The sequence below is a fragment of the Papaver somniferum genome, chromosome 6, assembly GCF_003573695.1.
Source record: "Papaver somniferum cultivar HN1 chromosome 6, ASM357369v1, whole genome shotgun sequence".
In the NCBI taxonomy this organism is placed as follows: Eukaryota; Viridiplantae; Streptophyta; class Magnoliopsida; order Ranunculales; family Papaveraceae; genus Papaver; species Papaver somniferum.
In genome coordinates, this window is record NC_039363.1 from 55,530,789 (window position 1) to 55,602,877 (window position 72,089).

Consider the following 72,089-nt stretch of genomic DNA (forward strand, 5'->3'; position numbering starts at 1 on the left):
TTTGGTTACGGATAACAATTCTTAGTAATGATGCCTGTCTATGATATGTTTCAATAGTACTGGGGAGGACTTGTCGAAGATTGAGAATGTCAATCTTAGGATCCAAACTGTTTTGGACAAGAAGATGAGTCACATCTTCCTTTTATATTCCTTTATCTTCACGACCAGATTTCTTGACGGAATCATCAAGATTAATAATTTCAGTAGAAGCCATTCCACTCAAGGCTTTCAGAATTTTCTCTTGAGATCTGGTTTTCGGATGCATCCTTTAGTATAAGTTCTCAACCAAGATGAGTACATATACTCGGGAATTCTTTAACACATACCAAACATAGGAGTCAGACTTAAATAGATATTTCTGACCAGATTTGAAAAGATTTTTGGCATCTAATGTGTTATTGAATCACAAAGATTCTATGGAAAGAATCGATCTTCTTCATCAAATAATCAGAAGATACTTTAGACAAGAAAACTTTTCTTGTTTACACAAGTTGTTGTAAGACAACTTCTCTATACATAAAGACAATTCAAATTTCTTTAGGTAGATTGTGTATACCCTTTATGTTGAATAAGAGATATTTACAGGATACACGATTCCCAGGTACTTGTGCTTCCTTACTTTCAAGAGATCGGGAAATGTAAGGATGCACTTTCCAACACAATTAAGCGTTGGGGTGATAAGCACCTTTCTCACCGAGTACCTTCTGAGGAACTTCTTCCTTCTTATTTCTAGGAACATGACCGTGTTTCCTAGTTTTGGTTACGGATTCAACCTCTTTATCAGCAATATTGCATGATGCAATATCCTTGATTACATCTTGTGCCCAGGATGATATGTTTTTTGAATTCGAACCCGTGTGATCTTGATCTGCCATTAAACAGATTGCAGGCGTCTTTTGTTCAAGACTTTCTATGTGTCCCTTTAAGGTATCTATTCCTTGTTGAAAATGTTTTTCAAAACACTTATCAAGGTGTACCTTTCGACATGTCTTTGTAAAAAGTTCTTCTATAAGGATCTTGTTCCTTATTTGTGAATGCTCCAGCGACTGAGTAAGAATTTCACACTCTGAAGTTTGCTGATATACTTCATTGCACAAGGCCAATTTTTGTTCTAAATAATCTGCTAGATTATTTTGAAGACTGAGTTTTTCTCGTTTTCCTTCACAAATTCTTACATTTAATTGAACAATAAGTTCTAGGATATCATCTAGGATGTCAATGGTTTTTCCTTCTTCTGAATAATTTCCATCATGTTTGAAAAACCTTTCTAACACTTTACGAAATTCAGAACTTGGGCAGACCAGTGAATCAAATTTACTTTCTCTTTTAGAAACAGAAGATTTTTCACTAGTGACTGGGGTCGGATCCAAATCACGTTCCTTTAGTTTTGGATTCATTCTTTTCTGATTAGAATCCTGATTCTCAATCAAGTTATCAATCTTAGACTTTCTTCTTGATTTTCGAAAAGACTTACGAAACCAATTTCCATTGACCTTTTCTGAGACCTTATTCTCAGCATTTTGTTGTACGTTGACTGAGTTCTTCATAAGTTTAGCTTTGCTTTTGTTATTTTGACTCATACCTTATAGGTTGGATCGCACCAAACACAGATTGTTAAATATTTTCATGTTTTCCTTCTCTGATACCAATGGAAAAGACGAGGGTACCTAAATGTACCACAATCTTAAACTTTTCCACCTATAAGTCCTCTTACAGAAAGTGATTGTCTATGGACTGAGTCGATACAATACAACGAATCGGTATTCACACTTCGTGTGATCGTCTATGAATACGAGATCGAGACAATACAATAATCAAAGTGTGATTACTTGATAATAGGTTCAGACTTAACCAAACTCTATATGATCACTATCAAGTAGTACGGAGTTAATGTTTGTGCAATTTACTTTAAATTATAATAACAACAATTATAATTGCGGAAAATAAAAGTAAATGACATAGAAAGATTTTGTTAATGAGGAAGCCGCAAATGTAGAAAAACCCCGGGACCTAGTCCAGGATTGAATACTCTCAGAATTAAGCCGCTATACAAAATCAAACAAACTTCGTATAGTTGAGACCAAGCAACTAAACCTATAGTTCACTTAGTTTCTTCAGTATCCCTGCGCTTCCGACATTCAATAAGTGCACGCACTGGTACAATTCCTTTGGTTCTTATTCCAAACAGTAAAGGAACAACAAATCTGTTCGGTAACAACTCTATTCAATCTCAGTGATATGAGTTAGACAAAGGATCTTCTGTTTAATCCAATAAACTCCTTTCTCGGGTTTAGATCTATCTATCCAACAACTACCAAAGTAGCAAAGTTTAGATTTTTCAATCAAATATAGAATCTACCAAGATACTATATAGTGATGCCCATCTACGTAACTAATCAATCAAATTTATCAAGGATAAACCGATTATAGTTGGATCCCAGACGATCAAGTTTTATGCACACCAAAGATATGAAACCAATAACAAATCTTCTTTGTCTTCTTCTTTAATCTTCAATAAACATCTGCACACCACAACTTGAATCACTTGTGATCCATCACGCACAAAACGGAGTCTGTTAACAATGGATTATCACAAGACGTCTTTAGATCTACAAACAGTTTTAAAGATCCCGTCGACACTTCGATCTAGTTTGAGTGAATCTTATATCAGAAGAGAAGATTCTCAAGAATAAACAAACTAAGTGCAATCAAAGTTCAACAACCGTTAGTCAATCAAATCAAATCGAAAACTAATAATAATGCAATTATCTAGTTTCCCACCAACGGTACTCGTAGAGCTTCTTGATCCCACATAAGTCTTTAAATGAGCGGTCGTAAGAGATTTCGCCTAATTAGTAAATGCTAAATCGGTTTTCATAATTCCCGGAAATGCTCTGTCCAATATTTCCGAAATCTCACTAGAAAATCTCCAATTAGTAAATGCACATTAACAATTTTTATTTTCTAGAGATATGCTTTTAATTGATGGTAATTAAAAGCATATAAAATTAACAACCTTAATTAAAAGATTCTTAATTTATTTCGGTCCGGGATCTCCTTGAGTTTTTAAGGAGTATCTTTGAACAATAAAAGATAAGAGTTACTGAACATGTTCAAAGTATGTCGACATCTTTTTCTTTATAAATCCTTTTTCATATTTACAATCTTGGAATCGATTATACCATACTTCCAAACAAGTTTAGAATTGGTTCATATCAAATATCAATACACTAATCATGGATTTACGGTTCTACCAAACACAAGGATCGGTTCTACCTTAATGTGGTTACAGGGACCGGTTACATCAGTTACCAGGATCGGTTACATCAATTACCAGGACCGGTTACCATATTCTCATGGTATTACTTGTGATCGGTTACACTAGTCACTAGAATCGTCTACACCAATTACCAGGACCGGTTGCGACAATTACAAGGATCGATTACACATCTCTTTTGTGATTGGTCATACCAATTACCAGGATCGGTTACACCAATTACAAATATCACTCATACCATCTTAGGTGATTACTTAGGATCGGTTATACTAATAAAAGTCATACCAATACATAAGTCAGGCATTGTGACTAGTTTTACCAAGATACATAACAATTTATGATCGGTTCTACTAACTGACACATATTGGTAATCCAAAGATATGCAATGAATAACAATACCAATAAGCCTAGCGATTTCCCTTTCGATTCATAAAACAAGTTCATGAATGTACTTCCTTTAAACAAATTTAAACATTGTTTTCTAGGATGAAATCTTCACCTTTACCAATACAGATAATCACAATAGCATTCATACGATTATGTCAATGTCTTATATACGAAGTTCAAAAGATAAGCGTTATACTTCGTATTCTAATTCCTTAACACTATATCTACTAGAGTATAATCATTCACAGCTTCGCAGTTATGTTGTCAATATTGCACTACTTTAAAGATACGTTAGTGATGAGTGCTAAAAAGTGCATTTTTTTATATATTTTTCTTGGCATTTAACTCATCTTTTGTGCATTAGTTCTACATTTTATCCCATATTCTGTATTTTCATTGTTTTCAAGAATAAATATTTTTATTAATTAATTTTGCATTTTTAGGTAATAAATAAAGACTAGATGAGTTGCGGAGCGAAAAGTGCAAAGACACGGAGAAAGCCGGCGGAAACTCTAGAGGAAAAGAAGTGCAGAATGCGGTATGAAAGACTCAAGGATGAAAATGGGCTCACAAAGGAAGAAATTGTTCTTAAAGAAGAAGTGGGCTCAAGATTGTTTAAGCCCAAACCCATTTTATAAGCCTAAAATCAATACCCAAACCCGTTTCTCTCCTTCACCATCAGATTGAATCCATTCCATCATCCAACGGTCGCTCTATCAGAGTGCATCGAGTTTTGATGTTCCTGTCTAACACTATAGCACCTAACTCCATCTCAGACCGTCAGTTTTAATGTATCCCAGATCCAAAGGTCGCTTCATATCCATTTCCATCGAGCCGTTGGATCATTCTTTCATCTTTTCATCCTACGCCTTTCACCATCCAAACATCAAGACTTGATGAGCCTTCTCAACACCCAAGAACCCAAATCTATTAACCCAACCAAACACCCCCTACTCCAAAAATATCGAACCCATCTTCTTCTCCTCCCTTCTCTGCACAGCGACGCTGTCGCCATCACCACCACCTGCTCCTTCTGCCACCACCACATCCACCACCAAAGCCATCATGGCTCCTACCAACTAAACCCATCCCCTATATCACGTCCTATATCCCTCTCAACGACTAATTTCACCCATTTTCACACCTCTAATCCCTAGCTGTGGAGTTGGTGAAATAAGTTGATGAGATGGATGTAATTGAAGCATGGGAAGGAGCAGAAGACGTTGAGGAAGCATGGGTCGAGACTATTGGGAAGAAATCAGAGCTGTTAGGTGAGTAATTTCGATTCCTATTTCTCAACAGGAAACCCTAATTTTACAAATTGGGGATTCTTAGGAATTGATGATTACAACTAGAAATAGAGGCATGGGTGAGTGTTATTGAGTAGATTCAGTGACATTAGGTAGGATTATTTTGATTTAATTTTGATTTTCACCCAACCCTAATTTCACTGTTTTGGGGAAAAGGGTGTTAACCCTAATTTTGGATTGTTGTATAAATAGGGATGATGGGTGTGTGTTAGAAGTCATGCCTGGGCTAGCCAGAGCTTCACCCAAGGGTCCTGGAATAGCCAGTGCTTCCAAGTTGTTTTCAGTTCATGTTTTGAAGTCAATATTATTTCAATTTCAGTTATTAATCATTTCCAGCATGTTTTAAGTATCATGTGCTAGGGTTTAGATGAAACTCTTGATTGTATGTTAAGATAGTTAGTAATCATGTCATTGTTCTTGTAGTGCTAAAAATGAGTTAGGACTGCTAGTAGCCATTTGAACAAGTAAGCCTGTGATCAGTTGTGCTGTAGAAAGACAGCTGATGCTAGGGGTAAGTGAGTGATAATGGTTAAAAATTCAGTACATTAGAAGGATTGTGCCCAAATGCCTTAGAGTTGATAGATTAATTGGTTGTGCAAGTAAACCTGTGATCAGCTGTGCTGTAGAAAGACAGCTGATGCTAGGGGTATGCTAGTAAAATTAGTTGATAAATCACCGATTATAGTATTTCCTGAGATGAAACAAGACATGATTCGATTAGATGCTTCCTTAGCTTAGGATCAAGAAGTAGATTCAAAGACCCTAGTACCTTCATTCTATACTTCACTGCCTTTGGCTCATTGCCATTGTAACTGTCATTTGCCACTGTCACTCTTTGCTTCATTAGTTCACTGCTCAGAGAATTAGCTTAGGAAACTTCAACTCACACCCTAGTCCCTGTGGAATGACCCTGTTCTTGCACATATATTGCTACAACTGACCCTGTGCACTTGCAGGTATCACTGTAGGCTGTCTTTGCTCTTATTTTATACATATCCCAAAGCCTACCAAGTTTTTGGCGCCGCTGCCGGGGACTTAGCATTGTGTGGTTGCTGTTTTTCCTTGCTTTCTTTCACTTGCATATCTTGCATTTAGTATAATCATTTAGCTCATCATAACTTGCATTTTCATCTTTGCATAATTTTTCATCTTTGCTTCATTTTCCCTTGCTGTTCTTGCTGTTCTTAACAGCTTCTGTTGTTTTTCTTTCCTTGCTCATTTGCTTGCTGTTGCTTTTAGATTGCAGCTGCACTTGCATCATTTGCTGTTTACATTGCATTCTTGCTGTTTGCATCTTCATCTAGTTGTTTGCTTGTTGTTCTTGCACAGCATCAGAGCATCTTCTTGCCTGTTGCTTTAGTGCACTGCTGTGAACTGCTTAGCCCATTTGCACCTTTGTTGCTGAATCTTCCCCTGGTGCTGCTGCTGCTTGCACTGCCTCTGAAGTTGCTGGTGAACTGGTGGAACTGAGGCTGTTACTTTCCCCTGTTGCTGCCTGTTGCTGCTAACTGCTGCTGCCTTCTGCACCTGTTGCTGTGCTGCTAAGGCTGAAACTTGCTGAACCAAAGCTGCAGCTAGAACCCAAGCCAAACTGGTCTGTAATACAAGCCAAAGAAATTAACCAAGCCCAACTGGGCCTTGAGTGTTGAAGCCAAAGCTTAGGATGATCCAAAGCCCAACTGGGCTTTTGCAACCAAACTGAACAGCTGGGCTGTGCTTTACAGGTAAGCCTAAACCCATTAAGAGAACCCAAACTGTGGGCTTCCATTTTTATTGTGGGCTTGTAATATTAAACCCAACATTTGGGCTTATATTTTCTGTTGGGTTTGTAATTAATTTCTTGTGGGCTTGTTTGTTTAATTTCTTGTGGGCTTGTGGTTTTAGATTGATTTGGGCCTGTTGTTTTAATTAAAGAAAACTGAACTTTTGAAAGCCCAGTTGGACCTCATATTTTAGTTAGTAGCTAGCCAAAGCCCAACTAAATTTCTGGGACTGTGGGCTTAACATCCATTTGAAAACTAAACATTTACACTGTGGGCTTGACCCAAAAACAAAAAACGTTTTCAAATCCCAGTTGGGCCTCGACCTTTGGCTATTTAAGAGCCCAAATTTCAAATTGTTACCTGGGCTTGTTTCTGAACTGTGGGCTTGAACCAAAGTTCAAGTGGGCCAAAATTTCAAAATTCCAAAAACCAACAGTGAGCTTTACTCACCAGTAGTGGGCCTGTTTTTCAAAAACGTAGTTGGGCTTCGCAAAACCCAACAGTGGGCTTGGTCTCCTTATCCCATTAAAAACCAAATTTTCTTGTATAAAATCTAGTAGATAGTTTGTTAGTTAAATCTTTTGTTTCTTTTGTATGTATAGTGCTAATCCAATATGATCTTGGCTAAAAAAAATGTTGGATTTTTGCCTTGAATAATGGAGTTCGGTTCTTTCTTTCGTCAAATCGGGTAATCTCTTTCCTTTCTCTCAAAACTCAACATTTTCTTCTGATTTTTCCAAGTTATGAATATTTTTATCATTAGAAACATTGAGGACAATGTTTAGTTTAGGTTTGGGGGTATAGAGTAGATACCACGATACATGCTATAATTGAAAACAGAACTCCCTCTTTTTGAAAAAATTTAAAAAATTCCAAAAAAAAAATTTAAAAAATGAAAAATCATAAAAATCGAGCTCATTTACCTTGAAATGTTGACTCTTGTGCAAATATGTATTTTTATTAGGATTCTTAGTCTAGATATTTAGGCACCCCTGATTCTAGCACAATTTACATGTGATAAGAAACTTGCACGCGCACGATCTAACAATACATGTATAGCCTCGATCTTCAAGGTGTTTGATAGGAAGTTAGATTGCCAATCACTTTAGAATACTGAATGAGACTTGACTAGCTTGTTCTTTGGTTGGCTGGGATAGAAGTTGGAGGATACGTTAAGAAAAGCAACCATAGAATTTGACCGGATGCATTCCATAAGGGCCACCTCTTGCTAAGAGTCATGTAATTATGTTTTTCTTTTTGTTCATGTATCAAAAGTGTCACTATGTTGTAAAGATCAAAGTTATTTCTTACAAAAAAAAAAATCAAAAAAAATTTATATCAAAGAAAAAATAAAAAATAAAAAATAAAAAAAAATCAAGTATTTATTCCATGTTTTGTCATGTAAAGACAATAGTTCTCTCTTGTTCCAAAAATAAAAGAGAGTAATCAATGTAAATAAGAGTCATGTAAAGAGTCATCTTTTTGTTGTAAATAGTCTTGTAATAAGCAAGGAGGGTGCAGCCATCGATGTATAACGCGGGTAAACTGAAATATCACCAACTCATTGGGTGAACATTCACAATTCTCGTAAAGCCGGACAGCTAGCTTGGCTTAGAATTCGGTTCTTAGCCTAAAAACTATCTCTTGGTGATTAGTAGTCATAACTTCATGTCATTCTAGAAACATGTGTAGATACACTTTACACTCTTATCACGTGTCTTTAGTTGTTATCAGTGCTAGGATTGTGCCTTAGATAGCTAGATTGACATCTCCATTTTGCTGTGAGCTTCTACTGTCTTGCACATGTCACATTCGATGGAATCTGAGCTTATATTTTGTCCTAGAACTTTGTAGGTACGTTCTAAGCAAACCTTCACGAGACTTCACTCGTCCACTAGGGACACTTAGTGGTTTAAAAGGCTTAGTGCATATGCTAAATGCATTCGAGAGACCAGCGACAGTGGTATAGGTAGGATTTCCTTAGTTTTGTTTTACTTGAGGACAAGTAAAATTCAGGTTTGGAGGTATTTGATGAGTGCTAAAAAGTGCATTTTTTTTATATATTTTTCTTGGCATTTAACTCATCTTTTGTGCATTAATTTCACATTTTATCCCATATTCTGTATTTTCATTGTTTTCAAGAATAAATATTTTTATTAATTAATTTTGCATTTTTAGGTAATAAATAAAGACTAGATGAGTTGCGGAGCGAAAAGTGCAAAGACACGGAGAAAGCCGGCGGAAACTCTAGAGGAAAAGAAGTGCAGAATGCGGTATGGAAGACTCAAGGATGAAAATGGGCTCACAAAGGAAGAAATTGTTCTTAAAGAAGAAGTGGGCTCAAGATTGTTTAAGCCCAAACCCATTTTCTAAGCCTAAAATCAATACCCAAACCCGTTTCTCTCCTTCACCGTCAGATTGAATCCATTCCATCATCCAACGGTCGCACTATCAGAGTGCATCGAGTTTTGATGTTCCTGTCTAACACTATAGCACCTAACTCCATCTCAGACCGTCAGTTTTGATGTATCCCAGATCCAAAGGTCGCTTCATATCCATTTCCATCGAGCCGTTGGATCATTCTTTCATCTTTTCATCCTACGCCTTTCACCATCCAAACATCAAGACCTGATGAGCCTTCTCAACACCCAAGAACCCAAATCTATTAACCCAACCAAACACCCCCTACTCCAAAAATATCGAACCCATCTTCTTCTCCTCCCTTCTCTGCACAGCGACGCTGTCGCCATCACCACCACCTGCTCCTTCTGCCACCACCACATCCACCACCAAAGCCATCATGGATCCTACCAACTAAACCCATCCCCTATATCACGTCCTATATCCCTCTCAACGACTAATTTCACCCATTTTCACACCTCTAATCCCTAGCTGTGGAGTTGGTGAAATAAGTTGATGAGATGGATGTAATTGAAGCATAGGAAGGAGCAGAAGACGTTGAGGAAGCATGGGTCGAGACTATTGGGAAGAAATCAGAGCTGTTAGGTGAGTAATTTCGATTCCTATTTCTCAACAGGAAACCCTAATTTTACAAATTGGGGATTCTTAGGAATTGATGATTACAACTAGAAATAGAGGCATGGGTGAGTGTTATTGAGTAGATTCAGTGACATTAGGTAGGATTATTTTGATTTAATTTTGATTTTCACCAAACCCTAATTTCACTGTTTTGGGGAAAAGGGTGTTAACCCTAATTTTGGATTGTTGTATAAATAGGGATGATGGGTGTGTGTTAGAAGTCATGCCTGGGCTAGCCAGAGCTTCACCCAAGGGGCCTGGAATAGCCAGTGCTTCCAAGTTGTTTTCAGTTCATGTTTTGAAGTCAATATTATTTCAATTTCAGCTATTAATCATTTCCAGCATGTTTTAAGTATCATGTGCTAGGGTTTAGATGAAACTCTTGATTGTATGTTAAGATAGTTAGTAATCATGTCATTGTTCTTGTAGTGCTAAAAATGAGTTAGGACTGCTAGTAGCCATTTGAACAAGTAAGCCTGTGATCAGTTGTGCTGTAGAAAGACAGCTGATGCTAGGGGTAAGTGAGTGATAATGTTTAAAAATTCAGTACATTAGAAGGATTGTGCCCAAATGCCTTAGAGTTGATAGATTAATTGGTTGTGCAAGTAAACCTGTGATCAGCTGTGCTGTAGAAAGACAGCTGATGCTAGGGGTATTCTAGTAAAATTAGTTGATAAATCACCCATTATAGTATTTCCTGAGGTGAAACAAGACATGATTCGATTAGATGCTGCCTTAGCTTAGGATCAAGAAGTAGATTCAAAGACCTTAGTACCTTCATTCTATACTTCACTGCCTTTGGCTCATTGCCATTGTAACTGTCATTTGCCACTGTCACTCTTTGCTTCATTAGTTCACTGCTCAGAGAATTAGCTTAGGAAACTTCAACTCACACCCTAGTCCCTGTGGAATGACCCTGTTCTTGCACATACATTGCTACAACTGACCCTGTGCACTTGCAGGTATCACTGTAGGCTGTCTTTGCTCTTATTTTATACATATCCCAAAGCCTACCAAGTTTTTGGCGTCGTTGCATAAGTTTTCTGTAAGTGAGATGAAATCTCACTTATGAAATCTCCTATCACAACTAAGGTATCTTCCCTAAGTATTAACTGTCTGTTTAAAGCACAATTAATCAAAAGAACAATCTATAAAATTAAGCATGAGTTGCAGTTCAGCAACACTAGATGATTCTAACTACAATGGATGCCTGACATCCAATGTGAAAGACTAGTGTTGAATCCCTAAGATGGAGTTTCACTATGAGCATTTACACACATCATTGCTACTGACAAGAGCATGAATAACAAGCAATAAGCTAGGGATTCATCTCAACCCTAGCAGAACAGGTTAGAACATAATTGACAGTGCAAAATAATTGAAAATAACACAAAACAGTTGAACTAAAAACAGGACAGTTGAGGAACTGGCTAGTCCAGTCCTCTTGGGTGAAGCTCTGGCTAGCCCAGGCATAAGTTGATGAGATGGATGTAATTGAAGCATGGGAAGGAGCAGAAGACGTTGAGGAAGCATGGGTCGAGACTATTGGGAAGAAATCAGAGCTGTTAGGTGAGTAATTTCGATTCCTATTTCTCAACAGGAAACCCTAATTTTACAAATTGGGGATTCTTAGGAATTGATGATTACAACTAGAAATAGAGGCATGGGTGAGTGTTATTGAGTAGATTCAGTGACATTAGGTAGGATTATTTTGATTTAATTTTGATTTTCACCAAACCCTAATTTCACTGTTTTGGGGAAAAGGGTGTTAACCCTAATTTTGGATTGTTGTATAAATAGGGATGATGGGTGTGTGTTAGAAGTCATGCCTGGGCTAGCCAGAGCTTCACCCAAGGGGCCTGGAATAGCCAGTGCTTCCAAGTTGTTTTCAGTTCATGTTTTGAAGTCAATATTATTTCAATTTCAGCTATTAATCATTTCCAGCATGTTTTAAGTATCATGTACTAGGGTTTAGATGAAACTCTTGATTGTATGTTAAGATAGTTAGTAATCATGTCATTGTTCTTGTAGTGCTAAAAATGAGTTAGGACTGCTAGTAGCCATTTGAACAAGTAAGCCTGTGATCAGTTGTGCTGTAGAAAGACAGCTGATGCTAGGGGTAAGTGAGTGATAATGTTTAAAAATTCAGTACATTAGAAGGATTGTGCCCAAATGCCTTAGAGTTGATAGATTAATTGGTTGTGCAAGTAAACCTGTGATCAGCTGTGCTGTAGAAAGACAGCTGATGCTAGGGGTATTCTAGTAAAATTAGTTGATAAATCACCCATTATAGTATTTCCTGAGATGAAACAAGACATGATTCGATTAGATGCTGCCTTAGCTTAGGATCAAGAAGTAGATTCAAAGACCCTAGTACCTTCATTCTATACTTCACTGCCTTTGGCTCATTGCCATTGTAACTGTCATTTGCCACTGTCACTCTTTGCTTCATTAGTTCACTGCTCAGAGAATTAGCTTAGGAAACTTCAACTCACACCCTAGTCCCTGTGGAATGACCCTGTTCTTGCACATACATTGCTACAACTGACCCTGTGCACTTGCAGGTATCACTGTAGGCTGTCTTTGCTCTTATTTTATACATATCCCAAAGCCTACCAGTTAGGAATGAAATAGTTAAAGTCACAGTATTACTAACCATACGAGGAAGGATGATGTCGTCGATGTAGCTTGTTACTTCTTCACATTCTTCAAGTCTTCGAGTAATACTTGTATGTCTCATAATCCTAATATTTGTAGCCTAACCTATACGAAGTTGTCTCTAGTATATAATCAAGCGACTCTTTAATTGAGTTTTGATACACTAAAATATGACAACAAAACTTGACATACCAACGCTTGGTGGGTTCAACCGAGCTATGCTCTAACAAGTTAACTATTGTTGATCAAACCTAGTGTATACGCTTAGGTACGGTTACTCAACCTGAATGAAGTTACATTTCATTTGTGTATAACAAGCTAAGTTCGATCTAACGGTTGAAGGATATTATCTTGAATCTAATCAGGTTTTCATCTAACGGTGAATATTGAATGCTTTGTTGCCAAGGTAACTTAGATTGCAAACCCTGTTTTGAAAAATATATAAGGGAGAACTCTAGCAACTGGCAAACCTAATACCCATACCTCTTGTGTGATAATAGTTGCGACTAGAGTCGATTCTCCTTTAACCTTAGGTTTTTCACGAAACAATGTAGGTTAACGACTTAAAGACTTCATTGGGATTGTGAAGCCAGACCCAACTATTTGCTTTGTAGTTGTATGTCCTGATCTTACTTCTACTGTCGTGATTGAGTATTATCTTTGCTAAGATTTGCTTGAGATTTATCTCCGATAGGTAAGATTAAAAGTAGTCACAAACATCTTCGTCTCATCGTTTGTGATTCCACAATATCTTGTTTCGCTTCCAAACGATTATGATTTTTGTGAGGTGATTGATAATACTAGGATGTTCTTCGGGAATATAAGTTTGGTTCATCAATTGGTTCATGTGCACCTTGATTTATCAAAGTACGAAACAAAACTCATAGGTATTTCTGTGTGAGACAGATTTATCTATTCCAAAAGACTTTTCTGTGTGAGACAGATTTTTTTTATGAGGTATTCGACTTTGGGTCGTAGCAACTCTTGGTTGTGGGTGAGATTAGCTAAGGGAATCAAGTGCGTCGAATCCTTCTGGGGTTCAGAGACGTAAGGAGCGCAACTGTACCTCGATCTATGTGAGATTGATTAGGGCTCAACTACAATCCAATATGAAGTTCATTGGTCGTAGGCTAGTGTCTATAGTGGCTTAATACAATGTGGTGTTCAAAGATGGACTAGGTCCTGAGGTTTTTTCTGTATTTGTGGTTTTCCTCGTTAACAAAATTCTGGTGTCTGTGTTAGTTCTTTTTCGCATTATATTTTTTTATATAATAGAAATATCACAGGTTGTGCGTTAAGTTCAATCAGTTCTTGAATCCGACCTTTGGGTTGTTGATCGAATTGATTGACACTTGGATATTGGTTTGTGATACCGTCCAAGTTGTTTTTCTTACTCAATCGGGATCGCAAATTCCTATTTGCTGACTGCAGATTGAATTGTAGAATTGAGATATAAACTCTTTGATATATTTTTTTATAGATTGAGTCTGGCTGTCTAGTTGATTCTCTTGAAAGTATATTGGAGTTTGTCTATTCAGATTTCCGAACGAAATATTGGGTGTGGTTTTTAGACCCCCACTTTTTCAGTTGGTATCAGAGCAGGCAAACGCATTTAAGACCTCATAAGTATGTGTTTGTAGCAATCTGACTATGGGCGATAATATCTCTGACAACGCATCACCAGTTTAGAAAACATTCTAAATTGGTCCAAAGTCTTGTTTTTCCTGAGAAATCTCTCATCTCTTGTCCATCATCTAAAACTATGTATAACTGGGAAGCACGCCTAGATGAACAGTTGGATGAAATTTCTGATGAAAGTGATTCAGAAGACGAACAAGATGTTGATGAGGAAGTCTCACAGTACATCAAGCTTTTCGATCATCTCCTATAGAAAGAAAAGTCAACATCTTGCTTGGCTGAATTTCTGACTCCTCTCTGTCTTGAAAACAGAAAAATGAGAAAACTCTTTAAGGGATATGACTGTGGTTATAGTTTTCTACAATCTATTCTTAAAGATCGATAGGAAGATCCGAATTCAAAGAATTCTGAATGTGATGAACTTCGTCAAAATATCTTTGTGTTGAAAGAAAGACTTATAGAAACCGAAGCAAGGTATGACTCTTAACAAAATTGTTTAAATGACAAAGAAAAAGCTTTTCTCACCCGAGAGAAACAATTGGAGACTGATTGTAATGCTGCTCTTGAGAAGGTTAAATCTTTGGAAGATAACTTGAAAAAAATTCAATTATAGCTCTACAAAATTGTCTTCTATTCTAGGAGCATGTAAAGAAAATCGTGATACACGTGGTCTGGGATATAAAGATATAGACGCTCCAAGTACTGGTAAGATCAATTTTTTTCTTCCTAATAACCTTCTTCAAGCTAAAAATTTCACCGAAAGTAAAAGTGAAAAACTCCCTCCAGCAGCAGATGTCTTTAGAAACCAAGAAGTTCATCCCTCTAGGACTGGTCAGTTGAGAACGGTTAAAAAAATTCCTGTCAACTGCTATTATTGCGGAAAGAAATGTCACATTGAAAGAAGATGTCATCTTCGTTTATGGAATGAAAAACTTCATAACATCCTTATCTGGATGTCTAAAGAAGTAATCAAACCTGCTTCTCAGTGTACTGTTAGAAATTCATCTCACAATCAAGAAAAGTGATGTGATGCACCAATTCCTTATTATGAATAATACACAACTTCTACTTACAACTGTAAACAGAACAATGTTATATGGATGACTGATAGAAAAAGGTTTCAAAGGAAGAAGAAAACTTCAAACTCCTCTCTTTTCTTCAAAGATAATCTTGCTCCTAAAATATGTGTTTCAATTATATTCACATCAATAATCGTGTTTCGGAACTCAAGACCAATATCAACAATCTCAAGCGCAAGATCAGGAACAGATGGTTCAGGTAACTCATGTCCTTCTCCTGTTAATTCTTGTAAAGTTTCACATAAGGTTTTTGTTTTGTGTCAAGGAAGTGAAAAGGAAAATATCAATACCCCTGATGAGCTTCATGTTCATCATATTACAACTTGACCATTTCCTTGTGTATATCCTCTGTAAGACCATGAGATGATACACATAACTCTCAAAAAGATGCTTTCTTCTTGACAAATGGTCTTTGTTGTACCTTTTTGTTTTGATATTGATCCTCCTTTTTGAGCCTTTCTCCGGACAGTTGTTGTGCCTTGTCTGTCTGATGCTTTGTTTAAAACTTTAGATTGTTCTTCCTCAATGACAGTTGATTTCCAACTTTGTGTTGCACTCTTTGTGAACCAAAGCTTTCTGTCATGTGTTCAGAAATTGTTTCAAAACATGTTCCTAAACATTAGCTCCTCTGGTTTCCTGGTTCTTGATTTTTGGGTCATAACCATGAATTGTGCACCAAAACCGTTACCAAAAGGTTACAAGTAACCCTAGGGTTTCCTTGTGAAAATCACTTAAATATATAACAAGGATTTCTTTTAATATATACTAAATCGGTAACGTCAAGACTTCTCTTGGATTTTTAGTGTGCACAGTGGAAGGATGTAATGAGGAAGACAAGTTTGATGATGCCTAAAAACTTCACGAAGAACCTATCTCCATAATTTGCTTTCAAGCAATTGATCATGAAAAAGATCTTCCAGTTCAAATGTCTCTTCAATTGGTCGGAAATATTCTTCAAGAACAATCACTAAAGGAATATTTCAACACAGTGTCCACTTGAAATAGCAAAATCAATTAGTCCAGACTGGTATAACAATGTGAAAATAGCAAAATCAATTGTTCAAGATCAATCAAGTCTTATCCAACAAACAAGGTCGGATTTAACAACTATGATTGATTAACGTACAACCTGTATTATTTCAATTGTATAAATAAAATATAATGCGGAAAAGAAATAACACAGACACCAGAAATTTTGTTAAAGAGGAAACCGCAAATGCAGAAAAACCCCGGGTCCTAGTCCAGAATAAACACACATTGATTATAAGTTGTTGCACAAATTTCCTACTACTTATTCATACTAGATGTAATACCTACTTCAATACTTATAGAACTCCTAGCACAACACCGATTGTCTTTAGGAATTCTTCTCGTAAATCTTCTAGCAGAACCCAAGGATCTCTTTTGAAGATACAACAACACGATTGATATGGTTCGATCTTTTGTTTGTACAAAACACCGATTTGATTTCACTTTAGATGTAAATCAAGGTTTTGGAAATCTTGTGTTTATTTTGATAAAAACAATTACTAGGTAAAAGTAATATCAAAACAAACTTGTAGATTAGGGATTATTATACTCTTCAAAAATAGGAAGAGAAACCTAATGATTCTACAACAAGAACAACTAGAATAAATCTAGAGTTATCTTGTTTAAAACTTCTTAAGGATTTATACGAGATACCTTAATCGAAGTTTTCTTTCTAGCTTCCGATTTCGACTAACAAGTGTTGGTATACGATCGGAAACTGAAATCTATCAAAACCTAGGGTTTATGAACAACAACTCTTGAATGGTTTTATATCAGAAGAGAAAACCTTAGAATAGACAAGAGGTGAAAAACCTAGGTTACAAGTTGTATAATCAATCACGAAGATTAAACCCAACTATGCTTTGTGATCCCCAAAACAAAGACTTTTATCTCACTCTTGTTCACGAAGAATAGAGGACATGGAAAACAACCTTATGAGCTCACACCAATTTTCCAAAGGGGATGAAAAACGTGTAGCACTCACGAACCCTTATTTATAGTGAAACATAACTTGAAAACTAAGCAAAGCTATTTTCCTTTTTCGAGACTCTCCTAATTTTGGGAGTCTTTCCTAAGTTACAACTCTTGCCAAAATAATTAAATAAATAATTAATAAGGAAATATTGTATTTTTGTGAATAAATCACATTTTAACTTAGACAGGAATTAAAAGTTATTACAAACACTTTAATATGGAAATCAAATATGTTTGGATTAATAACCATCTTGCCTAGATAAGGAAACATCACCAATTTGACTAAAAAAGACTTCTAGGTACGTAATTGGGCCCAAGTCCGTGAACCGTTACAAGCAGTCCATGGATTGTTTCCTACTAACGAACTATAACAGTTACAACAACACTTATAACTGTTACTTTAATAAATCACTCATAACTTCATTGTTATAACTCGGAATTGAGTGACTCTTGGCTCATTGATTTCGTAAGCTCATTCACTATAATAGAGAACCTTTCCAGGGATAAAGGTTATTGTCACAAAAGTGGTGGCTCAAATAACCTCGAGTATATATATACATAAGTGTACATTTACCGTCATAGGAATTGTTCCATAGAGTGAGCAATTTTTTCGATAGATTAGAAAGGTATAATTGAACAAGAATCCAAATGAAATCAATTACCACATACCTTTGTTGATGAAGTCCTTGTTGATGTCTTCTTGTAGTCTTCAAACTTCATCCGTCAAGGATAGCTTCGATTCTACTTCTTAGACATAATATAGTCTGAAACTATCTACAATATACTAAATCAAGAGTGAATTTTGGAAACTAAAATTGACAACTAACTTGACATACCAACGCTAGTGGATTCAACTGAGAAGTGCTCTAACAATCTCCCCCTTTGTCAATTTTAGTGACAAAACCATTTTACATATGGATTATACTTGTTAAAAGCATCGCAGCTCCAAAATACGAAATTTTTGATTTCATTGGTTCTTCAACTATGCGTGTGTTCATCCTGTAGTTGTTGAAGATCCATCATAGTATTATTACACAGCATCGTATTACAACTTTGACAATAATACTACGGTGATATATATCACTCCTCCTTAGTCAATATTTCATATCAACATGAAAACCACTTCCACTTATATAATGATCTGTAAAACATATGTATATGTAGTGTGAACTACAAAATAATTCTCCCCTTTTTGTCAATATAAATTGGCAAAGGTACGAAAACTAGTGGGATCCTAATGAAATTCTCATGGAGATACTTCATGACCAAACGATAACGACATATCAACTTTGTATATTGGTGTGGTTGGAAAACACACAAAAACTCTTGCAAGTATACAAGGCCAAGTTTTAGTATAGAAAGTAAGCAAGGGATCATTCCACAGGGACTTGGGGTGTATTGAAGTTTCCTAGATAGTCTGAGCTAGTGACAGGCAGTGAAGTTAAGAGACAAAGAAACAAAGAAAATTCAGTGGCAGTGAGCCAAAGGCAGTGGCAAAGAATAAGAAAAACTAAGAACAACTTAACCAAAACAGAACATGGAAAAGAAATTGTGGATGGGAAGTGTAAGGAGATGGATGAGAATTCCCTTCACCTAGCTAGTTCATCTAGGTTAAGTTTTTGTCATATGTCTAGTTAACTAACCTTACAGCCTTAGCTAACCCCTAGTATTGGCTGTCTGTTTAAGGCACAACCAATCACAGACTAACTAGGCAGTGGCTTACTAACTAATGTAGCTGATTAACTCCTTAGAGCCACCACTGACCCCTAGCATTAGTGGTCTTCTTACAGCACCACTAATCACAAATCAGTTGGGCTTTTAGGAATCTAACTAGCCTAAGCTATTTTGAGTTCACAAAAACCATCCTAATAGCTAACCATCATGGTTCAGTTGTCTTCTCTGAGATTTAAACAGGAAATTACAGGATCATGTGAAGAGACATTACAAACATGCTAATTAACACAAACATAACATGACAGATGGATACAAAACATCACAGGAACAAACATCACACACAGAACACAACAGGATATTACACTAAACATGAACACAACATGAACAGCACAAAAATGATCATTAACAGAACTTGGTTCTGGACACACTGGCTAATCCAGGCATGCTTTACAACAACACCCACAATTCCCTTTTATACCCAATACATCAAATTAGGGTTATCACCCATTTTCCCAAAATTCCAAAATAAAACAGTACAATTAGGTTTACTGTTTTTCTAATGTCATGGGTCTAATTGAGCCCATTCCCCTACTCTAATCCTCTCCTGGTACGGTCCCAACATGAATTAGGGTTTCTAGAAAAAACCCCCAAATTACAGAGAAATTAGGGCTTGAAATTAAACTCACCTAACATGTGATTTGACGAGTCTTCTTTCGACCCATTCTTCTCCTCAGTCTCCTGCTCCATTCCCATGCTTCAATTACGTTTTATAGCCTCACCTAGTTTATTGATTTATCACCTAGGGTTTCAGTGGTGAAAAATCAATAAGTTAGATGGCTATAGAGGTAGGGGAGGTAGCTACGGCGTGTAGGTGGTGTTTGGTGGTGATTTGGTGGAGGTTAGGTGGTAGAGATGGTGGTGACAGAGGTGGAGAAGGTGGTGGTGTACGGTGGAAGGGGAAGGCTCTGCAAACAGGGTATGGTGGTGAAGGAGAGATCGATTGTTTTGGGAAGAAGGGTGCGTTTGGGTAGCTGGTATAGGGTTTGGTGCTCCAGTGTGTGGCGGCTTCATCGATTTTTGATGTTCAGCGAGACTAAGCCGTGAGATGTGGAGCTGGTAGGTAGATCGGACGGTGATGCGGAGGCAAGCGAGGAGCGACCGTCGGATGAAGGGATACAACGAAACGAACGGTGCTAGATTAGGTTAGGTGCTGTAGTGTAAGACGAAGATATCAAACTTTGGTGAACAGCAAGGGAACAACCGTTGGATTCAACTACCATCTAATCTGAAGGCTTGGAATTTCAGCGCTGTGGTGCTTGGCAGAGACTTCAGATTTTGATGCTCTATGAAGGAGCGACCATCGGATGCTTCTGAGAACTGATCTGATGGCTGAGAACGGAGGCGTTTTTGTGTGTAGAAAATGAGGTTGTGCGCACCATTCATCGCGGCTTCCTTGCGTGATTTCTCCCGGCTTTTCACTACTTTTCTGCTCTATTCCGCTCCGCAATTCATCCAGACTTTATTTATTACCTAAAAATGCAAAATAAAGTAAGAAAAATATTTATTCTTGAAAACAATGAAAATACAGAATATGGGATAAAATGTAGAATTAATGCACAAAAGATGAGTTAAATGCCAACAAAAAGGGATAAATATATACATTATTTGGCACTCATCATATATATGCAATCATATAGCCGAAACTAAATGCATTCATCAAGGAGTTAATGAAGATACAAGAAAACTCCTACATGTTCCACAACCGCTTCTACCCTCAAATATGTAGCAATTAAGCACAAGTTTAAAAAGAACTCTCCCCCATAAAATGTCATTCCCCAAAGAACAACAAGAGTGACCTTACTCCAGAGAGAAGGATTTATTAATTGGATTTTAGAAATACCACAAGGATATACGAGATAAGGAAAAATCATTGAAAGTCTCTCATGAGATCGTGTTACTAAAAAAATAGAACTATCTCATGGTAACGATACACAATATGTAATCATGAAGATAAAGTATTGTGATCATCTTGTCTAAGATACAAACTTGTATAAACAAGAGTTGATATGCTTATAAGGAAGAATAACTTTTTCCACAAGGATTTACACCAAGAATGGTTACCATATGTGTATGAAAAAGTTTCTTTGACAATAAAAACCAACATCCAATGGCTTTGATTATTGCTTCTAACCTGTTATGCTTAAGAATTTTAATCACAAATCAAGTTAGGTAATTAAGAATCATACACGTGGTATTTAAACCATATTAATCTTAACAATAACCAGTTCAAATGACTCAAATGAAACTAGTTAAAAAGTTGTTCAATTGCTTAGAAAACACAATTGAAGCCAAATCGGTTTGATTCACTTGAATCGATCATGAACATTATAGCCACGGTTTGCAAATATTGCATTCCTTATAATTTAAATGTTTAAGTTCATAAATTGGCCTATGTGACAAAGTAACCATCTCAAGTATGTGTATGGGTATGCGTACTTAAGCAACCGGTTTTGAGTACGTAAAGTTTCCAAACTCAGCAGAAATTTTCGGTTCAAAAACTTCCGCCAGCATGCGTACGGGTACGCATACTTAAGATGACTGGTTTGTGAGTTTTACAAAACCCAACCTCAGCAGAAATTCTCGGTTCGAGAACTTCCGCCAGTATGCGTACGGGTACGTATACTTAACCTGTCTCCTTCACCAATTCCGTACACACACATATGCATACTCTTGGTTTCCGGTTTATGGATTTATACACTAATGTGTGAATACACTATATATGCTTATATCCAAAGATGGTTACATCCTCAACTCTTTATTTCAATTATTGGAACATTCTTCTATAATGATAATAGTCGTTTTCACACACTATTAGCATCAAAGCAATTTTCAAGATATTGAAATAATCAACATGACTTTCGTCACGCGTAAAGATGAACTTGGTTGAAGCGAAAGATTACCAACACATATTTTGAGAAATATGTAAGCGAGTTAGACTCAGCTCGAAACAATAAATTGTTCCGTACATATTCAAAAATTACCCAACACAATATGTGCACCCCAATTCTTTTGCAATCCCCACCGCATTTACTAGGGCTTCTTGGTGAGGATGCACTTCCAACACAATCAGGTTGTGTTGAGGTGAACAAAATCTTGCTCACCACAGGTATTTGAAACAAAATCATGCATGAACTTCCTTGAAACTTTCAATAACTTTTCCATACCTTTTTAAGATGTTATCCCTTGTCGAATTCTTATCTGGGAGATCCTTCTTAATAGTACTCGTTGCTTTATTGATCTTCTTTGGTACCCATTATTATCTTTTCCTATTTCAATAGAAAAGTAAATGTTTCTCTCTTGCCTCACAATGAGAGAGTAGTCGATGTAAATAAGAGTCATGTCTTGTCATATGTTGTAAATAGTCTTGTAATAAGCAAAGGAGCGTGTAGCTATCTTGCCTTTGAATCGGTTCAACCATCTCTTAGTATTGGCAGTCATGACTTAGGTTGATAAATCAATTGCTATGCATGTTCACAATAGAATTACACCTTACACTCTTATTACATGTTAACTATTCGAACTTTTGGATTTCAAAATATTTTTTTATGCTGGAATCAGTGTGTGTCACTTGTACCTTTGAAAGCTAGATTGACAGATCCATTTTGCTGTGCGCTTAAACTGAAATGCAGGTGTTACACATCATACAAGGTGAGATCTATTTTGACCTAGAACTTTGTGTGTATGTTCTAAGCAAGCTCTCACGAGACTTCAACTCGTCCACTAGAGACACTTAGTGGTTTAAAAGGCTTATTGCATTCGCTAAATGCAATCGAGAGACCAACGACAGTGGTATAAGTGGGATTTCCTTAGTTTTTGTTTTACTCGAGGACGACTAAAATGAAGGTTTTGGGGCGTGATCGGTGCCTAATAATGCATAATTCTATAACATTTTGCTGGCATTCATCCCATTCATGTTCCTTAATTTCCCATTTTATGTCAAATCTTGTATTTTATTGTTTTCAAGTAAATTTGTTTATTCTAACTTAATTTTGTAATTTTAGGTAGTTAAACAAAGCTTGGTGCTTGGAAAAGAAGAAGAGCAGAAAATTCGTGGTCTGTAACAGTGGAGGAAAGAATGCAGCTAGAAGGCTATGAGGAGTGTGGAAGAAGTGTCACAGAAGAAGATTTGCAATCCCTTTACATTCACTGGCATAATAGAATACATGGGCTTGAGAGAGAGATGTCAAGGGTCCAAGAAAATCATATCTCCCTTCACGCCCAAATCCACTTGATACATACATAGTACACATCACGGCTTCTTCATTCTCATTTTCTAAAGAGAAAATGTTTCCCTTACTGTGCAACCTAATCATCGACACCACCTCCTCTCTCTACCAGAAACACCACCGTCTTACTGCTAGCCATATTTCTTCCCTAACTTCGTACGGTCTCACCACTTTGTCTCCGTCTCTCCCTCTCTCTGTCATGTAATCACCCTAACCATCACCTAAATTGCTAGACCTAGTTCTTAGAGTATGGGTCTGATGTGCCTATTGAAAGAAGTATGGTTTGAAAATCAATCAGTAGAAATCTTGAGACAAATCACAGCTCTGAGCATGGCAACAACAAATTGAAGAAAGGGGTTGTCAGAATTTCTTGTAAGTGGTAGTTTTATATTCAAATCCCTGATTTCTGATTGTACTTTAATGAAAATGGGAATTGTTAATTGGGAAATCTTGTATAAATGGGGGAGGAAGATGTATGTTGAAACCATGCCCGGGGTAGCCGGTGCAAGCTGTAGTAGCAGTTTAGGTTTTATTTTTCAATTATGTTCTAATTTCTTAGCTAGGGCTTAGAGATGAAACTCTTAATCTAATATTAGATGATTTTGGTTATGAATTTGTTCTTGTTGTGCTTAACTGCTTAAGGATAGATATAATCTTTGTGCTACAACATATTACTTTCACCTTGTTTGTCATGCAACCTAGGTAGTTGGAAAAATTCTATGTTGTTGTGCTGCAACTCATGCTTAAATTAATCGATTTGTCTTTTGATTAGTTGTGCTTTAATCAGACAATTAATGTTTAGGATGAATACTTTAGTTGTGATAAATTATCCATCTTCAGGTCACCTTGAATATGCGGCAGACTCGAATCTTCACCGCTATTTGTTAAAAGAAAAAGAGTAATATTCATAACTGAGTTATCTAATGCAGGTTAAGCAGTGAATTCGATTGTCCTAGTGTCTTTTAATTGAATTTTAGTATTGTTTCCTTAGTATAATCATTCATATCCAGTGGTATCGACAAACCCTTTTCATCTAAATTAGTAAATGTAGAACTTAGAAGTCAAACCCTTTTCATCTAAATTAGTAAAAGTAGAACTTAGAAGTTTAGTTCACCAATCCAACTCCCCGTAGGATCGACCCGTATTTGCCATTGTCTACTTATAAATGCCGTGCGCTTACGGTTTATAATCGTAGGTTTCTAAACCTACCAAGTTTTTGGCGCCGCTGCCGGGGAATAGGCAACCGGTGTAGTTAGATCAATAGGTTTTGCTCTACTAGTTTGTAATTAGGAATTGTACATTTTTTTTTGTTTTCTTAAAAAAAAAAGATTTTTCTGGTATCGATTTATCAATTTGTACCTATGTTTCTTATTTCTGTTTCTTTGTAGTTTTAAACCTTGGTACATTCAGTAAATTCATGTATTATATTATGTGTTGTTGATTCGTTTTAGTTTAAAATTTCTCTGTCCTGTAGCTTGTTGTATTACTTGGTCTGTATATATATCGCACAATAAGAATTTGTCGCAGCTGCTCATAGTTCTGCTCTTGTAGGTTATCAATTTCCTTTGCTTGTACATAAATTTGATCTTTTTAATTTAATATAGTAGGTACTAATACTTGTAATTTGTCTTACAGCTTTGCATTTTGGTTAATGTTGCATTTTAATTATCTGTCTGTCTTCTTTTCATATTGTTAAGTTTAGTAGGTCTTGAGTTGTCTTGCATTTCACTACCGTTTTGTTCACTTTTGTCTTGTAGCTAATGGTATTGCATGGTAGATAATAATCGTCAGAATCTTAATTAGTTGTAGTGCATAATCTAGTATGGGCAGCATAAACATTAAGGCCTAGCCTCATAGTACTGGTAGTAGTTCAGTTCTAGGAAACATAATTGTCTCTGGTATGTAGTGTTATTCCCTGTTAATAAATTTAGTTCTTTACTTGTTTTGTTTTTAGCGTATCATAGATTGAGTTCCATCATAATTTTGGATTAAAGTTTGTGTCATTTTTCATTTTGTTTTCACCTCAATTGTCGTATAGATCTCTCGTCATTTCTATTAATTGGCTTAGAATTGTCTGTAGTAGACCACATTACTGTAAGCTAATTATCATTGGTAATTTAAATGTAGCATATCTGAGTTTCTCATTAGTTGTTAATCATAACTTTTAGTTCTGTCATTTGTTATTTTCCTAAATAGTTGTCTGCTCATTTTTTTCTTTTTCCACTAAAAATTTGTTTGTAGCTAAATAATAATGTAAGTTAGTTAATTGTAGATCATTGTATAATTACAAAGTGCATAATATTTAAAAGTAGTTCTGTCAGTAATGTGGTTGTTGGTCGCAAATATCATTATAGTTTTTGTTTCGTAAGTAGCTTGTAATACATTAGTTTTAGTTTCTGCACTTTTTGCTTCTTACATTTGTCAAGTGCTGATCACTTTCTCCAGCTTAACAGGTACTTTGCAAGTTGTGAACACCATTAATTTGGTAGCACAACCAATTGAAACACATGATAAAGTACTGTCTATAACAAGATATAGACTCAAATCATGAACGAAATTAAGTGCAATGAAATGAAATAGAAATCAACACAAGCATATACGTGGTTCGACAACGGAGTGTCTACATCCACGGATGAAAAAGAGTTAATGTGTTTATTAAGATTGTTGGGTTACATTGAAGGAGCTCCGTCATTTTCTCTGTGAGTAATCCATAGCAAGAATAGAAGAGAGAAATGAAATAGAAACAGAACCCTCCTCTCTCTTCTGACGACCAAGCCCCTCTCTCTAGACCTAATCGTTTTGGTTTATAAAGGGAAAATATCTTCTGGAGAATTACTCTTCTATCCTTAGCTTAGGATTGAAGCTGTGTTGGGGTTAATATGGTGTGTGCTGTTGTAGTCTTGTGTCCAGCTGCAGCTTCTAATCATCCTCCATGTGTCCGTACAGATTATGGTATCTACAATTTGCCCCTTTTCTTGAGGGTCGATGATAAGCGATCCTTAAGAAAAATTCCTCTCACCATAATCGGTCATGCTTCGGTTGTTGTTTCCTTCGGCCGCTCCTTGTCGAAAGGTTCTGCATTCTTATCGTACTGGTACAAGCACTCTTCGTGGCTTGTTCTTTGTTGGTATTTGGCATTGACATTTTCGATACCCGGCTTGGTGCTTGTCCGTTGCATGCTTCAAGTTGAAAATTCTTTATAAGGCCGGTTGAGAAGCAAAAACCTATACATCGTAGCGTCGATAACTTTTACTTCACAACACCGTATTATTTGGGGTCACAGGACCTCGTAGGATTACTCAAATTTATCTGGCACAAAAATGTAAGTGGACGACATTTCGTATCAGTTTTTTGTATTATAATAAATAAGGTAAATTCATCTTATGAGCAGTAACAAATTTATTAAGTATTTGTATGGTTTGATCTTGCCCCTGCATTGTGGGGAATCGTAAATCCATTGTCGCTGAGGTAAGATGAGTGTTTGAACCTGTCACCCCGTTGGCCAATCTCGGGCCAGGAGATTACCGAACGGTGGAGGTTGAAAATCTCCCGGAGACGTGGTGTAAAACTGAATGTTTTGCAAACACCCGTTCCGCTGAGCTGCCAAAGGCATGTCATGTTGGGCATCTCTTTCTTATGGAAGCCTTCCCCCTGGTCGTACACTCATAGACGCTTATGGGGGAGTCCGGAGAGATTGCGTGTGAACGCTTTACCCAGTATGAAGATATGAGACCGGTGGTGCTTGCCCCGGTTCTCCATTATATGCATTAGTATCCAAAAACGTATCCAATTTATGGAAATGTGTGCATTATTCCGAATTGAAATGTATCAAATGCATATAACAATGTATGCTAATATAAACAAGATGCAAGGAGTCTGAATATTTGCAAACTCTTTAGTTCTGTGTATGCCCCCTTTTGGTTTCAGAAGGTGGTTCTTGAAGCTTGCGAAAGCAAAAGTATCTGCTCTAACGTAGGATGCTTAGGCTGTCGAATTTGAGCTGCCCCTTGAACTGTGCTTTTGAAATGATTGCCCCGACGAAGAATTTATTAACTTCTCCGTTGCTGTCACTTTTTCTCTATTGCAGTTGCCAAAAATCATGATTTGCTGGAGATCTGTAACAACCAGCACATGCTTCTGTGTGTATTGCCGTCGGGCATCTTTGAGTGAAAAAAGTTTCGAGGTTACAATAGAAGGCTTGTTTACTTGGTATCCACGTGAGATATTTAATCTCATATTGTATTACCCGCTCGTTTTAGGATCGGTCCAGGACAAGAAATTAATTTATTTCTTGTGCTTCAAGATACTCGTTAGTAATACCAACATTATGAAATTATTTAATTTCAATTAGCAACTTGAAAACCGCCAAAAAGACCTCGAGATTGACCTTTGTTTATTGATTGGGTTAAAATTATTAAACCCCAAGGACACTTTAGGAGCTTGTAGGGAATCGTATTGTCATCATCATGCATCATCGGATTTTAACCGAAGCCAAATTTTCGGATTGGGGCCGACACCATATTGGCCAAGCTTCTTATGCTTCTCAGTAGTTAACTAGTGCGGTGTCTGGAGCAATAATCGTCGTCTTCAGCAAGCATCATGTCTGCGCTACTTCTCATTTATTGTACAGACGCATTCGTCTTCGAATCGTCGTTGCAAAGATTTGCACTCTCCATTGGATTATGCATCGTTGATGTCTTTGGAGCATCCCCACCGGATTTTGGATCATCGTTGTGAATGCGAAAGAGATATCTTCCTATCTCTGTGGTAAGGGATATCTTCATTTACGAAGATCATATCTCTTTTTTAAGGGATATCTTCATTCATGAAGATATGAAGTTCAGGGAGATTGCTCCGTAAACATTGACCGTCCTGCTCGACCATCATATTCTGGATCATAGTTGTGAGCCTTTGGCTCATTGTTAGTCTTTGGATACTTGAAATAACGCAAAATGGGATGCTGAAAAGACCCTTATCATAAATCATGTGAAAATACGTCATCACAACAACCGCCTTGTTGTCATTGCATGATATATTAGACTTGTCTTATATAGACAACGAGACAATGAGAGTTGTATTATATATTAAACATATTGCAGATTCTCTAGCTCTCCTTGTCCGAGTGGCGTCATCGGAGTACAGTATGTATGCATCATAGGGCAGAGCTGAGCGCCGGGCGAACTCTTCTCAAGTTTGCTTTCAGCATCGTTATTGGAATGAAGATCGAAGCTGGGAAGAAAACGTAGGTACACCATCGCTGGAGTGGGGGAACGCAGGTACATCAGACTCGTGCTTCGTCGTTGGAATTGGCATCTTTATGGCATCGTAATGGTGCCATCGATGGCATCCCATTTTGTGTATGAACGAGGTTCGTACTTTGCGTATGAACGGAAGTATAAGAATCATTCTTATAAAGAATGAAGCACCAAATCTCACATCATCATACTAAGCATTGATGCTTAGTTTAAGGCAAGTCCATCGTACTGATACAAAGCTTTCGTCATTCGCTTCGTAATTTGAAGGTTTTGTCATCAACTTCGTATGTTGAAGCTTCGTCCTTAGCTTCGTTTTTTGAAGCTTCGTTAATTATGATGATGACGTATTTTGAAGTTTCGTGTTTTGAAGCTTCGTGTTTTAAGGCTTCGTGTTTTAAGGCTTCGTGTTTTGAAGCTTCGTCCTTAGCTTCATGTTTTGAAGCTTCGTGTTTTAAGGCTTCGTGTTTTGAAGCTTCGTGTTTTGAAGCTTCGTTAATTATGATGACGTGTTTTGAAGCTTCGTGTATTGAACCATAGTGTTCAGTATGAAGCAACGTCATCATATTTGCATATCGTTACCAGGTCCTTGTATTAGGTATGTAATCCCTGAAACTTTTGATACTTCCATAATTAGTGAATCAAGCCACACTATCGATATTGGACTTAAGATCATCTCTTTAGGATTCACATCATTGGCTTGCCTTCTTAAGATCAGCGGACTTAAGATCATCTCTTTAGCTTGCCTTCTTCGCTCCTTGAACTACGAGACAAATCATCTCTTTAGCTTGCCTTCTTCGCTCTTTGAACTACGAGATACTTTGTAGTCCGGGTTAACTTGGATTATTAACATCGAGCATCATATGACTTCGAACCTTGGCTCATCTTCTTCAGGCCTTGCATCTTTGTCTGCGGATTTTGAATCGACATTGCAGGATTATGACAATCAGTTATGAAACATTGGCGTCAGTCTTCGGTTCTTCAGTTCATCTGTATTCGGCTTCGGGTTTTGGCAAGCACTACTGGCATCGGACTTTGGCTGGTGCTCTGTGTCATCGGGGTGGAAGAAGAGTCATTGGGCTTGAGTTGTACGCTGGTAGACCTTGCATCATCGTCACTAGACTGCAGCAACCTCGTTTATTACGATCGTGCCAGTCATAGACCTCCTTGAAGCATGCTTCGTAATTAACTCTTGTAGAAAGTAGGTTAACTCATCGTCGTCTACATCAGACTTGGCATTTTCATGCCATCGTTGACGTCAGTCTTGGGTTAAACCGTGGCTTTTAGTTGTATTCCGACACATGCTTTTAACTAAGCTTGAGCCAAACTCTTTTAGTTGCCTCCACTGGTATTTTAGCTTAACTTATAGTCCCTTTTGAGCCGGAGCTGCATTATCTGGATATGGAGCCGAAGATATACCGTCGTGTTGATAGACCGAAGCTGCACCACTGGGGGTAGAATCGTTCTCGTCGATGTACCAAAGAAGGTTAGACCTGCAATAACTTATTGTAATCCCTTGAGTCGAACAATCCCTTTAGTATTAATACCCTGTGCAATCGTCCCTGTTGCACTTCGTAACTTGAAAATCATACTTTGGTTCACATGCGTCATCTTTGGACCAAAACTGAGCTTTGCATTTTTGCTTCCAGGTTATACGCCGTCGTCATGTTCGGGTTTGCATCAGCGGACTTTGGATATTGTAACAAGGCTTTAGCTCTTCGTTTCCCAAGACCGTCGTCATCAGATCATGTATCTTCGTTGGTTTTGCATCGTCATTGACTTTCAAAATCCATCGACTTTTGATTGGCCTAAAGATCACTGCAAATTCTCTTGGTCCTCTCTTGCTTGGTTTTCTAGCTGGCCACTTCGAGGATTAGCATCCTAGCAAGACTTTGGATTGTCATGGGAAAACTTGGGTTCTTGGTTTTTGTTGCACTTTGGCCGTCAAACTTTTATTCATTGTCATCATGGTTTGGTTGTGGTGTGCTTGTTAATCCATAAAAACTGGATAAGAATGCATGAGGAATTCCGAAGCATTCATCGATAAGAATGCATGAAGTATGAGAAATTCCGCAGCAAGTATTCTTTGATAAGAATGCATGAGGAATTCCGAAGCATTCATCGGTAAGAATGCGTGAAGTATGAGAACGAAGAAGTATTAGAATACTTCATGTTCCCGGTCTCATGACCATTAGTGGTTGGAGCTGCATCATCGGAGTGGACTTTGAACTTCATGCATTCTTACCGACGGCAGGGTTAAAAATCAAAGCGAGGCTATGCTCGTTTCAAAACGAAAGCGACAAGAGTTTTTATAAAATGATAAGGCCAAACAATACTGGGTTAGAAACCAACATCGCTATAAAAAACAAATCCAAAGATTGGGTAGCGATCAAATCTAAACATGACGGTTCCATGAAAGGTTGGAGGTATACTAAAAAGTTGAATACAAGGCTGGTTTATCATTAGGAAACAAATCTGAAAAGTTTGTATAACATCTTAGCACCTCAAAAATCATTCAATACGCAGGAACAAAGCCATGCATCAAGAGCAAATATTAGGCCAAAGTTGTGTTTGGGCAAAAATGTATTGAAAAGATGAGGACCCCTTATAAAGACCCAGGAAAAAATACTCATCAAGATACTCGAAGAGTTAATAAAGGTCTGCACATATGATAATCTAAGTAAAATAGATTTTTGAAAAGAACCAAGTCCAGAAAAGAGATTCTTGAACCATTTCCATGAACAGTAAATTGAAAATTTGTACAATTGAATACCGATTTTAGAGATAAAAACTTAAACAGTAACAGATCTGGAACAACAGGTAGGATAAATCCTTTACCCATTCCCTGTTTCTAGCGCCAAATTGTGAACACCATTAATTTGGTAGCACAACCAATTGAAACACATGATAAAGTACTGTCTATAACAAGATATAGACTCAAATCATGAACGAAATTAAGTGCAATGAAATGAAATAGAAATCAACACAAGCATATACGTGGTTCGACAACGGAGTGTCTACATCCACGGGTGAAAAAGATTTAATGTGTTTATTAAGATTGTTGGGTTACATTGAAGGAGCTTCGTCATTTTCTCTGTGAGTAATCCATAGCAAGAATAGAAGAGAGAAATGAAATAGAAACATAACCCTCCTCTCTCTTCTGATGACCAAGACCCTCTCTCTAGACCTAATCGTTTTGGTTTATAAAGGGAAAATATCTTCTGGAGAATTACTCTTCTATCCTTAGCTTAGGATTGAAGCTGTGTTGGGGTTGATATGGTGTGTGCTGCTGTAGTCTTGTGTCCAGCTGCAGCTTCTAATCATCCTCCATGTGTCCGTATAGATTATGGTATCTACACAAGCTTTTGCGCAGACCAAAAGAAAGGAAGGCAGGATTGTTGTGCCTATTTTAGCCTGTTTCTGGAGGTGCTCACAAGTTGCGGCGAAGGAAGAAAAGCGAACTATTGTTGTGTCTGCTGCAGTACTGTACCACAGAAACAAGGAAACTATAGACGCTACAAAGTAAATAGAAATATTCAGCTTGGCGTAGCCTTTTCATGGATGCGCATCCGAAGTTAGTTTCTTAAACACTATAGAAAAATGACGTGTCTGCTTTGTAATTGCTTAGCCTGAATGGTTTAATATTGGGTTTAGCATCCGAGCTTCATTTTTGTTAACAAATACGAGTTGGACTATCGTTAGTTAACCATATTTTAATTGGCATAGTCCAATAGAAACCCAGTTCAAGATTGATAGACGTCACATCCCTCCGCTATTTTCACAGCAACATCATTTTTTTTTTTTAAATTTTTCTTGTTAGTTTTTGTTAGTGTAATCTTGTACAATCTGTTGTGTTTAGTCTTGCTAGCTTATATATAGTTTTCGCATGCATCATTCTGTTTAGAATTAGTAGAAGCATTTAGGATAGACTCATTTCATTGGAAAAAAAAATGTCTGTAAGATGATCATGTGAAAATCGTCGAGTAACATCTTACATGGTTTGTGTGACACAATCATTTGGTGTAGACTTGGAATGTTTCGTTATGATTATTTCAATAACTTGAAAATTTATTTGATGCTAATAGTTCGTGAAAACATCCATTGTCATCCTCTAAGAAAGTTTCAATGATTGAAATAGAGTTTAGAACACTTAACCATCATTGGATTATAAACATAGTATGCCTTCTTGCATGTATGTGATCCATGACCAGAACTATAGTATGCATACCCGAATGTGTACCTGTTAGTTGTGAAATTCCGAGTACCTAAGTACACATACCCGTACGCGTACTGGCGAAGGATTTAGGTCCGGGAATTTCTGTTGTGTTTGGAAATATGCGTACCCGTTTGCATACTGGCAAACCCAAACTCAGACCGGCTACTTTAAGTATGCGTACCCGTTTTCATACTTGAGTGATTAAAGTTCTAAAATTGGTTTATTCATGAACTAATACATTTATATAATAAGGAATGCATTCTTTGCAAACCGTGGCTACAATGTTCATGAATTGATTCGAGTGAATCAAACCGATTTTACTTCAATTGTGTTCTTGTATACTTCTATGAGAATATAAAAATTTAACAATTCTATAACTAGTTTCATTTGAGTCATTTGAACTAATTGTGGTTAAGATGAATAAGGTTGATATGAGAGTGTTCATATAGCTAACTTCGGTTAACTACTGTTCAGCCAACCTAGTGTACACGTTTAGGTACGGTTAGTCAAACCTAAATGAAGGTACATTTCATTTGTGTATAACGCTTGAATCTAATCAGGTTTTCATCTAACGGTGAATATTGAATGCTTTGTTGCCAAGGTAACTTATATTGCAAACCCTGATTTGAAAACTATATAAGGGAGAACTATAGCAACGGTTTATAAGTCCGGTTTATCGATTGGTTCCTGTGCACCTTGATTTATCACAAGACGGAACAAAACTCATAGGTATTTATATCGGAGACAGATTTATCTATTCCACTAGACTTTTCTGTGTGAGACAAATTTGTTTATCAAGTCTTCGACTTTGGGTCGTAGCAACTCTTGATTGTGGGTGAGATCATCTAAGGGAATCAAGTGCGTAGAATCCTGCTGGGGTTTAGAGACATAAAGAGCGCAACTGTGCCTTTATCAGTGTGAGATTGATTATGGCTCAGTTACATTCCACTCCGAAGTTCATTGGTAGTAGGCTAGTATCTGTAGCGGCTTAATACAGTGTGTTGTTCAAAGCTGGACTAGGTCCCGGGTTTTTTCTGCATTTGCGGTTTTCCTCGTTAACAAAATTCCGGTGTATGTGTTATTTCTTTTCCGCATTATATTTTGTTATATAATAGAAATATCACAGGTTATGTGTTAAGTTCAATCAGTTCTTGAATCCGACCTTTGGGTTGTTGATCGAATTGATTGACACTTGGATATTGGTTTGTGATACCGTCCAAGTTATTTCTCTTATTCAATCGGGCTCGCAAATTCCTATTTGCTGATTGCAGATTGAATTGAGGAATTGAGATATAAACTCTTTGATATACTTTTTTATAGATTGAGTCTGACTGTTTAGTTGATTCTCCTGAAAGTATATTGGAGTTTGTTTATTCAGATTGCCGAACGAAATATTGGATGTGGTTGTTAAACCCCCGCTTTTTTCAGATGTCATATCTACGAAGTTCAAAAGATAAGCGTTATACTTCGTAGTTTAATTCCCTAATACTATGATCATGTGATCATGTCTCACCACTAGAGTAATATATACATACACATCTTCGCAGTTGTGTTTTCAATATAACATGAGTTGAAAGATACGTTAGGAATGAAACAATCTAAGTCAATATTACTAACCTCAAGAGGAAGGATGATGTCGTTGTTGTAGGTCGTTACTTCTTCACGTTCTTCAGGTCTTCGAGTAATACTTGTATGTCTCAACATTCTTAGACTTTCTAGTCTAACCTAAACGAAGTTGTCTCTAGTACATAATCAAGCTACTCTTAGATGAGTTTTGATTCACTAAAATATGACAACCAAACTTGACATACCAACGCTTTTTTGGGTTCAACCGAGCTATGCTCTAACAATAACATATGAATGAACACCCATTAATTTGTTATCTTTATTATTAAGCTTCCATCAAATTGTGTACTTTATCTTGTAATTATACATGGATGTTAACTCTGAGAAAAATATGATGCAATTATTTAGACATTGCTCCCGGTGGTTCTGTTCTTTTATGTGCAGGAGAAATCTACCTTTAATCAAGCTTCGCTTTACAGTTTAAGCATATCCTTAAGGCCGAATAATTTTTAATTAGAATACTGTAAGTAAAGAAGATGATGTACCCTAAATTTTTTTTAACTAAGCATTATTATTTATCTCAAATGGCTCGGATAATTGAGCCAAATAAAAAGATTAACTTACCATGTCAACATAATATGGGCCATCTGATAACTCACATCTAATGGTTTAAAATATTTGTCAAAAGGGTTTGTCAAACCGTTTTGTTTCCGGATCCCGACAACATCTCGACTCTTTGTCTATATTTAAAGGGATAAAAGATTTGATACATAGTATATAGAAACTCTAATCTTATACAGAAAGGTATCTTAGTAATTAAACCTTAAAATTATAATATCTATTTTTTATTTTTTTACATGGAAATCCAAAATGACTTTGGGAAAGATGACTATGATTAAGAATAATGATGTTGGGTCGACAATATGGTGGAAATAAAAATTCTTAAAATCCCTTCAATCACATGTTACCTTTCCACCAACTCTTCGATCTGAATCTTTAAGAGTTTTGATCTAGATGATAATGTTGATTATTTTTCCACCCAATCTTCAAAGAGGGTACAAACTTATGATTCACACCGATATTAAGAGATTACAAATAAAAGTAATTAATAAAATACGTAATGACTGGTCGATCGAGTTATAAAAAACAATTAATCGACATTCATAATTAATTTTCAACTAATCCGTAAAAATATTTGTGGCCCCATAAAATGCCCTGTCAAGTTGAGTACCCTCGCCCGCTTCGTTGTTTAAAATCCTCGTCTCTCTGTTAGTCCAAGTTCATTATTTTTAAGGGAAAATGACTTACTATAGGGAATTTTACATGCTTTCTCGGTCCTAAAAACCAGGGTGTACATTATGGCTAACTCTACTCGTCTCTAACTAGTTTTAGTTTCTTTTTTTTTTTACTAAAATTGATTTGGTTAGCAATCTATTTCTTCCTTTTCTCTCTCTCCTATTATCTTCATTTCATGGAGAATTAGTATTAGGTTAAACAACGTAAAGTGTTTCCCAAACATACAAAAGTGCTAGATAATGGTAATAATGCATGTCCAACTATAACACAAGTTTTAAGTTGTCAAGATTTCAAACCTAATCATACTCGTACTCGTTTGATTCGTCATTGGTATGATTCAAGATTATTCATAAAAAAAAAAAATCAGCAGAGGATGAACTTGATTACAGTTATAGAAAAAGGCATGGAAATTGCTTTAATTTTTTATGTACTACGTATCATTTTGCTCAAGATTATGCTAAGTTTCTGGTAAATAATGATGGATTTCTTGATGTTATTGTTAGTGTTATTAGAGGTAATGGTGATTTTGTTGGTGAATCTGATTTATAAAATAGAATTTTGGAAGAGATGATTATGATTGTAATTATATATATATATATATATTTGGTTTTATAAGAGGATTATGAATTTATGATTATTTAGAATTTAGTTGTATGGTTAGAGATTGAGATATATCATCATCCATTGTTTTGGTTTTAATAAAAGAAACTAAGAATCAGACTATTGATAATAAGAAACCAAAGAGAAAGAGGTCTTAATGGAGATTTAGTAACTTGTGCGTCTTTATTCTTCTGTGCTTTTCAAAGTACTTTTAGGAAATAAAAATAAAGAGCAAAGGGAAGGATTAAAACCACTTAACAAGTAACTTGAGCGGATAAAATGGGTTGTAATGCGCACCTTGGTTTTTAGAGGTGAACAAATTTGGACTCATCTCCTAATAATATAAAATGTTCTCAAAGTTAGGTCCATTTCTTTGTCATAGTTGATTGCAATCATTTGAAAAGCGGTATAATGGTTATATCTCTATATATTTTCTTGGATTGTAGTTACCATGATTTATATCCCCATTCAACAAAAATAACTAACAATAATTTTCATTGGTTGATAATATTATATGTCATGTGATTAAAACCGCGAAGTATAACTTATTCCAATGAGCTTGGCTATTAAAATTTTTGAAGACGTTATGAGGCCATGATACACCTTAATTGGTTTAAAATTTATTTTGATCCACTTTAATTTGTTGCATTATTTGAGGTTTTTCAGATTTTTTGGCCTTGTTGTTTCATGGGCTTTTCTTTTCTCTTTTGTGTGGTACAAATCTTTTGTACCCTATTTCTTATTTCTTGATCAATGAATTCTTTCTTTATCGATTAACAAAAAAAAATGGTGAAAGAGGAAAAACACACTAGTTCCTCTTCCATCAGAAGTCGGCTTTCCTCCCAAAACATTTAAGCTTTCTTAATAACAATAAACTTATTTTTCAAGTTATCACTTGGCATTGATAAATAATCTATCTTTCTATAGAACTAAAGTGTTTCCTTGCTCAAAATCACGATGTATGGAACTAATAATACTCTCAACAGCCTTTACATATTAATAGTCGACGCTAATTATACATATATCACCGTTTCTTCTCTCTGGAATTTACAACGGTATGTCAATCAAAATTACATCAAAAACCACATTACATTTCTCATATACATACATACATACATATCACAAAACTCGAACTGCTGTAAATTGTTGCAGCCTAGGTAAGTTCTCTAACAAATCAAACGTAAGCATTGAAGCTTTCGGCATATAAGCCTTTGTCTTCTGTTGCTTGTCACAGCTTGAAAATTCATCAACAAAGGAAGATGATGAAATTGTTCTTTCACAAGTACCAAACCACTTGGCTTGCATGTATTTTTGTTTCCTCCATGGTCCCATGTGCATTTTGTTTTCTTTCATACATTTTTTGGCGGCTGAACACAAAACCTTAATCAGTGTTCGTAATCTTTCTGCTTTCCCGACGAATACTTCAGGAAGTCTATTTATCAACTTGTTATAATCTTCACTTGCTCTCGCCATTTCGAATTCTGCTCGAAAATTCAATTCAACTACTACTCTTATTTCACCTTTTTTTGGATCTGATTTGTCTTTCACATCCAAATATGTGTGTTCCCCTGTTGAAAAAACAATCAATAAATTAACATTTTACTACTAGTTCGTATCTAATTTGATCAAAAGAATTACAGAAAAGAAAGAAAGAAAAAATGAAAAAAAAAAAGAGAGAGAGAGAGATCCTATCGCTTACCTGATGGAATATCTGGCGATTTTCTCCATTTAGACGTACAAATAGCACTGTTGAAACCGGCATTACCAAGTCGTTCACAAATCTCTCTTCTCATACAGCTCCGACATCCTCCGCCAATAACTGGTCTACGGCAAACACATTTCTCTCCTGCTAATACGTATTCTCTCATTCCCTCTTTTGTTATCTGCCTGATTTTCGACTCTATAGAACTAGTCCTTATTAACGTTGACTGCAATCAATTAAAAACAAAAACTCATTTAGTTGGTTTTCCAAAAACAAAGAAAAGGTCATACAAAACCAGACCAGCCTCACTGATCTTAGACGTGATGAAGACGGTCGGAGTTTTGAATAAGAGGATAACAAACACAAAATTATGATAACTTACTTGGAGAAGCTGATTTTGATCATCCCAGTATTGTTTGCTCTCAGCCACATTAATTGGATTTTCATCCTCTTCATCGTCAATATCATCATGACAAATTCCATCAGAAGGTTTTTGATCATTTTCTTGGAAATACCCGAAATCCATATCGGCAAAACTGGCAGCTGGTTGATCGGAAAATTTAACCTCATTATGAAAATTCATCGTGAGAATCCGATGAGCCACTGACATTTTCCCAGTTTTTCCAGCCATTTTTATTAACTAGTACCCCTAACAGAAAAACTAAGTTTGGAAACTTCTTTTGTCTTGCAAGAAAACTAAAAAACTTACACTGAATCATTTACAGATACCCATGACCCTTTAAATACTCTTACGATACGTAATAATGACGTGCAATAATAACGATTCGCCGCGAACATGTAATGCGGGACCTTATCTCCACGTGAGAAAGACAAATAAAGGGTTTGGATGAGAGTTTTATTGTTATACAGCAATGATCCACGTTAGTTCATCCTCAATTATTTTGAGGTCGGGATTTCGATTTGGATATACTCGAAATACTCTACTCAATAAAATTTAGATTCTTTTTCATTTTTTTGTGTGAATTATTGTTGTTTTCACCTAATTTTCTTGAATTATTTCTATTTATTTTTAGTAAAAGGTGATAAAGTACAAGCTGGCCTATCTTCAAGTTTTTATCTTCGGGACTCACATGTTGGATAGTAAACCATAGAGCATAGAACAAGTGGAGATATCTGACTAGGACGACACGTGGAAGCATGTAAGGCGTTGATATTTAATCTTTATGTTTATCTTCCCGCGTGAATGCAGGTCCCAGATTGTTGTATTACCAAACAACATATTTTTAGTGTGTCCTTTAATCTTATCTATTTAATAATTTTACTTAAGTAATTATTGTAGGTTTTTAGATTAAATTCTCGAATATACAGAAAAATGCGGTGTTCCGTCGCTGTTCACTTGCAAAGGTAATTGACATAATAGCCCTTGAGTACTGATAATATGCCATTTTTATCCTCTTGAGTCTTGATTGTCAAGTGTTGACGGATATATGTTTGACCGAGTTTGAAACAAATTAATCAGTCGTCCAATGTGTATTACCTTGAATTAGAATTCAGAACAGTTTGGATTTTGAGTTCTTTAAAAGCTGTTATTAGGAGAGTGAGACCTAAATTTAGTTTAAAGGATGTGTTTGGAACTTTTAAACTTTTAGTTGTTAGCTTCAAAAATGTATCACCTAAGAACAAGCTTATCTTGTGCATTTGGAAGGGTTCCTGGTATGACTCCCCTTAACCAAAGTCAGTGTATTAGTATCACGTATCTGTATATAACAATGGTTAACTTTAGCCAGTTTGCTGTTAAGTAGACAAAGTATTCTAATTCTAATTACATAATTAGGTTGTTGATCAAGTCCAGGACGAATAATTATCAATTGAGAAACACAGGTTCAGTTTATTAAAGTGATAATCCAAAACTAATAAATTGTTAGATTTGTATAAGATAATTTGGGAATTAGACAAGAAAGCACTCAGTTATCGGAAGCAACAAATCCATGGGCTCATCTAATCTAGGGGCTCTGTGTCCCTCCTTACTACAAATTTATAAATATTTGATTATGTTCAGCTTCTCAAGCCAACCTTTTATTTACAAGGCAAATGAAGTTGTTATTAGGTGATCGGTGAAGTTGATTTAAGTTTTGCCTGCATCATTCATTTTCAACTAGGTAATCATTATATTATAATAACTAATTCTCAAAAAAAAATTGGTGAATTATCGTCAAAGAGTAGGCAATTCCTCTAACAACTTAAGCATCGCGTTGTGTTGGAACAATTGCCGATTTTAAACCTGCAAAACAAAAGTTAAACACAAAAACAAGATAACGGCTGAGTGACGACCATGTCGTTCTTTTTAAGACGTTTCGTGGCTCTGCCTTGAGTTTTGTGCAAGCAGTTCGTTCTTCGTCACAACACTCCCAGGATAAAACAGCCGAGATAAAAACTCTCTTCAATCCCTCACGCACACAATGAGAGATTGATCACTTTCACTCTTTCTTATCTTGCTCAGAAAAACTAGTCTCTTGATTCTCAAAAACAACAACAGTGGTATTGAAAACTTGTTTTCCTTCTGCTTCCAAAACTGATTTTTATAGCCCAAACAATGAATACGAATTAATGCAAAATAAATTTAATACATTGCAAACATTATAAATTTCATAACAGTATAAAACAGGCAAATTAATCGTACCATAATTAGCACAATTATCAACGTAATTAAGGGCAGTAAAACTGGGTTGAAAATTCTTTTTCAAAATCAGCAAAAATAACTTTCCAAATTCAAGAGACCTCCCAAGATCTTCAAGGCCCCCCTCCCGGAATAATTAAATATATACATATTATTTATATATATATACCCAATGGGGAGGGATTTGATCCTGAGACCTCACCCTCAAGGCCAAAAATGTTTAACCACTGGGCCAAGCTCGAATTGTTGATAAAATATACAAAATAATTATTTTAAAACATATATCCCAACACGGTGTCCATTGTAAAGAATCAATGGTTCTAAACAGACGGAGCTGTTAAACCACACAAAAACAATACGGAAAAAAGCTCTCATAGTTTTGTATAGTGGGTCCCGGTGGGCCCCGCTGGAGGACAACAGGGGACATTTATGGCGGGGCTATTGAAAAAATTGTGAGGAGTAGTTTTGACGTTGTTTTATTCCTTGGTTCAAATAGATTTTTTGGTAAAAAATAGTCTCTACTGGGAGAAATAAAAAGTCAAACAATTTCGATGTACTGACAATTTATTTAACTACAAATTACTACCTTTCAAAAGACGAAGTAAAATGCATAGCTGCATTGAACGAACTAGTCAATCATTGAATTGATGTTGCTTAAGAACTGCCCTATCCTATTGTTTTTCTCCCATCCTTAACAGGTGTTTTTCTTACTACTAACATCTGGTTTGTTCTTAATTGCTTGCATCCTGTAGTAGATTATATAGTCAGAAGCCACCTCCTCAGATAAAGTTCACAACTAGTCAGAATCATGTTTAGAAGTTCAGCTAGAAATCCTTCACTCGTCATCAACGACATATTTGTATTTTTTTTAAAATTAATTTTCAACTTTTTTTTAATAAAAACAATGTTGAGTAGTAAATCAAAGCTTAAATCCAACCAAACCCAGATAAAATTAACTTTAATCCCTGCATAGAAGGGTCAAAGTTGACAAAAGATTTTTAAGTTAAAAATAAGGTTTTGTTTGACAGCAGTTTCTCCAATTGTGGTTGTGTGTGTTTCCTAGGTGGAAACATAAACACGATATCTTCATTCCAATTTTTCCTTGAATTTAGGAGGGGAAAATGGTTTATCTCCAATGGTGTGTGTGTGATTTTTTATAGATTAAATGTAGATTTTATAACTTTTAGATTTTATTAGAGATAAAAATTGTTATCTAATATATTAGAATTAATTTTAGTTAAACAAAAGCTTACTAGGATAGCTTGACATTGTCAAGGTGAATGTCAAAAATTAAGCCATGTCATCTTCCCATTGATTTAAGAAATTGGGGTTGGAGAAGAATTTTAGGGAAAGTGAATGTATATCCTATGTGGACTTAGACATTTATCTTCACATACATTCCATTGGAGAAGCTCAAAGGTGCAGACAACTTTGTGTTTTTTTTTCTCGATAAATTTGATGAAATAGAGATTACATCGACTTTAAGAACATCAAGATCGAAGATCGAAATACAATTAAAAGGTACTAACAAAGAGTAATTCGTGAAGAGAAATAACGAATTACCAACAAGAGTACCAAGCAATCCGAAGATTGAGAGATGGTTTTGGGACTATGATCCAACCATTTTGATAGGGTTTTTTCTTCTTGAAAAAATTATTTTCTCATGAAAATATGAGAGAAATATGCCCAAAGTCTTGAATCTCGATCACCGTACTTGAACTTCAACTCAAAATCTCCATTAAAATCACAAAGATACGCCAAGAGAGCGTATAGGGAATCTCCATAAAGGAGAAGACACAAACAAAAACGGCAAAAAACCCACAAGAACACCATAAACATTTCCTAAAAATAATGGAGATTGAAACAAAACTTAAACAAAATCTAACTTAAACTACTAGCTATCTAAAATAACAAGAAAAACGCAAGAAACCTTCTTAGATCTAGCTAGCCTGAAATGGACTAAATCTGAGCACTAATCGTTAATGGTGGTGAGGGATTTTTTTTGGTTTTATGATGAACTAGAGAGGACAGAGAAACTTGATAGAGATGTCTGAGTGCAGATAATCAGTATTGCACCAATATATTTTGTAATTAGGTTAGGTTGGTTTAAGATTTTGTTTCAATCTTCATTGCTTTTAGGTGATTTTTATGGCGTTTTAGTGGGTGTTTTGCCATTTTTGATTCTGTCTTCTCTTTTATGGAGATCTTTATGCGCTCTCAGACGTTTCTTTGTGATTTTATGTGGAAATTCAAGTATGATGATCAAGACTCAAGAATTTAGGCATAATACTCACATATTTGTATGAGGAGATTTCTTTTCAAGAAGAAAAAACCATATCAAAATGGTTGGATTATAATCCTAAACTCATTCTATTAATCTTCGGATTGCTTGGTACTCTTGTTGGTATTTCATTACTTCTCTTCACGAATTACTCTTTGTTAATACCTTTTAATTGTATTTTGATATTTGATCTTGATGTTCTTGAAGTTCACGTCATCTCCATTTTATCATGAATAAAATTTTATGGGATCTAAAAAAAATAAATACAGTAATGTAGTTATTTGAAATGAATCCTTAAGACATAAACCAAAATGTAGATAAAGATTGTTCAGGTATATTTATCTCCCTCCCAGTGCAATTTTTTTATTTTATTTATACAGAATAATTTAATCCCTAGTTACCCTACTTTAGTAGTATTCGTGTTCCCACAACCAATTATTGGCCTACATACGTGAATCCCGTTTCAGATATCCGTTACTGCATATGAGTTGCTCCTATGTTCATCGGTACCAGATCTCCAACCGTATAACTAGGTTCTTTCTAGAATGTCCAATCAGTACAGTTAAAGAAAAACTTTATGAGCAATCACTTGCGAAAAATAGATATGAATACTCTAAGTCGAGGATTTTTAGTACAATCACTGAACTTCTTGATTCCACAAGAGTTACCGTTGAGGATTATGAACCCCTTAATTTCCACAAGAGTTATTTCAATGATATGAACACCGTGTACCCCAATTAGTAAAATCTTAAAGCGTTTACGAATTTAGTTTCTGATTTTCAATCTTCAGACTCTTTAATATTCAAATCTTTAATCTTCGAAGTCTTCAATTCTAATACGTGAAATAAACAATTTGATTCCATTATCAAAGTTGCACATAAAGGAATATGTTAACATTGACTTTATGATAGTTATATCCACATATTCCAATAAACATTCAACAATGTAATGTGTATAGGTTTTCCTTCAAAAGTTTCTTGAGTGGCCTTATTGCAAAACAAAATGACCATGGAATTGACAAGAATCAATCTATGAAGAAACCTATAGTCAACAACAAGTACAATCAAATATAACTAAAACATAAATCTTAGTTTTCCAGAGGGTACTTAAGTGCTTCTTTATCTCTAAAGAAGTCTTAACGTTACCTCTTGATCCGCCGAACTTGATCAAAGATAATTCAAGGAAAGTAACTATCATATTAGTTAACCAGTGTATATAGTGTTACAAGATTGTTGAGAGACCTGAGTCCTCTATTTATGATATTTTTACCAAGGTTTGTTTTTATGGAAACAAGATACGTAATTTTTAAAATGACATAGGACACACCAAATGCTCACTTCCGTTCTTAATGCTTGTATATCTTGATATTATAAAATTATATTTTCATGAATAACTCGTTTTTAACGCCTGCAATTTGTTTCTAAGGGAAATAATATATTGTCGAAGTGCTTTCTGTAGGTTCGAGGATCAAAATCTTACAAAACGATCTTAAACCAAGAAGTTGGTCGTACACATTTTGCTTCGTTTACAAGGAGAGAAGATGAGATGATCTTAGGGGAGGAAAAGCAGAGAAAGTTGAGGAATCACAGTGGTGATGAATTGTGTGTGTGTAAGGTTGTTGAACTATGGAAGAATCAGAACTTGAGAATCATAAGTTTTTTTTTTCTTTTTGAATAGACAAAGAAGTTTATTTTTAGTTTAAAGGTCACACACTGTTTCCTCTTATGTAGTGGAGGTAGTGAAGGGATGGAGAGATGGAGATTGTGGATGTAAAGTGTAAAGCTATGCCAATTATGCTAAGGAAGTTTCCGAAATCTCGTAAACCATTACTCCATTATCTCGTCAACTGCCTTAACCGTCACCACTACTTGTCACTTTCTCATCATGGGGCATGTCGATGTAAACCACCAGACCATACCCATGAACAATTCCCTCATGTAACATGTTTTGATTTCTCGAAGGAAATAGTGAAGTTGTGCACTATATCTTGTCTTGACTAGGTTTTAGCCACAATATATTTTGACTAATTATCCTAAGCTAGTTATACCTTGTCGAGGTAACATAGCTTGAAGAGATGACTCAGATCCAAGGTTCGTATGAATAATAAGAATTTTGTCATAAGATGGCATTGTTAGCAGTCTCATGACAACGCAACATCGCCATGGAATGTTTGTGGCATATTTGTGGCATGTTTGATCATGCTAGACAGAATAATACATGTAGGTGTTATAGCAAAGGACATGGCATGGGAGGTGCAGCCAAGGTTGGCCTGCGATGCTGGCACCTTGGGACGTTGGCCAAGGTGGATTGGGTCACGGCCAATTGTGGCATGGGGCAAAAACTATGGTGGCGCGGGGAACAACCAATGGTGGTGTGGGGCACCGACACTTTGGGACGTTTGCCAAGTTGGCTTAGTGTACAACCAAGGTGGGACACTGGACAATGTGGCGCGAAGCATGGCCAATGGTGGCAAGGGGAACGACCAATAATGGCGTGCGAAACCGTCACCTTAGGACGTTGGACAAGGTGGCTTAGGACGTGACCAAGGTGGCTTGGGGCACGACCAATGTGGTGCGGGGAACGGCTAATGGTTGCATGGGGCACCGAAACCTTAGGGAGTTGGGAAAGTTGGATTTGGACGTACCCAAGGTGTCTTAGGGAACAAATAACGTGTGGCGCTAACAAATATGGCATGGAACGTGGCCAATGGTGGCTTGGGGCACCATCACACCGACATCTTGGGGCACGACCAAGGTGGGACATTGGACAATGTGACGCAGGATGCGACCAATGGTGACGGGGGGGGGGGGGTGACCAATGTTGAAAGCTGGCGAATATGGCGCGGGACGTGTCCAATGGTGACGTGGTGCACGTCCAATGCGGGACACTGGCCAATGTGACACGGGACGCGACCAATGGTGGAGCGAGGCATGACTAATGGTTGCGCAGGACACATCAAATGGTGGCGCGGGGCACAAACGATGATAAAGCAGCGCACGACCAATGGTGGGATGCTGGACAAGTTGGGTTGGAAAATTTTCTTGACTACTTGGTCTTGGCAACTTGTCTTGGCTACTTGGCGACTTGTCTTGGTGTAGATGGGGCAAAACGAGTTGCTGGTTTTTACAGAATTGAGGAGACGACCGTGCGGAGGAAACTCCTTGAACCGAGCGAACTGTCAAACCTCACACAAATGCACTGCAAAAAAGGAGTGCTTTGAATTCGAGAAATCAATCTGTCGTACTCCGTCCTAAACTAAGACAATGGCCGTTCCAGAGTAAATTCGGTCATAAGAGAGGATGGGTAGATCTGTAGGAGGAAAGCTGAGAAATATGTGAGATCAATGGTGATCGAAGATTGTGGATGTGTTGTGTATTCTGAAAATAAGATAAGTTCCGAATGATTGAATTTGCTATGTTGAGAGTAATTGCTCAGACGTTGAGTTTTTAATCTTGTGTTGTCTGTTTGACGTAAGATTGTCTTGTTTTCAATCATGATTCAGAGACTTATTTATATTGCTAGAATTGTAAACACCATGATTCCATGAAGTGTGACTGTTGATGGAATCAAAGAGTGGAGAAGTGGAAATCGTGTTAAAACCAGTTGCTCAACGTGCGGAGACTTGGTCGATCTTCCATCCACTACTTTGTTAACTCCTTCAACTAATTGCGCGACTTGCTCACATTATCATCTTGTGTATGAACACATGTGCCGTAGACCGCCAGACCAAAACCCTAGTTAATGTCCCTCATGTGACACGATTGATGTCTCGTGATTGTGGAGTCTGCAAGGCAGACGTGTATTTAGTTAGTCAGTTGCTGACTTCATGACTTCATGGGACGATGGGTCCATGTATTGCTGAGTTGAACATGATTTGCAAATTTTCTGAAACGCACGAATTGAACATGTCTGTTGAGACAGAGGTATAATTCTCAAGTAAACGTCGATAGTTAAGGTGAGCAAATATTGCTCATTCGATGAATTGTTGAATATTGATAGTTGAACCAATATTCCTTGGTTTGAGCAAATATTGCTCATCTGAGCAAATGTTGCTCGTTTGATGAATAATTGGTAGCATGACCAAATAAAATATTAAATTAAGATACTGGCAACTGGACCGAGTATAATTAATAAAATTTTGATTATGAGATCAACATAAAATTATTAGCGTTCGAATCTGGAACTATGAACCTTGGACTCGACTACATGGGATCATGGATCAACCATGTAGCACCTATATGCCCGAGTGAGCAAATACCAAGGTCTCTTGAAGAGTTGGTGAAAGGATGATCAAATGCTGGTTTAATCATTTATTATTAAAATAATGCTCGTCTGAGCCTTAGGTGATAAAACCTAATTAATTATGAAGATATGAGGGACCGACCAAGGGGCATAAAACCAGCTCTGGTTGGTCACGACATCGTCTGACGATCATTCCTTGAAATTCCAAGTTGTTTGGAAGATTTTTGACCCAAACACGTGCAATTGCGCAAATTAGGTCAAATTGTGAAAATGCGTGGGACCGACTTCTTACAAGCCAAAGAGCCAACCTTGGTCGGTCAAGGTAACACGCTCACGTTGCCAGAGTGTCTGTGTCTCAGTCCTGGGAATTTTGATATTTTCTGATGTGCATTTGAGCAACATTTTGAGAAAATATGACAAAATCAGGATTTTTGCTGAAACTGAGGAAACTTCATGAGATGAAGGAAAAATAATAATAAAATGAAGGAATCATGAAGTGTGGGACCGGCTATGTCCAAGGCATGGACGGACAACCAATGAGCCCGGTCCCATAGCATTTTTCCTAACTTTATTATACTTTTCATGATTTTATAAAAATACCATGAAATCAAGGAGTTTGTTGAAATAAATGAGTTTTTGTTGAAATCAAGAAGTTTCCTTGAAGTGAAGGAGTTTCCAAGAGATCAAGGAAACGAATAATAATAAACTAAGCGCACGTGGGACCGGCTTGGGCATGGTCGGCCGGCTAGGGACCGGTCCCCTGAGTTTTCCCTAATTTTATGTATTATTTCATGATTTTATGGAAATTCCATAATTTGAAGGAAATATCATGAAATCAAGGAATTTCATGGGATCAAGGAAACATAAAAAATAATAATAATAAAATAAGGGGCGTGTGGGACCGGCTAGGGCTCGGTCCCACAAGTTTTCCTAATTTTTATTATTTTTCATGACCTGAAGGGAATATCATGAAATTAAGGAAATACCATGAGATCAAGGAATTTCATGGGATCAAGGAAATAAGAATAATAAAATAATAAGGAATGCAAGGTGTGGGACCGAACACAACTAGGGCATGACCGTCCGGCTAGTAGGCTTGGTCCCGCACACCTTTCCTAATTATTTTATTATTTCCTTGATGTGAAGGAAACACCATGAGACTAAGGAGTTTCCTTGAAACGGAGGAATTTTGCTCAAATAAGGGAATTTTCATGAGATCAAGGAAAATAATAAAAATATGATAAATTATAAAATTGGGCGTGGGACTGGTCACGGCACGACCGGCCGGCCGGTGGGCCCAGTCCCCCAGCGCCTTGGTTAATATTTTATTATTTTCTTTCCTATTTTGTATAGGTTCATCGTCCCGTCGTATTTTAAGATGCTCGTTCGTGCGTTCAGGTGTTCGTTAGTGCATTATTGTTGAGTACACTTGCATCCTTTTGGTCGGGGCTTACTCGAAGGTAGCTCAGATGCCGTACATTGAATATTTATCACTAACCCATGGAGTTATGCTGGGAAAACCATGAATTGAAATAACGAAATATTATGAATAACGTAGAATATTTTTCAAGGATTCAGTGAATGAATCTAATGATTTAGGAATAATTAATTGATGTCTCTATACTAGTACGATCGTCTAGGAGCATTAATTATTCAAGAGGAATCGAGTGATATGAGCTTGTTGAAGCGTCATATTCCTTCTATATAGTTAGGGAAAACATTGTTACATCCTGAAGACGTTATTGCTCTATACTAGAAGGCGAGCTGTCTAGGATCCGTTTAATCTTGCGATTCTATATGGAAGTAATTACTGAAATTGCTCAGTATTCATGAGATATGCCGTTGCCTCAGCTGAGAGGCTACATATCTTCATATACTCTGAGAGACAGTATTCTCAGTCAGAGATTTGATGAGAGACATGAGCCTCAATACTCACATGATTGTTGGATCAGAAGTACGTATAATTATGGGTTTACGATTTTAGTCCTTGTCGAAAATACACCATCTACACTTGGCTACTTGGACTGGCATCAAAACCGTGGACATGCGTAGTTTACGTTGGCACTTTGTTAGCACCCTAGAATACACATAGAACATATTCAAGAAATTATTCTGTGGAAGTTCTGCTACTCGAAGTGATGTTCAATGTAACTTTATACTAAATAATATGCTTCTAACAGTACTTTTATCCAAGAATGGCATAACTCATTCTGGATATCTACAATTTGCATAATCAGTGTGTTCAGATTAATGCATGATAGTCTATATGGAGTACTTCTTCTAGCCTTGCGCCTGCATGGCCGGTTTTCAGCCCTTGTATTTTTTTCCGCATCTTCTCAATTTGCTCCATAACCATGTTCACGTTGTGAGCATCTATGGAAAATGCCTCATCGTAGTCTGATTGAAAGAGCTTGTAGGTTGAATCCGTCTCGTCTGGATCATGGTGTGTTCTCCTAGCTCCCTTAGGTGGGTTAACCTTTGGTGGGTTAAGATCCACTCTTCGTCTTCCTGAGATAGCTCCGTTGTCACGCCTTTTTAACGGAGGGTTAGTTTGAGAACCTTCGATCTGTATATCTAGCATGTATTTGAGGTTCTGGTTCTCCTGGGATATCTTATGCATTGCATCCTCATGCTCCTTGTTACAGAGTAGCAAGGATGTTAATTGTGCTTCCATTTATTCTTCGTCGTGGATTCCACCACCCTAAGGAGTGTTGTCGCCTGGATCCTCAGAGTTATCCACTCCTTCTTCTATGACCAGTGCATCTGGATCTATTTGGATCGGATTTAAGTTTCCCAACCCTCGTCCCATAGGAACTAAGGTTTTGGGTAACCCTGCGTTAGCCGCAGGTGGATTCGTAATGGTGGTATGCTCCGGTAACGGCATACCGTAAAGTGGTTGAGCTCCTGATAATTGCCCCATCCCTTCAGCAGGAATAGGTGATTTGTTAGCAATCGTTCTTCTTGCTATTTCACTTTGGCCGTCCTCTGCTTTGGTTCTTTGGTTTGCTTGAGACGGCTTTTGAGATCTTCCTCGTGTAACTTTTGATCGTGAGCTTGTTGGTATATAACTTGGTTTCTGCAGGCGTTCGGCTTTATCCTGAGGTCACAGAAAAAACGACAGAATTTTTCTACTTGGGTGCCTTCGTCAAAAATAGCAATTAATGCTCTGACATAGAAGACGGCTAAGCAGCACTTTTCAGAAAAAGGACTGAAATGACGTTTTGAAAGACGAGTATTAAATTTTTATGACCCCATTGGAAGAAACAACCTTAAACGTTGAAAACCAATTAGAAAAGGGGTGTTAGATCTCCTGAAAAACAAGGTTATTAAATGCTTTAGAAGATCTTTTTTCCTTAAAATATCAATGAGATTCCTCTGCAGTCAGAGATACTCAGATCTAAGGGTGCTTTGTCTGAAAAAGGCTAACTTATTACAAAACAAAAGAAGAGAATAACTTCTTTTTTCCCTACATGCATTTTCATGCAATAACTTCCCCTTGAATTTCGGTACATCCAAATTTTTGGATTCTCCAGCCGCCTATAAGAAGAGAATAAAGAAGAGGAATTTTCATTAAATCCTTTTCTTTCCCTCGAACTGTCGTTCTCTTTCCCTTTCAGATATTTTCTCCTGCTGTCAACTGCTACTCTTCTTTTTGGTTCGCCAAGGCTCTGGTTCAATCATTCGATTATCATATACACGTAAGTGTTACTCTGCTTTTTCTCTTCTCTTTTGGGTTTTTGTTTTTGGGATCATTCTTTCTTCGGATTTGGTTTAACTGCCTTTGACCGCCATTGATTTTGTTGGATGACTGCCTGCGTTATTTTAAGCTTTTGTTGTGTTCCCCATGTTGTATGAGAGTTTGGGCTTGTCATCATTTCGTATTTTGATGTTGATTCTGCCATGCTCGTTCTTTATCTGCAACTTTATCCATGGTGGTGGATAATCTCTGATTTCTTCTTATGATGAGTTTAATTCGCATTCCTTTGTTGGTTTAGTTAAACCCATGCCCATAGTATGCTTGTTTTTTTTTTCTCCCCTAATTTTCTTTTGGAGTTGACTGTGATTTCCGTCCGCCATTGTTGATGGAATGTTCTTCCTGGTGGTGTTAGGGATAATGAGGCTCCAGAAGAATCCTATGAAGAAGGAACGAAGGAACTCTTCGTCTACTGATCCACCTCCGCGGATGGATCATGATGCTACGCTATCTCCGCCTCCTGAGGACACTGAGGTACCTGCCGGTACTAAGATGAATGTGATCCCTGAGGCTGCTGCGGGCCCTGAGGTAGAAGAAGTTGTTGTTTAGGATCTTCCACCTCCTCCTCCTCCTCCTCCTCACTTTGAGCTTCAAAGGCTTCAACTTCGCGACAAGGATATCTACGCTCACTTGTACTTAGCTGAGATTGCCAAGTATTTTCGCCTCCATAAGTTTGATATCTCCTTTGTCGATGGTCCTGATGTTCTCACCGAATCCATGATCTGGAGTTTTCATTATGATGAGAATACCCTCTTGATTAGTGTTGGTCAGTTGGCCGCAGGTATGCTCCTCCCTTTGTTTAGTAGAAATGATCCTTTCTACTATGACGCTTTGTCCACCAGGGATGACCCGGTGAATAAGACTCAGGTCCGAGGAGTCATGCAGTATACTGGTAATTTCTGGCACGTCCTTCACGAGTGTTGATATCGTATCAAGGGTAAGACAACTCTGGAGTCTTATGACCCCTTTGCTAAGGGGAGGTCTAAGCAAGAGGATTATACCCCTGCGAACTTCAATGCTACGTACGCTGATGCTATTCAGAATAGTAATCTTTTTCCTTGGAGTGTTGGCCCTCGTCGTATCCATGTTACTGCCAAGAAAATCAGGGAGGGTAACAACCTTCGTCTGCTGGAGGAGATTGACAAGACTGGTTTGACTGTTATCCCTTATTCTGCTAGGCTATCTTTTCCTAAGTATGACTGCATACGTCTTGATCATGATGATCGTTGGTTTCGTACTCCTCTTCGTGTGGTGGGTCCTTGGGCCTACGGTTTTACTACCGCTGATCCCCATGTTCCCCGTACAACTTTTTCTTTTCCTGAGAAGTATGATGGATATCAGCCTTGGGTTTTCAACCCTGCTGCTTCTCATGAGGTAACCTTCATTTTTCTTGGAAGGATTTTTCTTTTATATCTTTGTTTGATATTCTGATATCTTTGGTCTGCAGTCTGCCCCTGCTTCTTATACTGGAACTGCTCCAGGTTTTGCTGCTAGGAATTCTCCGGGCTCTGTTGGTAAATCCATAGATACTAGGACTAGGAAGAGAAAGGCTTCGGCTGAAGTAGTTGCGCCAACACCTGCGGAGGTAAGGATCATTGCCATACCTTTGTGTTTGTAGGTTCCTTAGTATCTTGCGCCTGATCCTTAGCTGACGCATGTGTTTTTCCACAGTCCTCCAAGAGAAAGGGCAAGTTGAAGGATGTTATTGATCTCGAGGCATCGGATGAGGATCCCAAGGTTGGTGAGGAGGTGCCGAATGATGAATATATGGAGGTGTTGAAGGGTAAAAACTGTTTATGCTGGTTTTTGGTAAATTTGGGTGTGTGGATGAGAAACTAGCCTAAACCTAAAACAAATGCACTGCACGGGAGTACTTTAGATTCGAGAGATCAATCTGTACAATCCTGGCATAAACCAAGAAATGGCCATTCCAGGCTTGCTTCAGTCACAAAGTGAAGGATAAGGGTTGGTCTTAGGGAGGGAAGCGAAGAAGGTGTTGATACCAGAATGGTTAATTTTGAAGGTGTGGTATCTGTTTAGTCATTCAGATAGTGACCGGCAGCTTGACGAGAGGGCAGAGTTCCTTTGGGAAGACAGACACTTGAATACGAAATCGGAATGGAGCAACGACTACTAGTAGGTAGCGAAAACTATTTTATGACTTGTACCAGAATTTGGAACTGGCTTGCGGAATGAAAGCTATCAGTTCTTTGGTATTTTTCTGGATACTGTGTTGTTGTTCTCACCAAAACTTGTTGTTTGGTGGAAATAGGTGAAACCTATTTGTTTGAGAGTGAAAACGGTTTCTTATGGTTTTGGTGAATTCGTGTGTGTGGATGAGAAACGAGTATAGACCCTAAACAATGTACTGCACGGGAGTACTTTTGATTCGAGAGATCAATCTGTACGACCCTGGCCTAAACCAAGAAATGGCCGTTCCAGGCTTGCTTCGGTCACAAAGTGAAGGAGAAGGATTGAACTTAGGGAGGGAAGCGAAGAAAGTGTTGAGACCAGAATTGTTGATTCTGAAGGTATGATTGTTTACGACTTGTATCAGAAAGTAGAACTGGCTAGCTGAATGAAAAGTTATTAGGTGATTTCTGGATACTGTGTTGATCTCCTGACAAAAACTTGTTGTTTGGTGGAAATAGGAGAAACCTATTTGTACAAGTCGTAGTAAAACGTACCCTGGTCTCATAGGAAGTGGAAATGATTGAGTAGTGGAAGAGTGGAGTAACGTGTAACATCAGAATTTATGCTTCCATGATGAAGAAAACGTTTACACCATTACTTCTTTCCATTACTAACCGCCCTTCTTCATGACACTTTCTTGTAACGGGCGTATTACACGCCGCACGCTGTAAACCGCCAGACCAATACCCTGATGACTATCCCCCTGGTAGGCTTTTAAGAGTGTAAGAATAAGAGAATAAATGGATGCCTACAGTGATACCGCAAGTGCACGGTGTTGTTGCAGTGAGTGCACGAGTACGGGTCGAATCCACAGGGACTTGGGGTGTTATGAAGTTTTCCTAGCTAATTCTATATGCAAGGCAGTGACAAAAGATAATGATTTTTGTGTTGTGTTGAAACACAACTGAGTTGTTTTGGTGTAACTGAACTAGTGACAGAAAGTGTAACTAAACAACAGAGAGCAAATGTTACTAAGGTATTGAATCCACCAATAACCTATGCTAAGGCAATCTCAATTTCAATATCACTCTTGTCCCTGGTGTAGATATCAGTGAGCTTCTAGGCTTGCTGACTATCTAGATGGCAGTGAAGGTTCAAGCCTGCTGCTCATCAAAGGGTTGTTTCAGGAGGATGGTTTAGTATCACTAAGATAATTATCTAATCCTAGTATTAGCTGTCCTCTCACAAAACAAACTAATCGCAGATCAATCACTTAGATGAGTAAGCAATCCTGAAGGATAATTTATCCTAAACAGTTCTAGCACAACAAGAACAATATCTATGATTTCAACTAACTAGCAGTGGCATTGGTTTCATCTCAACCTTAGCACCAGTGATTTAGAACATAATGAAATAGCACAAGAAAGTTAACTACACATGAAAGAACATACTTGAAACTTAAACATTAACAAAACATTGAACACTAACACAACAGACATTAACAGTGGATAAGAAGAAGATATGCATTGGATTGAAAAATCAAATTAACCCAATTAGGGGGTTTCTCGGATGACCCAAGAACCGTTTTAACATCCTACATCAGTTTCTATTTATAGCTTACATCAAATTCCTAATTTTAAAAACCCTAATTTTGAAAACCCTAAATTGATTTGGGGAAAATCAAATTCTCTCACCCATGTGTGAATTCTGCTCGACCCATGCTTCTTGATGTCCCTCTGATGCTCTTCCTGCTCCAATTGATGTACTGCAACCCTAGCTCGAGTTGTTTCATCAACTCCACACCTAGGTCAGAGAGATGTGGGTTTGGGGAAACGACTAGGCTAGGGAGAGAAAACTGTGGTGCGTACGGGTTTTGGTAGAGGCGGAGAGGGGTGTAGTGAAGCTCGAGGAGCAGCAGTTGCAGGCTGCCATGGTCGGGTGGAAGGAGGAGCTGGTTTTGGGGAAAATTGATTTGGGAAGAAGAACCCGATGGAGAAGAAGGGTCCGTTTGGTTAGGGGTATAGGTTTCTGATGCTAGGGTGTGAGGCGGATGTATCAAAGGTTTATGATCAGCGAAGCGAAAGCGTAGGATGAAAAGGTGATGGAATGATCCAACGACGCGATAGAAGCGACTGTTGGATGATGAGATACAACAAAACTGACGGCTTCAGATGGAGTTAGGTACTATAGTGTTTGTCGGGAGCTTCGGAGTTTGATGCACAATGATGAGGCGACCGTTGGATGATGAGATGGATCCAATCTGACGGCTCTCATGGAAATGGGTATGGATAATGGAAATGGATTTGGGTAAGGGTCTTGGGTATGCCAAGCCCATATCTTCTTTAAGAACAATTCTTCCTCTTCAAGCCCACTTCTAATTGATCCGGCTCTTGCAAACATCATTCTTCGCTTCCTCCTAGCGGGAGTCTTTGCCGTTCCTTTGCTCTTTTCGCTCCGTGAGATAACCAGGCTTTATTTAGTACCTAAAAATGCAAAATTAATTAAGAAAAGTATTTATTCTTGAAAACAATGAAAATACAGAATATGGGATAAAATGTAGAATTAATGCACAAAAGATGAGTTAAATGCCAAGAAAAATATATAGAAATATGCACTTTTTAGCACTCATCAAATACCCCCAAACCTGAATTTTACTTGTCCTCAAGTAAAACAAAACTAAGGAAATCCTACCTATACCACTGTCGCTGGTCTCTCGAATGCATTTAGCGTATGAACTAAGCCTTTTAAACCACTAAGTGTCCCTAGTGGACGAGTTGAAGTCTCGTGAAGGTTTGCTTAGAACGTACCTACAAAGTTCTAGGACAAAATATAAGCTCAGATTCCATCAAATGTGACATGTGCAAGTCAGTTTAAGCTCACAGCAAAATGGAGATGTCAATCTAGCTATCAAAGGCACAATCCTAGCACTGATAACAAATAAAGACATGTGATAAGAGTGTAGAGTGTATCTACACATGTGTAAAGAAAGATCGGATGTTATGACTACTAATCACCAAGAGATAGTTTGTCAGGCTAAGAACCAAGGTCGAAATCTAGCTAGCTGTCCGGACTTTACGAGAATTGTGAATGAGTTGGAGGTATTTCACAATTACTCGCGTTGTACATCAATGGCATACACCCTCCTTGCTTATTACAATGAAACAACAAAATGACTCTTTACATGACTCTTATTTAGATTGACTACTCTCTTTTATTTTTGGAACAAGAGAGGATGGAATTGAAAAATACTTGATTTTTTTTTTTTTTTTTTTTGTTTTTTTTTTGTTAAGGAAACACTTTTGATACATATACAAAAGGAAACAAAAAATTACATGACACTTTGCAAGAGGTAGCCCTTTTTGATGCACCCAGTTAAATTCGATGGTTGTTTTTCTTAATGTAACCTCCACCTTCTATCCCAACCAACCAAAGAACAAGCTAGTCAAGTTTCGTTCAGTATTCTAAAGTGATTGGCAACTAAAACTTCCGATAGAACACCTCAAGGATGAGGCTATACATGTATTGGTAGATCGTGCGCGTGCAAGTTTCTTATCACTATGTGAATTGTGCTAGAATCAGGGGTGCCTAAATATCTAGACTAAGACTCCTTATAATTACATATTTGCACAAGAGTCAACATTTCAAGGTAAATGAGCTCCATTTTTATGTTTTTTTCAATTTTTTATTTTTTTATTTTGATTTTTCGTTTTTTTTCATTTTTTATAATACAACATATGAAGAGGATCATGTTGAGTAGAGAAAAAGGAAAGAGAATACCCGATTTCGGCGAAAGCAATATTAGAACTCCGTTATTCAAGGCAAGAATCCAACATATATCAGCCGAGATCATATTGGATTAGCAAAATATATACAAAAGGAACAAAAGGGTTTTAAGAAATTTTATCTACTGGATTATATACAAAAAATTCACCATACACTAACAATCTAAAGAGTTGAGGATCAACCCAAAAGACAAAGTGTAGAGGTTTCAACAGCTTCACACAAATATAACAGGAAATAAACGCAAGTGAAAATGTGAAACAAAATGAGCTACCCCCAAACCTGGATTTTTCAACGGATAAAATTTTGGAAACAAAATCTCGCAGTTTTGGGGGTTCATCATGCACAAGGTCTAGCTCGAAATGAACTTTGCTAGGGACGGGAAAACATGCTAATTCCAACTGTGGCTCCTCAAAGATATTATACTTATATGCAAAATAGTCCAAAAGGACTTGGGAAGCACACATTTCCAAACCTAGATTAGGGACTCTCAGAAAAGTCGGTTTGACAATATGGGTACAAACCAAATCTAGGTTGGGTGGAAGGCCATCAGATTGTGACTTATGTAGGACGATAGACACATCATTACTAATCACATCAACATCTCCTAAGTCTTCTACACGTGTCACAACATGCTCACAATCATCAAACAAATTGGCAAGATCACAATCAGAGTCATCAACATCATCAACAAATTTATTCTCATGCATCGGAAAATCGGGAGAAATATCACAATGTGACCTAGGTAGAGAATCAGACACATCAAATATATTTTCATGCATATTAGCATTAGTGTCTACAGAAGATTCAACTATTCCTATGTCATGCTCATCTTCGCAGAATAATTGTACGAATCCCATGTCAATATCAAAATCATATGAAGTACAATGAGTATTAGAAAAAACAACATTTATGAAGGTCGAGGGCGAGAATCCATATGTTATTGAACCAACAGGTTCCACAATATTTTCATGTTCTTCTAACATATCATCATAATCATCATAATCATCATCATGGTAGCATGCATATTGGTCCTCATTAACAGTGGTGGTGTCATTAGTCGATTCATGTTCCTCTAAATTAGGTTCATATTCAACATCATTTACATGAATGGGACTAGACACTTCATTAGGGACAACATACATTCCCTCATGAATTTCCTCCTTTTGTAGGTGAAGCAAAATCTGATCTAAATATGCATGAATTCGTGATGTAGATCTATCAAAGTTTTGCTTACTGAGTCTTAAAGCTTCTGTGGTGGAGTCTAAATTCAGGGGAGTACAAAATTCTTCATGTTCAAATTGTGGTGAATGGTACATGCGTGCATGGTCATTAGGGTTTACAAAATATTGATCGCAACCCTCAAAGGATTGATTATGGTCCCAATGACTACCATTCTCACAATTTATGGGCATTTCATACCTTGGATTTTCTCTAGATTGCCTAAAATTATGCAAAATATGACAATTCTCAACAGGGTGGTCTAAACTACCACATGCGGGACATGCATAGATTTCAGGTTGCCTAAGAAAATTAGACGTGACAGATTCCTCATGTGATTGCATTTCTAAAGCTGCGATTCGAGCTTCTAATTGATCGATCAGTGATGATTGTGTGAGTGAGGCACTAGCAAAATGTTCATTTTCACGTTGTGGTGAATGATGCATGTGTGAATAGTTATTAGGGTTCATGTATTGAGGCTCGGGACTTTGAAAATGTCCATAATAATTCCTATAACTATTGACATCATGGTCTATGGGAGGTTCATAACATGGAGTATGTCCATACGCAAGTTCTCTAAGGGATTTGTTGTATTCCCCAACTGTAGACCAAGATCCAGACATGATTTGGCTCAAAAGCTAAGTAACTATGTTACAAAGCCCAAAATTTGGTTTTTAATGGGTTTGGATTTTTGGGAAAAATTTGGTTTTTATGGGTAACATTTGGTTTTGTCGGGTTTTGGAAAAAATTTGGACTATAATGGGTTCGAAGAACTTTGGTTTATTGGTTTTTGAAAACTTTGGTTTTAGACTTTGAAGACAAAGCCCATTTGGGAGCTTTTGGTTTTGATGGGAGCAAATTTGGTTTTAAAGAGGTAGAAAATTTTGGTTTTTAATTGGGAGCAAAAATTTTGGTTTTAGTATTGGGAGCAAGAATTTTGGTTTTAGTGTTGGGAGCAAGCCCACATTGGTGGGAGAAATTTCTTTGCCAAGGGAAGGTGAACTAAGCCCACAATGTGTATGCAAACTGACGCCCAATGTAGCTTTTGAAATAGCCCAACTGTTGCTTGTTTGGTCTGAGGCCCAATTGGGCTTTCAAAAGTTCAGTTTTTCTAATTTAAAACTACAGGCCCAAATCAATCTAACACCACAAGCCCACAAGAAATTAAACAAACAAGCCCACAAGAAATTAATTACAAACCCAACAGAAAAATGGAAAAAATTATTACAAGCCCAAAAATTAAAAATGGAAGCCCACAGGTTGGGTTCTCTTAATGGGTCTAGGCTTACTTGCTTAAGCACAACCCAGCTGCTCAGTTTGGTTGCAAAATCCCAGTTGGGCTTTGGTTCACCTTCTGCAGCTTACAGCCCAGTTGGGCTTTAATGGCTCAGTTTAGCACCAGGCAGCAGGGGTTGCGGCAGACTTGGCCTGGCACCAGCAGGAGCACCACAGAAGCACAAGTTCTAGCAACAATAGTGCAGCACCATGCTCCACAACAGCAGCACCACAAGTTCAGAGGCACCACAAGGCACAGAGCAGGACTTCAGTTGTACCTGCAGCTCAAAGAAGAAAGTGAGGCACAACAACAAAATAGTAAGAACAACAAGATGTAATGAATGCAAGTGAGTATGCAAAGACAAGAGATGAATATGCAAGTTATGATGCAATAATGCAAAAAATGTTACACTGAAACAGGGAAGATGCAAATGCAATGGTTATGCAAGTTACACTAAGATGCAGGAATGCAATGCAGATGCAAGATGCTGATGCAGACAATGATGCAATGATGCAAATGGACTAGAATGAAATGCAAGATGGCTAAGAAATCTTCAAAACAGCACAGCCAAGTCCCCGGCAGCGGCGCCAAAAACTTGGTAGGCTTTTAAGAGTGTAAGAATAAGAGAATAAATGGATGCCTACAGTGATACCGCAAGTGCACGGTGTTGTTGCAGTGAGTGCACGAGTACGGGTCGAATCCACAGGGACTTGGGGTGTTATGAAGTTTTCCTAGCTAATTCTATATGCAAGGCAGTGACAAAAGATAATGATTTTTGTGTTGTGTTGAAACACAACTGAGCTGTTTTGGTGTAACTGAACTAGTGACAGAAAGTGTAACTAAACAACAGAGAGCAAATGTTACTAAGGTATTGAATCCACCAATAACCTATGCTAAGGAAATCTCAATTTCAATATCACTCTTGTCCCTGGTGTAGATATCAGTGAGCTTCTAGGCTTGCTGACTATCTAGATGGCAGTGAAGGTTCAAGCCTGCTGCTCATCAAAGGGTTGTTTCAGGAGGATGGTTTAGTATCACTAAGATAATTATCTAATCCTAGTATTAGCTGTCCTCTCACAAAACAAACTAATCGCAGATCAATCACTTAGATGAGTAAGCAATCCTGAAGGATAATTTATCCTAAACAGTTCTAGCACAACAAGAACAATATCTATGATTTCAACTAACTAGCAGTGGCATTGGTTTCATCTCAACCTTAGCACCAGTGATTTAGAACATAATGAAATAGCACAAGAAAGTTAACTACACATGACAGAACATACTTGAAACTTAAACATTAACAAAACATTGAACACTAACACAACAGACATTAACAGTGGATAAGAAGAAGATATGCATTGGATTGAAAAATCAAATTAACCCAATTAGGGGGTTTCTCGGATGACCCAAGAACCATTTTAACATCCTACATCAGTTTCTATTTATAGATTACATCAAATTCCTAATTTCTAAAAACCCTAATTTTGAAAACCCTAAATTGATTTGGGGAAAATCAAATTCTCTCACCCATGTGTGAATTCTGCTCGACCCATGCTTCTTGATGTCCCTCTGATGCTCTTCCTGCTCCAATTGATATACTGCAACCCTAGCTCGAGTTGTTTCATCAACTCCACACCTAGGTCAGAGAGATGTGGGTTTGGGGAAACAACTAGGCTAGGGAGAGAAAACTGTGGTGCGTACGGGTTTTGGTAGAGGCGGAGAGGGGTGTAGTGAAGCTCGAGGAGCAGCAGTTGCAGGCTGCCATGGTCGGGTGGAAGGAGGAGCTGGTTTTGGGGAAAATTGATTTGGGAAGAAGAACCCGATGGAGAAGAAGGGTCCGTTTGGTTAGGGGTATAGGTTTCTGATGCTAGGGTGTGAGGCGGATGTATCAAAGGTTTATGATCAGCGAAGCGAAAACGTAGGATGAAAAGGTGATGGAATGATCCAACGACGCGATAGAAGCGACCGTTGGATGATGAGATACAACAAAACTGACGGCTTCAGATGGAGTTAGGTACTATAGTGTTTGACGGGAGCTTCGGAGTTTGATGCACAATGATGAGGCGACCGTTGGATGATGAGATGGATCCAATCTGACGGCTCTCATGGAAATGGGTATGGATAATGGAAATGGATTTGGGTAAGGGTCTTGGGTATGCCAAGCCCATATCTTCTTTAAGAACAATTCATCCTCTTCAAGCCCACTTCTAATTGATCCGGCTCTTGCAAATATCATTCTTCGCTTCCTCCTAGCGGGAGTCTTTGCCGTTCCTTTGCTCTTTTCGCTCCGTGAGATAACCAGGCTTTATTTAGAACCTAAAAATGCAAAATTAATTAAGAAAAGTATTTATTCTTGAAAACAATGAAAATACAGAATATGGGATAAAATGTAGAATTAATGCACAAAAGATGAGTTAAATGCCAAGAAAAATATATAGGAATATGCACTTTTTAGCACTCATCACCCCCATTTTGTGATATGTTTGATGTTTCGAGTGTTTTCATGGAAAACATGTAGCACTTTGCTACATGTGGCAGGTTAAAATCAAGAGGCTTGCCGCAGGAAAATAGCATGCGATGCTATTAGGCTTGTCTTGGGTGGTCGCCTAAAACTTGCCACAAGCCTGCCGGCTCGGTAGCGAATTTTGATGGCTGAGATTTCATCTCATGATGAAGGGTAGCCGTTGATTATGGCTACCTTCTGTTGGCGCCTGGTAATGGCGCAATGGCACCTTTGGTGCATGCCAGCAGCATTGCAGCATGGATGGCATGACTCGTGCATGTCAGTGGCACGGTGGTGCAAGTGGCGCCTGGCGTAGCCATGGCCACTAGATTTAGGCGGTGGGTCGCCTAAAAGTTGCCACAAGTCTGGAAATTTGGTGGCAAACTTGGATGGCTGAGATCACATCTCATGAGGAAGGGTAGTCGTTGATTATGGCTACCTTCTGTTGGCGCCTGGTAATGGCGCAATGGCACCTTTGGTGCATGCCAGCGGTATTGCAGCATGGCTCGTGCATGTCAGTGGCACGATGGTGCAAGTGGCACCTGGCGTAGCCATGGACACTAGATTTAGGCGGCGGGTCGCCTAAAAGTTTCCACAAGTCTGGAAATTTGGTGGCAAACTTGGATGGATGAGATCGCATCTCATGAGGAAGGGTAGATGTTGATTATGGCTACCTTCTGTTGGCGCTTGGTAATGGCGCAATGGCACCTTTGGTGCATGCCAGCGACATTGCAGCATGGCTGGCATGACTCGTGCATGTCAGTGGCATGGTGGTGCAAGTGGCGCCTGGCGTAGCCATGGCCACTATATGTAGGCGGCGGGTCTCCTAAAAGTTTCCGCAAGTCTGTCGGTTCGGTGGCAAACTTGGATGGATGAGATTGTTATTCATAAGAGAGAGTGTCCATTGATTATGGCCACATTCTGTTGGCACCTGTTAGTGGCATAATGGCATAGCCGCGGCGTAGTGGCATAGCCGTGTCTGTGGCGTTGTGGCATGGCCACGCCTGTGGCTTGGCAGCATGGCCGAGGCTAGGATTTGGCGCCGTGGCCAAAGTTAGGTCTTGGTGGCATGGCCAAGGCTAGGATTTGGCGCCGTGGCCAAAGTTAGGGCTTGGCGGCATGACCAAGGCTAAATTGGCTCGTGGCATATTGTGGACTATGACCAAAATTTAGGTTTTCGGCTAACGCTACTGAAGCAAAAATTTTGTTTCGATCATGCAATCCTGAGTCCGTTATTGGCCACGAACAGAAAGTGGATTAGCACGTAGGGGCGTCATTTGTGTCACATTGGCATGTTACTGCGGCAGAGTGGCATGTTGGCGTGCCAATTAATATGTTGTTGTGGCAGGGCGCGTTTGGCTTGCCAGTTAGTATGGTGGCGCGGCGAGGTGCGTTTGGCCTTTATTGTATGGTGGCGAGTTTAGAGCGACTTGATTGGTCAAGAAAAGGGGCCGGCCAAACATAAGGCGCGGCCACACCTCTAGTGCTCGTGGCGCATTTTAAAGTGACCTGATTGGTCGGTAGAAAGGAGAGGGGACGGACAAGCATGGGTGTGGCTACACTTCTGGTGTGAGCGTGGCGGCTTTAAGGTAACCTGATTTGTCGAGGGAGATGGGGCCGGTTTAGGATGGGGCGTGGCTAATGTCGCTGATTAGCCTTAGGCATGGCCATGCCTCCCTTTGATGCTGCTCCTTGTTTTCTGATTCTGGGCAAGTTTTGCTCCTGCTAATCCATGGAAGATTAATTACCTAGTTTTCCTAGGATTAATTTCGACAAGCAAGGTCTGATATACTGCGCAAGGCGCAAAACCCCAACTTTTGCAAATCAGTCAGGATAATTGATTGAACTCTATGTGTTGACACAGAGTTCTTTTAAGTTCATTGCCAGAGAGCAGCATGCTTTCTGATTGAATACCTTATGCAAAGACCTTATCCTTGATACTTGGAAATTCGTGATACTCTGCTGCGAGTGAATACAAATTGTCATGCCATATCAACATTAAGGGTTCAGCCGGGGAACATAGCACATGAAGCATTCAAATAAACTTATATTAATTGAATGTAGGCAAGGTGCCAAAATTTACAGAATACTTGGGATTGTTGCTACATGCACCATTCTGGGTAAATTTTATGAGAGAATATTGAGTTGCTCAATAAGTGTGCCAGCGAAGAGGTTAAACACTCATCACCTTCATACGACTCTGTCTCTTTACAGGGTGCCGACCTATTAGATGCAGGGTTTTACAATTTTAGCCCTGAACTAAAAGCCACCATCAACATTAAATCCCATGCTTAGCACGTAACAGTGGCATTGTTACGGGGTAAGCATCAGATGGTGACAGGCAAGAGTAAAATCGAAAGGGAAAGAGATGAAGAGATTGCCAGGGAAATCCGACTAACCTTTGGAAGGAGGTACAAGTAGTCTATGATCCTTGCGTCAGTGGCTTGGCGTATTTCTGGCTTGGCCATAGGGTACTGGCGAGCTTTGCTTCCCGTAACGTTGGTGCCAACTTGGGCCATGGGGCTGATGCTGACGTCGCGGCTTCCGCCGCGGAGCGGTAACGATGGCGTTGCTGGCTTGGGCCACGAATCGGTGGATGGCGCTAGCTGGCTAGGTCACAGAACGTATGGAGATGTCGCTTGGCTTCAGTCCTTTGAATGATGGAAACTGGCTTCGGTTCGCAGAATGGTGGAAACTGGACTTGGAACTTTGGCTACCAAACAGTGAGTATAGAACCGGCTAGGTCACAGGATGGGCGGAGATAACACGGCTTTGATCACGGAGTGTTGGAGTCATGACGCTGCTTGCTAGGCCGTGGAACCGGAATGGCGCTGCTTTGGATGGATATGGAGCGGGAAGATGGCGCTGGCTAGGTCATGGAATGGCAGGGATGGTGATAGGTGTCTAAAACACCTAATTTTATATCTGGTATTTATGCTTTCTTTGCTATTATTCTTGTAAATTATGAGTCTTATGTTTACTTTTGAGTGTTTAGGTACTTTGGAGTCATTTGGAGAAAAAGAAGGAGAAATCGTCCATTTGGAACGAAAAGGACAAAGAAGATCAGTTCATAGTGATACTTGAAGTCGGCTAAAAATATGCGCAACAAGGAAGTGAATAGGTAGTCGTCTATGAAATTGACAGGCCAAATGAAATCTGGAAATCCCTTATGCAAGTCAGTTGGCTTCCTATATCAATCTTTACTCCTACAACCTAAATTTCAGAGAAGATTTATTTCTTCTTATCATTAGATTTCTTTTACTCCACCTGAAATTCAAAGAGATAAAATGGTGCGGATGCTGTCTGAGAAATTTGTGGCAGTGGTAAGCATCTGAATCGAATTCAAGGAGATGAGGATGTGAATTTAAGCTCTGCTGGGAGGATGAAGAACATAAATAAATTCTGAGTTTGAGAAGATGAGATTAGGGTTTTGTGATTTTGAACCTGAAGTTGAGATATGAGAGAAATCGAGAATGAATCCGAAGAGAAAGGGGTTTTGAGATGAATTGGGAACATGGGTGTATCTCAGATTCAAGTTTACATCAAGGTAAAAGTGTTGCTGCTGTCGACTGAAGCTGAGGATGAAGAGAAAGTTAGGGTTCTGTTAAGACAAGAAATCCGAGAAGAACAAAGGGGATCTACTGGATTTTGTGATTCATGGCTGATTGTGGAGATTAAGAGCTGAGTTCTGAGTTTACAAAGAAGAATCTGGTGATGGATTTACTTTTGCAGCTGTTGGTGATAAATTAGAAGATGGGTTGATGTCGATTTGAGAAGAAGTGAAGAAATGGAAGTGATGTCACAGATGAACTGAGTATGAGAAGAATAATGGGTTCGGTTGAGATTGATCTGCTGTTGAGGATGAAATTGATTGGTTGCAGTGCTGCTGCCAGATTTAGTGAAGATGGTGGAATTCAGATTGGTGGTTGAACTGGTGAATTTGTGAGAAATTGATGGAGATTTCATCAGAGAATAGTGATGTTGTTGGTGTTTTGCAGGGGACCTGAGATAGAATGAATGTATGAGGTTGCAGATGAAATTATGGGGAATTGCAGGCGCAAGTGAAGTAGCTGCAGTTGCAGTCAAGTCCATGGTGTTTGTTTGGTGTTGTGAGGTTCTAGGATGAGCTGCAGTTGATGGAGGTTGATGTGCTGACAGGATGGTACTGCAATTTATAGCTCGAGAGTTGGTTGATGATTAAATGGGTTTTGAAGAAACTGCTGATGCTGTGCAGATGAATGAGTCGTTGGTTGTTGGCAGCTGAGATTGCAGGTGGAGTAGGTACTGGTGGTAATGGAACTGCAGGAAATGTATGAATGAAATGCAGTTGGTAGCTATAATAAAGAAGCTGGTGATACTGAGATAGCAGGAAAGAAGCTACAAATGGGTCTCTGGAATTTGCAGTTGTGATGTTGTTGTTGCATAATGAGAAGGTTACAGTACAATTACAGATGGATAATGGTTTGAGTCTGAGAACTGGTGTGCCGGTAATGATGAGAAAATGATGATGAAGTTAAAGCTTGGCAGTAGGGTGGAGCTAAGAATGTGTTGATGCTTTTAAGGAACAAGTCAGGGAAGCTGGAATGACATCGCAGCTGTAGTTGGAGATGGACCTGGTGATACAAGGTGGTGCAGAACAAGGGTTTTCTTCTTGTGTTGGTGTCTAGTGAAGTTGTTGCAGCTGGACCTACAGGGGATTGAAGATTGAATGGTTATGATGATGTTGATTATAAGGAAGGCAGTTGTGTGTGAAGTGAAAATGCTGCTGCTGATGGAGTTATTCTTTGTGGCCAGATAATGGAATTGGAAGTTGCAGCTGTGAAGAAATGCATATGAAACTGAAGGCTTAGAAGGAATGATGCGCAACCATGGAGCATGACTGAGGCATGGCCTGTGCAAACTGCAAATGGCCTAAGCAATTCAGCTCAGTCAGGATAGTTAGACTCTGACTCTTTTCTGACTCATGACATCATTATGGGCTTGAAGGACTTCTATGTTATGGGATTTGGAGATTATGACCTAATTTTGGAAACAAGGAGAGCTACAAAAGGAGAAAGTTTCTATTTCTTTTGGGGGGACGTATTTTCTACTTGAAGTTTTGGAGGGCGATTCTACTAGGGTTTGCTTTCGTATATTTTTCATTTCTTTATTTTATGAAAATAATTATGGTGAAATCCGTTAATATGAGTAGCTAAATACTATTATTGGTTATGGGATAAAGTTGATTTCTCAACATGATATTTGATTCAATGCATTACTTTTGTCTCAATAATTTATTGTATATGATTCATGGTTTATATTGTCTTATGATTTGATTGTTTGTTTGGTTGAGTCCGGAATCAATCCGATTTGCATTCATTTCTAAAGATTTATTAGGGTTTTCAATACGAAAAAGTTGTTTATCCCTGATTCTAAGTAGCAGTAATGCTTGTAGTGATATATCCTACTAGTCACAAATGAATCATAACCTTGGTTAAATCGAATTAGTGATTTTACACGTTTGATTGCCTTGATTAGTCTTATTCCATAAAACTTAAAGCTTTTAGGGAGTTAAACTTAATTGTGCTTTTACACTTTAGGTTGCTTTCTAGGAAGAATTCATATATGCATCTTTTAATGTGGTTGTGATGAAATCATGGAATTAACGGGATATACTTGCGATCAAGGTATCCTAGGACTATTAGTAAATGAGAGATTAAAATACCAATTCTAGTCATTGATGAAAATACATGTTTGTGAATGATACTATCCCGTGACCAATATCTTCCTCTTATTGATTATTTTTATATTTTATTGATTTCGATTTATTTTTATTGCTTTGATAAACAAAATCCCCCCTTGGTTACTTAAGAATCTGAAAATTGCATAACAACAATTGCCTCTCTGTGGAAACAAACTCTTTCTTATCACATACATCATTTATTTTAGTTAAGTAAGAAAGTGAAATTATTTTTGACGCATACGACTGCGATCAGATGGCTGCTGACCTGGATGTCAAACCCTAATTCTCCATACATTCAAGTATCTAATCCAGCTGGTATCCCGCGTTCGGAGCCTTGATACACGGCTGGTAAAAGGGTTTTATTTCTCAGGATTCATCAATCCGCCCAATATAAGAGGAGATCTTGAACCTTCCGTTCATATAGATCACTAGAGAATTGCGTCCATCCTCTTCGCAGGTACCGTCTCATGTCTCTTCTCATAGTTCTCTATTTTGTCTTCTTCATCATGTAGATTGCCGATGCATACATAATGTAAAAAAAAAAATTGTAGTGCACAATGGGATCTTCCGGTGATGATCATACCTTTGACTCCTCGGAGAATTTTTTTGAAGTTGACAAACCTAGGTTTTCTTCACATGAGGAGATATTAAACCAGATCAACCCTTTGTTCCATGCAGCTAGCCGGATTATACAAGGCATGTCTCTCACCCATCTACGCATCGTGCGGGTGCGTGCTCAGGATTCATGGCTTTGATGGACATGAAGGAGAAATGTATACATGATGAAGCGTCCCAGCAAGTCGGGAAATCTCAAAGTGATGAAGCTTCTCCACATCCCAATGCCAGGGCTAATCGATTCGCTTCTCGATTGAAACGGCGAAGGACTGAGCCTAAGAAACTTCTGGGAGTTGAAGCGATCATTGAGGATGTCGTCAAGGCAGATGGTGAGGCGGCGGAAGCATATGTTGGAGCCGTTGTCGGAACGGATCCTGGACGGGATGCTGAAGCTGCTACTGAAACGGCTTCTAGATGGTATGTTGAAGCTGCTCCTGAAACAACTTCTGGATGGAATATTGAAGTTGCTGCTGAGACGGCTTCTAGATGGGATGTTGAAGTTGCTGCTGAGACGACTTCTGGATGGAATATTGAAGCTACTGCTGAAACGGCTTCTGGATGGGATGTTGAAACTGCTGCTGAGACGGCTTCTGGATGGGATATTGAAGCTGCTGCTGAGACGGCTTCTGGGTGGAATATTGAAGCTGCTGCTGAAACGACTTCTGGATGGGATGTTGAAACTGCTACTGAGACGACTTCTGGATGGAATATTGAAGCTGCTGCTGAAACGACTTCTGGATGGGATGTTGAAACTGCTTCTGAAACGGTTTCGGGATGACATGTTTGCTGTCGGAGAGGGTGCTGGGGAAAGTTCTTGAAAAAGCTCTGATGGAGGCGTCATTGACCAATGTGTCTTGTCATTGACAACTGGTTTTCCATTTTGTGATTTCCTTCCACAGAGAAGACAATCTTTTCATAGATTGTAGATGTTTTTGATACTTCGATTTTTCTTTTTGTTCGTGCGACTGAAGCCATGTTTCACCAAGTAATATTCTTTCATTTATGCTGCTTTGATAATTTCACATATTTTATTGAATGAATAAAATCTCCCGGAAGAGACCTAAAACCCCTTTTATGAAAAACAAGTTCTTCCACCTTTTATTGGATTTTCCCTCGCAAATTACATAGGACGTCTGTGACATGCCTCCTGGGTATGTAGAAGTGTGAGCCGTCACAATCTAGGAAGCACATCGTGAGAAGTAGAGAATCATCGTCGGGCAAAATTTGAAGCCAGATGTTCTTGAAGGAATGTGTCTGTGCCGCACTCGGTGATCTTCTTCCTTGCACATTCCCTTCTTCAGTATTTTTTATTTTTCGAATAAGATATTTCTTGTAGGGTTTGATTTTTTTGGTTTTTAATTGATGGGTAGTGACTTTGTGAGTTTGCTGGATACTTTTCCCTTGAGATGATTTAGGAAAACTTATTTTCAAATAAATATGCTTTTAATTAAAATCGAAACCCTAATTATGAATGCAAGCAGTGCAATCATTTTGGAGGGATTACAAATATTGCAGGGAAAAGGGAAATTACTGAAGGAAATACTTAAAAGGAAAACGCTGGAGGAAAAGGTAGCACAACATTTTAGGTATTGAAGGGCTTGAGCCATCGTGAATGAATTGTCACGCCTTCCAATTTGTCGGCATTGATGAGTTTGCAGTAACCACCCAAGATAACATCTTCCACCAGGTATGGCTCGTCTTCCCTATCTTTAGGTGAATCAGGTTGAGCGGCTAGCTTCACTATTACATCTCCAACTTGAAACGCGATCGCCTTGATTACCATATCTCCAATTTGAAACGGGTTTGTGCGTTGTGCAATCACTTGATTTTTTAGCTCGTTATATTTGACGGAGGCAGCTTCTAAATTTTTGAAAAATCATTTGAAAGGCCCAGCATCCCATTCACATCTCTTAATGACGCTCAGGTTGATAACCGGACCGAGTCCCCATGCCTGACCGAGAGGAGAAGTGACTGGGTGCAGAAAGGGTTGTTCAATAAGACTTACTTGTGTTCGAAATTTTCGGATGAACATCGACGGGCTCTCTCCAGGTAATTGAGTTACCTTGGTAAGTTGTTGATAGGTCAACATGTGATCTTCAGGGTTGGATGGCTTGTTGGAAATTCTTTCGGGTATCGACACCGGTAGAGGGGATATTCCTAATTTCGCTTTATTTCCATGTACCCTTGAGCGTCCCAGAATCATGTCGTAAATTTAGAGTTCTTTGAAAATGTGGAATTTGCCATGTGTTAGAGTATCCCCAACCTTAATGTCAAGGTTGATGTAGCCATATGCGTATATTGCTTCTCCTTCCAAGTTTTTGACCATAATTGGGGAAAGAGTAGCCTCCTGCTTCGAAATTCTCGCAGCTCTCAGAGTCTTGATGGTAACTATGTTGAAGTCAGAGGCCGCGTCGATCAATGTTCTATCAAGCCCGGCGCCCCTCAGATAAACCGTGGTCAGCAGTCCCCAGTTGCATTTTACAACACCGCTTCCTGAGAGAGCTTGGGATTCTGGTGTGGTTTCTTCAATAGGAAAAAGTCGCTTGCCCGACACAACGTGATTAAGGGCTGCGAATATATCTTGATGCTGCGCCTTGGAGAAATAGAGAATTTCTCATAGATGTTGCATCATGGATTGCACGGTTTTGTGAAAATAGTCCCCAGAGAGCATGCAACTCCTGACTAGAATAGGATCTCCGTGAACTCACTCATTTCCCAGTTGAAGTTCCCCTGCCTCCACCTTTTCTTTGAAGATACACTTTAATCTATTGCAGTCACTGGTCGATTGATGGACAAACCTGTGGTAGCGGCAACGCTTAGGGTTTTCCATTTTCTCTTTAGTTGATGGGCGCTTGATAGGAGACAACTTGATACACTTTAATCTATTGCAGTCACTGGTCGGGTGATGGACAAACCTGTGGTAGCGACAATACTTAGGGTTTTCCATTTCCTCTTCAGTTGATGGGCGCCTGATAGGAGGAAGCTTGATGGCGCCATCTTGGATCCATGCTTCCAAGAGTTCAATTACTTCTTCGATTGGGAACATGAAATCTAAGGCATTTTCTCCGGCTTCTTGATGCTGTGCAGGAGCCTTAGCTGCGGTCTTTCGCGGTGGAGCCGCCTGATGTCCTGACATTGCGCGATTGGATTGTTGTTCTGCCGCTGGAGCCTTCCTTTTTCCTCTTTCACTTACCACGCTCACAAAGGGGCCAGTGTTATATTGCTTGTTGATGAGACGTCTATTTCCTCGAGTTTCGCGTGCATCTTCAACCTTGGCTGGCCTGGTTCTTTCCAACAATGTTGGTGCTGTTGTGGCCGACCGTTTAGAAGCCTCATGAATTTCAAAGAATGTCTGGAATCGCAGATTCTCTAGTAAGGCGCGGTATATGGGAACCATGCCATTGATACAAGAATCCATTAATTTTTGTTCGGTCACATTTGGGTCGTGACAATCCAGCGCTTGAAATTTGAATCTTTTGACATAATCATTTGGATGTTCATTATTTCGTTGAAACATCCTTCCTAAATATGAGAAGGTAATTTTCTCAGACACAAAGAAGTACTTTTTGTAGAAAGTCGTGACCATGTCACCCCAGTTGGATATGCTATTTGGTGCAATGTTGTTTTACCACGTGTATGTTCTTCCGGTAAATGACTTCGAAAACTCTTTCAAACATAGAACATGATTGTATTCGTGCTCGCCCAAGGATTCCAAAAATCGAGAGACACGTTCACGCGCATTACCGGTGCCTTCATACAAGGAGAATTTAGGAGAAGAGTATCCTCTCGGGAGAGGAATTCTTTGTACTTAAGGAAGATACGGGGGTTGATGCTGATGCATATCCGCAGAATCTCTTTTGTCTCGGTTTCGAAGAAGTCGTTCTAAATCTTCTCGTGTGCCAAAATTGGATGGTTGATTCCTCTCTGCCGGAGCTCCTGAACGAGTCTCTTCATCTACAAAGGTTCGCCCTGCTGAGTTATCGGCGCCAGGAGTATTGAAAGTGTTCCTCGTTGGCTCTGGTTGGGGTGATGTCTGTGGTAGCCGCTCCGTCAGTGTCTTGAGGAAAATAAGCACTTGTTTCTGAGTCGAAGCCATGTCCGTCTGAGCTCTAGCGAGAACCTCCTGTCTTTCCATCAAATCAGCAATGGTAATATGGGATCGGTTTCCTCTGGCTCC

The 72,089-nt window shown here is 38.2% G+C and overlaps 1 protein-coding gene across 1 annotated transcript; it reads right to left on the reverse strand.

The window, feature by feature from the left end:
• Nucleotides 1–37,065: 37,065 nt before the first annotated feature.
• Nucleotides 37,066–38,389, reverse strand: LOC113285678. Its single transcript, XM_026534472.1, has 3 exons — nt 38,130–38,389; nt 37,745–37,973; nt 37,066–37,613 (listed from the first exon to the last, which is right to left on the reverse strand). The coding sequence occupies exons 1-3, from the start codon at nt 38,376–38,378 to the stop codon at nt 37,165–37,167; spliced, it is 927 nt and encodes a 308-aa protein (XP_026390257.1). The 5' UTR covers nt 38,379–38,389; the 3' UTR covers nt 37,066–37,164.
• Nucleotides 38,390–72,089: the final 33,700 nt, after the last annotated feature.

Coding starts and splice junctions, on each gene's coding strand:
- LOC113285678 (XM_026534472.1), bottom strand. CDS start 38,378: ATGGCTGGAAAAACTGGGAAAATGTCAGTGGCTCATCGGATTCTCACG. Junction 37,974..38,129: donor ATCAAAATCAGCTTCTCCAA/GTAAGTTATCAT, acceptor AATTGATTGCAG/TCAACGTTAATAAGGACTAG. Junction 37,614..37,744: donor ATCGCCAGATATTCCATCAG/GTAAGCGATAGG, acceptor TTTTTTCAACAG/GGGAACACACATATTTGGAT.